Source organism: Pinus tabuliformis, chromosome 5_1, assembly GCF_031772625.1.
Source record: "Pinus tabuliformis cultivar Carrire ecotype Pingquan chromosome 5_1, CPIR1, whole genome shotgun sequence".
NCBI classification, from domain to species: domain Eukaryota; kingdom Viridiplantae; phylum Streptophyta; class Pinopsida; order Pinales; family Pinaceae; genus Pinus; species Pinus tabuliformis.
In genome coordinates, this window is record NC_142305.1 from 964,946,401 (window position 1) to 965,018,489 (window position 72,089).

The following is a 72,089-nucleotide window of genomic DNA, read 5'->3' on the forward strand; positions in this document are numbered from 1 at the left end:
TTCCAAGTTGAATGGTGGGATAAAACATCCTAGTGGGTGTTCATTCGGTTTATTATGGCTAAGGAAATTGGCAAAGGAAATGGCAAAGGCCTCGAAAAGGAAAAATGGCATTTTGGGCACATTTATTTATGAAAATAATGGAAATTAGGAGAAAAGGAAAGTGAAAGGTCATAGGTTGCATGTGAGAAGGAAAATGAAGGAAAATAATGTAAAGTGAAGAAAATAGAGACCTAATTGATAAAAAGGCTTCTAAGGATTAGTGGGCAAGCTTGTTAGTGTAACCTTTTGTCAGTTCAGTGTTGGAGATCTCTCATTATTCTCTCTCTCTCTCTCTCTCTCTCTCTCTCTCTCTCTCTCTCTCTCTCTCTCTCTCATACTCTTGAATACTTAGAGTTTTCTTGCAGTACTCTTGGAGGATGTGGCATACTTGGATTTTTGGAGCAAGAAGGAAAAGGAAGAGCCGGAAAGTGCAAGAGGACATTAGGATTAGCAGCTACAGTGGGATTTGTTTGTAGGTACCAAGTTGCATGTATGTTTTCCTCACTAATTTTGGCATGCATGGCATATGCATGTGTATTTTTGGTCATGATCTATCATTGGCATGGATGATTGCCTGGATTGACAATGGATTGCCTAACCTTGCCATTTCCTGGATACCCATGGAGATTTTGGGTGTATTTCCTCTTTTTGTTTTGGTTGGTTCTCATGTTTCCTTAGCTTGGGTTGAGTTATTAGTTCTTGGAAGCCCTAGTTGGAAAAATGCTCTGGAAGCCCTATAACAGCTTGGGTTGAGTTACTAGTCCTGGAAGCCTTGGTTGGACAAACTCTCTATGTTGGAAATAATACTATGAGGGCGGGGGGAGGGCGGGGGGGTGAATCAGTATTATCAAACTCTTTTCAATTTATACAAATATTTGCAGTTCTGATTAATGAAACTTTAATATATTCTTCAGATGTGGATCATTAATCTGTGTGTCAGAACCATGTAACAGTAAACAGGAGCAAAAATTAGAGCAACCAATCACACCAAAGAACACAAGATGTAAGGTGGAAATCCAATGTGGGTGAAAACCACCTGCTGCAATATGTCTCTATCTTCTTTCTATTAGAAACTTCTTTTTACAATGCTTCTGTACTGGTGCAGTCTTATACCAGCACACAGGCTTTGACCTGCAGAAGGCTACAACCTTCTCTTTTCTCTCAAGGACCACGTTTCATGAATTTTCAAACTGGATCAATGAATATCAATCAAACTTCAAATAGATCTGCAATTAATCAACTTCCTTGTGCAACTACAGAATCAATAACTTCTCAGAACACAGTACCAGTAACCAGACACTAATTCAAAACCCATAACACAACAGTAACAGAAAGAACCAGTTAAAATAGATTTCAAGAAAAGTCTGCAACTTCACCAATAGAAACCTGCGCACATCCGCGGCTTCTCTAAGTCTAATCTGCAGGTCTCCGCGCCCACACTGTGTCAGTCCTGCGAACTTCGCACCTACTGTGTGCAAAACCTGCAAACCTCCGCACCTGCGATGTGCAAAACCTATGAACCTCTACACCTTTTCCTTGATAGACCTGCAGATCTCCGCACTTTCTCCTTCACTAGCATGCGGATCTCCGCACCTGCACCATGTTGCACCTGCGGTCCTGCGGTTATAGAGTTTTTCAGACTCCAAGTATACTCCAGACTATCAGATTTACAGATTTGATCATGCACCAAGGAGATCTCGACCCATCAATAGATCCGCCTTATAAAGCTCAGGTTTCTCCTTGATTCAGATCCAGCTATCACTCACCAACCGATTACCAGAATTTCAGATCTTTCTCTCCTTAAGATATTCAACACATCAGTGCCCATCCAAATGATCTCCTCTCCTTTTTATAGACAAGCCCTTACTCAAACCATGGACCAAAACCATAGGAAGCCAATACAAGGGACCCAAAACCGGGGCTCAATACTTTAGAAACAAAAACCACGGACCAAAACCTTAGGATCAAAAATGTCAGACTAAATACCATGGATCAATCATAAAATTTCCCACATGCACGCGCTTCTCTGCATGAAAGTGTGTGAATTTGACGTCCGCACTTTTTGTTTGAAGAACCTGCGGGTATGTCCGCACCTCTTGTTCGGAGCACCTGCGGGTCCGCGGCTTTTGTTCAGCGCACCTGTGGGTATCTCATTTTCTATCATTTTGAGAGCCTGAACTGTGATTTTCCACTTGAGTGAGTTGCCATCAAGGACAACACTTATGCCATAGCGCCACACCTGTGTCATAATGCCAACAATCTCCCCCTTTGGACTTGATGGCAACCCCAAGATCCTCAAAGTCATTCTCCCCCTTTGTCATCAAGGGCAAAGGGTTATGCTCCCCCTGAGAACATGTTGAAAACTCTGTTCTACTATGTTGATCGTGCTCCCCCTGACTGTAGGCCAGATCTGCAAAAAAAATGTTCTTCAAGAAGAACCATAATCCATCATGAATGACCTTCCTATCACCAAAAGACTCTATACATACATTCATCACCCAACCAAGTGAGGATCATTCAGAAATTTACATATAACAACCAAGAACATTATATCATTCATCCCAGGCATAGTGGGGAAACCAAAATAGGTCGTTACATGACCTTGACAAAAGAAATATAAGACATAGAGACAAAACATTAGCAGCATTATTTAGATCAACATACATGTTCTTCTTCTGTACTTGCTCCTCCAAGATCTTCTACCATAATGCCAACAATGCATATTTAGAAGAATATATGCTCCCCTTGAACCTGTGCAAACTCGTCTCTGAGCAATCCATGTACGCGTATACCCCATATGAAATTTGCGTACAACAGACAAGATTCAACAGCAAGATGATGCATCAACTACTCCCAGCTTTTGTCTGAGGTATTCAAATGTTTCCCTGGGTAGTGGTTTGGTGAGTATATCAGCAACTTGTTCCTTAGAGGGAACATACTCCAACTTGACCTTTTGTTCAAGCACTTGTTCCCGAAGAAAATGATATTTGATAGGTATATGCTTGGTCTTTGAATGCATGACTAGGTTCTTTGAAATGCTGAATGCACTTGTATTATCACATAGGATGGAGATAGGTGGAGTACAAGTGATTTGAAAATCCTGCAAAGTTTGCACCATCCAAAGAAGTTGTGTGCAACAAGATGCAGCAGCCACATACTCTGCTTCAACTATAGATAATGCTATCGAACTTTGTTTCTTGCTGAACCAAGATACTAATCTGGAACCCATAAGAATGCACCACCACTAGTGCTTTTCTGTCATCCATGCTTCCTGCCCAATCTGCATCTGTATAAGCATGAAGTGTGAGATCTATATCTCTAGGATACCATAAGCCATAGTTTTGAGTTCCTTGAAGATACTTGAAAATTCTCTTTACTGCCTGAAGATGAGTTTCCTTTGGATTTGCCTGAAATCTTCCAACCATTCCCACTGCATGCATGATGCCTGGTCGGGTATCTGTTAAATAGAGCAGAATTCCAATCATGGATCTATAAGTTGGTTGATGCACTGCTACTGAATCATCATTTGCACTGAAGCTACATCCTATAACCATAGGGGTACAAACTGGTTTCGATTCTTCCATGCCATACTTCTTCAAGATCTGCTTGAGGTACTTGGTTTGAGATAAAAAGATACCGCCTTCATTTTGTTGGATTTGTAAACCAAGAAAATATGTCAGCTCTCCAAGTAAGGACATTTTGAATTCTTTCTGCATCACCAAGGCAAATTTTTGACTCATATCTTCTTCATTGCTGCTAAAGATAATATCATCTACATACACAACAAGTATTAGCAATTTGTCATTTTCAATTTTTATATAAAGATTGCTATCTGTTGATCCTTTTTAAAAACCCTGTTGATGAAGGTATTTGTCCATACGATAGTACCAAGCCCTTGGAGCCTATTTAAGACCATATAGAGCCTTTTTTAGTCTGCATACAAGATCTGGATCATTCCCAAGGATGAATCCATCTAGTTGCTCAATGTACACTTCTTCTTCTAAGTCTCCATTCAGAAAGGTTGATTTCACGTCCATTTGAAATACTTTGAACTTCTGAAAGCTAGAGAGAGCAAGGAACATTTTGATGGCCTCAAGTCTAGCAACGGGAGCAAAAGTCTCTTCAAAGTCGATTCCTTCTTGTTGAGCATATCCTTTACAAACAAGTCTGGCTTTGTTTCGAATAACTTCCCCATTTTCATTCAACTTGTTTTTGAATATCCATTTTGTCCCTATGACATTCTTGTCTTTTGGTCTAGGAACCAACTCCCAAGTGTTGTTCTTTTCAATCTGCCCAAGTTCTTCATCCATTGCCTTGACCCAACATTCATCCTTACATGCCTCTCTTACATTTTGTGGTTCAATGGAGGAGAGTAATGCCAAATAGCTTGAAGCTTCTGCAATCGTTCTTCTTGTTTGTATACCTGCCTCTTTCTGCCCCAAAATTTGAGTTTCTGGATGATTCTTCTGAACATATCTGAATGGATTCTTCTCTTCTATCCTTGTCTGTTCTTCTGGTGCCTCTTGAGCTTCTTCTTCATCATAAGTCTGATTGGATGTTGAAGGATAGTGCTCATCATCTTCAAAATCTTCAGACTTTACTTGCCTAGGAATGTTTCATTCTTCATCCACCACTACATCAATGCTGTCAACAATTCTTACAAGTCTTTGTTGTAACACTTGTATGCTTTGATGTGGGGAGAATATCCAAGGAGAATGCCTTCATCTGCTCTAGGTTCAAACTTGCTAATATTTTCATCAGTATTTTTAATATAGCATTTGCTTCCAAAAATATTGAAATGTTTTACCGTAGGAGTCTTACCATACCAGAGCTCATGAGGAGTTTGAGTGCTGTTCACCCGGACATTTGTCTTGTTGAGAATAACAACTGCAGCAAATGCAACTTCACCTCAGAAAGTTGCGGGAGTTCCAGACTCATCCATCACAGCACGAGCCATTTGTTGAACTGTTCTATTCATCCTTTCCACTACTCCATTTTGTTGAGGAGTCCTTACAATAGAGAATTCCCTTCTTATTCCATGTTCTTCACAAAAATCAAAAAATTCATTTGAGGTAAACTCCCCACCTCTGTCAGACCTGAGGCATTTAATTTTGTGATCTGATTCATTTTTCAACCAAGGCTTTGAAATATTTGAATTTGTCGAAGGCTTCGTCTTTGTGCTTCATAAGTCCTATCCAACACATCCTGGAAAAGTCGTCAATGAATAATATAAAGTATTCTTCTCCTCGAGGTGACCTTTTCCTAGATGGACCACATACATCAGTATGGACTAGTTCAAGTGGCCTGCTAGCTGATCCTTCCTTCTCAGGGAAGTTAGTTCTGGTTTGCTTACCAAACTGACATGATTTGAATATTGTATTGTCTGGAAGACCACGAACTATCTGGTATTTGCATGCTTTTCTTATATGTGAGAAGCTTAGATGCCCCAATCTTCTGTGCCATAGCTAGTGTTCATCATTGTTGCTTAGATAGCATTGATGTTGTCCTTCTTTGAATATGTATAAATTATTTTGAGTTCTTATGCCTTTGATCACTGTTTTTCCTGTATCAAGATCATGAACACTACATCCATTTGATTGAAATATTACCTCAGTTCCTTGATCGCACATCTGACTGACACTCAATAGATTATGCTTTAAGCCATCAACATACATGACATTTCCAACTTTGACCTTTTCCTTTAACTGAACAGAACCTTTACCTTTTATGAGAGCAGGGGTGTCATTTCCAAAGGAGACCTTCTTCTCCTTCTCTAAGGCACTATATGACTAAAGTTTTTCTTTATCACCCGTCATATGTTTCGAACATCCACTGTCGATGTACCATTGATTTTCTTGCCCTTCCGCATATAAAGCTATACCACATCTCTCTGGTTGTGGTTCCTTCATTCTCCATGTTTTGGCACTTGAGGCTTGCTCCTTCTGAATTGTCTGCCGAAACCTGCTCCTGCATTCAAAATCTTCATGACGGAAATTGTTACAAATAGAACATTCTATTTCATTTTCAAGAGCAGAAAAGCTATTGTAGGTTCTTTTCATGATCCCAGTCATACTCCTCTATTTTTGAGCTTCTCTAGTCATGATTGTCTTATAGGAAACACATTGAGCTGCTTTGTGACCAAAGTTATGACAAGAGAAACATTGGCCATTGAAGAAACTCCTGTGATTATCAAATCTACCAGCCAAATGATTGTAGTTTCTATTGACATCCATTCTTGGGGAAAATTGAGAAGGTTTTACCTGAGGCTGGTTGTAGCTTTTGTTTGTCCTTAAAGTAGATTGCCCCCGATTTACCTGGTAGTCTTTGTTCATTCTTGAAGTAAATTGTCCCTGATTTACCTGGTGATTTCCATTGGGTCTTTGTTCACTTCTCTTTGTTGCATCAAGATAACTTTTGGAGGTAGATGGTTTCTGCGCTTGGGTTGTTTCTTCATTATATCCTAGACCTGTCTTGATTAGTGGAGAACGTTGCACTTTGATAATCTCATCTAACGTTTCATATCCTTTAACAAATCTAAGATTAAGAGCTTTAGTTTTCTCAATCTCTTTTCTAAGCCCCACAATTTCACATTCTAACTTTTCATGATGTTTTTCCTTTTCAGCCATTTGACATTGCAGAGTATCAATAATCATATCTTTCTCTTCTAAACAAATTTTGAGTTTAGAAATCTCTTCATAAAGACTTTCTTCATCTATAGCATCCATGAAATCAGCATCTTCAAAAGCCATTAAAAGTCTATAATTATTACCTTGTTCATCTTCATCACTATTTGAAAGTCCATCACTATCCTCATGAGTGTAATAGCTTTTCTTATTTACATTCTGTTTCTTGTTCCATCTAACAGGTTCCTTACCTTTGTCAAGCTTATCTTTATGAGGACACTTGGCAGCGTAGTGACCGACTCTTCCACAGCCAAAGCATTTGAAAGGCAACTTACCTCTGAATCTTCCAGCACCCCGTTGAAGGTTCTTAACAAAATTTGATTCTTCCTCTTCTTATGACATATGTCCTGACTCATAGTAATCTCCTTTGCCTAAAGCCTTGAATGCAGCTTCTCTCCTGTCTGATGGTCCTCATTTCCTCGTTTCGTAAGCAGTTAGAATTCTGTGCAACTGTGACATGGTAAGGTTTTGTAGATTCTATTTTTCTTCTATTGCAGAAACTTCTGATTCAAACTTACAGGACAAAGATCTTAGAACCTTTTCAACCACAACAGCCTCTTTTATTTCTTCACCCATGTTTTTCATACAATTAACAATCTCATCTATACGTAGGAAATAGTTAGCCACACTTTCATCATTGTACATTCTGAGATTTTCATACTGAATTCTGAGGGTTTGAAGTTTTACTCGTTTTACCTGTTCATCTCCTTCATAGCTCAGAACGATCTTATCCCATATTTCTTTTGCGTATTTGTACTGCATAACCTTGACGAATTTTGATTGAGATAGACATCCTAATAGAGTATTGACAGCCTTTGCATTTGTTTCATATTGCTTATTACCAGCCGGAGCTGTAGGAGTTGCTGAAGGAAAAGTGTACCCTGTATCTATGATATCCAAGACTACTGTACCAAGAGATTGAAGATAGGTTGTGACTCTTACCTTCCAATAGACGAAGTTGGTCCCATCAAAAATTGGTGGCCTGATTGATGCTTCTCTCTCATAATTGCTCATGATGATAGATCTTACTTCAAGCGATCAAGCTTCTTCTGAAGGACCTGCTCTGATACCAATTGTTGGAAATAATACTGAGAGGGGGGGGTGAATTAGTATTGTCAAACTCTTTTCAATTTATACAAATATTAGCAGTTCTGATTAATGAAACTTTAATATATTTTTCATATGTGGATCATTAATCTGTGTGTCAGAACCATGTAACAGTAAACAGGAGCAAAAATTAGAGCAACCAATCACACCAAAGAACACAAGATGTAAGGTGGAAACCCAATGTGGGTGAAAACCACCTGTTGCAATATGTCTCTATCTTCTTTCTATTAGAAACTTGTTTTTACAATGCTTCTGTACTGGTGAAGTCTCATACCAGCACGCAGGCTTTGACATGTAGAAGGCTACAACCTTCTCTTTTCTCTCAAGGACCACGTTTCATGAATTTTCAGACTGGATCCATGAATATCAATCAAACTTCAAATAGATCTGCAATTAATCAACTTCCTTGTGCAACTACGGAATCAATAACTTCTCAGAACACAGTACCAGTAACTAGACACTAATTCAAAACCCAGAACACAGCAGTAACAGAAAGAACCAGTTAAAACAGATTTCAAGAAAAGTCCACAACTTCACCAATAGAAACTTGTGCACATACGCGGCTTCTCTAAGTCTAATCTGCGGGTCTCCGTGCCCACACTGTGTCAGTCCTGCGAACTTTGCACTTGTGGTGTGCAAAACCTGCGAACCTCCACACCTGCGGTGTGCAAAACCTGCGAACCTCCGCACCTTTTCCTTGATAGACCTGCGGATCTCCACACTTTCTCCTTCACTGGCCTATGGATCTCCACACTTTCTCCTTCACTGGCCTACGGATCTCCGCACCTGCACCATGTCGCACCTATGGTCCTACGGTTATAGAGTTTTTCAGACTTCAAGTATACTCCAGACTATCAGATTTACAGATCTGATCATGCGCCAAGGAGATCTCGACCCATCAGTAGATCCGCCTTATAAAGCTCAGGTTTCTCCTTGATTCAGATTCAGCTATCACTCACCAACTGATCACCAGAATTTCAGATCTTGCTCTCCTTAAGATATTCAACACATAAGTGCCCAGCCAAATGATCTCCTTTCCTTTTTATAGACAAGCCCTTACTCAAACCATGGACCAAAACCATAGAAAGCCAATACAAGGGACCCAAAACCGAGGTTCAATACTTTAGAAACAAAAACCATGGACCAAAACCATAGGATCAAAAACGTCGGACTAAATACCATGGATCAATCATAAAATTTCCCACGTGTGCGCGCTTCTCTGCATGAAAGTGTGTGAATTTGACGTCCGCACTTTTTGTTCAGAGAACCTGCGGGTATGTCCGCACCTCTTGTTCGGAGCACCTGCGGGTCTGCGGCTTTTGTTCGGCGCACCTACAGGTATCTCATTTTCTATCATTTTGAGAGCCTGAACTGTAATTTGCCACTTGAGTGAGTTTCCATCAAGGAAAACACTTATGCCATAGTGCCACACCTGTGTCATAATTCCAACACTCTAGAATCCCTTGGTGGGTTGAGTTACTAGTCCTGGAAGCCTTGGTTCGATAAACACTCTAGAAGCCCAATGATAGCTGTGGATTGAGTTACTAGTCCTAAAAGCCTTGGTTGGAACAAACACTCTAGAATTCCTAGAAGGCTTGGATAGAGATCAATCTGATGATGATTTGGTGATGTCTACCCGTGAGGTGGAATCACTATTTGATGGATTGAGGTGGATGGCCTCTGGAAGCCCTGGATGGTTTTAGATTGATGTGTCCTATGAGATGCCACATTAATGCTTGAAATATGGCACGGGGGTGAATGGATGAAGAGAGATCTGGCTCATCCATTCTACGGTCGGGTGGAACTTGGTAGTCCCATACCAAGTTGGATTTTGCATCATTAATATGAGGTTATTTCTCCTTGTTATCTCATGAGTATTATACTGGTTTATATGTGCATTCTATGTCTATTGTATCCTTGGTATTTCTGTTGTTATTATGCTGGTTATGAATATGTATTATGACAGTGGCTATGTATGACTCCCATCATGTTTTCACTTGTATATGAATGAAAAATGTATCTATTGTTAAATTTTCCATGATCTTGGGTCTAGGATAGAATCTTAAAATCACTAATGCTACCAAACTAGGAATCTCAACCATAAACTACTTTGCACAATGGAAATATAAAGCAGTAAATCACATATGCAAAATATACACTGTTATCACCCCAAGAAACTCTCCTAGGTTGTGTTAGCTACCTATACCAATAGGTTTCATATTTCATGATTGACAATGAAAAGTTCCAAATATGCTCTGCTTTGATCATGCAAAGATCACATATTTCCAAGAGAAAACAATCTGTGTATATAGCTTGATGTTGTTTCATTTTGATGGATGGTCCAAACAGCCTAATCTGGATCATGCCATGTTTTGAATTTCCAGTTGTAGAATAGAGAAAGAAGTATGTCCAAACTGTTTAATCTTGGCAGACAAGTAGTTTAGGTAGAGAAGAAAGGCTCCCAACTGCTTAATCTGGGACCTTGGAAGAAATAAGGGCAGTCTTAGATAGATGATCAAAAGAAAAGCCAATGAAAAGAAAAGGCACACAAGGGTCTGCAAGTTCAAGTGCACCCTCCAAGAAGAAACAAAAAATGCTAGGCAAAGTAGCTGGGTAAGTAGATGGGGTTGCAGAAGTGATATTCATTTCAGATTGAATCTTGTTGGTCAAGATAAGAAAAGCAAGGCAAAGGAGCATGTCTAACTTCCCATTGTCCCCTTTTTCGCATCCATTTACTAACATCCCTTGAGCAGCCAAGATTCATGAAAAAGTTTGAGGTTTTATACTGGTGCTTATGCCTTTAAAAGCCACATTTCCTATGTAAAAATCTTTTCATTTTGATCTACTCCTACAGCTAAGTAGTTTTCAAATAAACCTGGTCATTTCACTCCTCATTCACCTCTTCTATCCATATTAACCCCTAACTCTATTATCTAAGTCCCCTATGGTCCCTTTCCCTACTATAATAACACTATGGTGTATAAATCCCAGCATTATAAACATATCCTCCCTTTAGCACTATAGCCAAATAAGTTGTCAAGGGAGACATTAGTCCATCATGGACTATGGTCAACCCTGTCATGGGATTGCTCTGACCTCAGGTTGGAGTGACAGCCTCCCCCTAAGCCATTACCTCACCTCTACCCTGTAAATTTCACAAGAACCCCTTTTCTCTGCTCAAAACCACCTTTTAACCACTTTTCCCCTTTCAGATTGACCCTTACCCCGAAAAAACTCGCAAAAACCCTTAACTCTAAAGTTTTCCGCCTAAAAATATTAAATTGAATATTTTAATAGGCCAGCGGGTCCCCCCAACTTGCACGATCCGTCGGAGGGCCCGCCAGCCGTCGATCTTCCGCCACCCATGATCTAACGGTGGGCGGGTATTCTTGGGCCCGGATCTGCCGACCTTTAGCGTCCGGGGAAAATGGTTTTCCGCCCCGTACAGGGACTCGAATTTCGATGATTTTTGATGCGTTGGAATCATATTTCTAAGCACTATCATCCTCATCCATCACATGTCGTGAATCCATCATGGTTTTTCCCCAAAGCACGATGAGTGCCAAAATCCCATACTTGGGTTCCAAGCCCACAAGCTGCCCTTGTGGCACTTTGTCCTCCAAACCCTAAACCCTAGGGATTGGAGTACCTCCCAATCTACACAAATCAACATCTATGGCGTAATGGATGATAATTCAACTAAGGTGATCAGGAAACAGTGTCTCTTAGTGATTCTAAGTATGAGACCCCTATGCTCAGATCTACACCTGTAGATTACATATTCGTGATATGTTTGACGAAATGTCTGTCATGGCTAGTAAGGGTCCAGTCAAGGTCTTATTCAAGTAATTGATTTTGCATTGTCATTTCCCTCTTATCTTACTGTTCTGTAGATGTCATTCTATTTAGGGCAGTGACCTGGGCTCTGGGCCTTAAAAGGTGGCTCAGATCCTGGGGACGCTGGCACAACACTGTGCAAAAAAGTCCTTGGACACTGGCTTGTAGGTCTGTGATAGTGTCTAGAGGTCCTTGGACATTGGCATGCCCATAGCATGGGAGCGTCCAAAGGTCAAAAGGTCTAAAACCTCAGTGGGACCCAGGGGCTAGTTAGCATAAAGGTTGGGATGGTTCCTAGGGGTCCTATTGCTAATGTTGAAGGTCTATATGGTGTGTTTTTGTCAGTTCCACTTCCTTAACATGACTTAGGAGGTCGAATCATATCATAGTAAATTCTCCTCACATTTTTACCCCAGTTGGTCGGTTACTTGGATAGATGTGGGAGGAGGGTGTTACAAAGTGGTATTAGAGCATGGTCTAGATATGATCTAGAAATTTGCACATGAATTCCTCAGCTACCACATTCAAAGAAAAGCACGATCAAGGATGAGAAGGATGATCCTCGAGAAGCTTAATGACTACAGTGGTTATGGAAATTTATTCAATTAATATTTCACCTATTCAGGAAGGACATCAAAGTACAGAAAGAGCCATTTTGTTCATTAAAATCAATCAAACTGTATCAGAGACCCATATCTGATTATAAATGCGGTTGGTGGCCAGTTAAGACACCTCCACGCATAGGGTAGCAGAGATTTTTTTGTAAACAAACTCTATATATACAGAATGATTTATCTTATGCCACTGTCCCAGTTTTTGCATTTGATCTCGGGTTATACCTCTGTTGTTCACCAGTTTGTAGGACATCTTCTCTATCCCATTCTTGAATGTCTTGTTCCTACAATAAAGACTCTTCATAAGTGGCCAAAGTAAAAAATGCAGCGCTGCCTTTATCTTCCATGCAATGAATTTCATCCTCATCTTCTTCAAATTGTTCCTCCTCCATGACTACATTTTGGAAAGGAGCTTTAACTTTCTGATCTTCTTTTGAATCTTCAACCCTCTGCATAATTTGTAACTGTTCATTTACTCTTCTGAATGGATTGGGGTTTCTTGGAGAAAATGTGTTTTGTTGCCTTGTTTTGGCTTAATTCTGCTCAACCTTTAGCTTAGAAATTTCAATAGCCAATGACTCTATCATCTTGGTCATTTTATCTAATTTAGGCTCTGAAGATGATGCAGAAGAAGTAGAAGCCTGACCTCTCTACCTCCTTTTGTCAGCTTGGCCTTTTAGTTTCTCTGCAGCCATGATATTAGATTCTACTTCTAAGGATGCATCCTGCATGTCTGCCAGCGTAGCACATCTCCTTTCTCTCAATAACAGGCAGAAATCAGAGTCAAAAGCATTGGCATAAGTAAGTTTGGCAGAGGTAGGAGTAGGATTTACCTTAGCTAGTATCTTACTATACATACGATTGAATCTTTTAATAAAATCAAGTAAAGATTCACCATTTTCCCTCTTCAGATTACCAAACTCAGTATGATAATACAGCAAGTCTTTTTTATCTCCCCATTGCTTCAAAAATGCATCATATAAGGCTTCAATATCTGTTATAGATCTCTGGGGTAATTCTCTGAACCACTTCCTAGCCTCTCCATCAAGGTTCTGGACAAAAACTCTCATCCACATATCATTTTCACTTATATCTAAATTATCAGCATAACTGTAAAAAGCTTCAAGGTGTTCTTCTGTTGTCACTCCCTCTGTTCCAGTGAATTTAGGCATATATTTTTGATATTCTCCCACAGGCATAGGATTTAAAGGAACATGCAAGACTAAAGGTCCATATCTGGCAGCTACAATTCTTTCTATCCTCGTAGGTGCTTGCTGTCCTGCCATGATTGGAATATTTGGAAGAATACGAGCAGATTGAATGGTAGGGAGTAATGTGATGGATGGCAGAGATAAAGGGATGTTTTGGAATGAATTGGAACCTTTCTTTGGACTGAGATTCAAAGGGGAACTAACTGAACAAGGCACTGAATAAATCTCTGAAGGAATTTCCTTATTAACAGTGTTGATTTCTAAATCCTCAATCTGTATATCTTCAGCAACAACTTTATCTTTCAGAGATGAATGAGACTTCTTAGGTTTACCTGATCCTGAAGCCCCTTTCTGTGAAGCTTTCTTTGATTTAACAGTCCTTTCAAGGTTAGGCACTAGTTCAACTGATGATTTCTGAGGATTTCTTCGAGCGTGTCTCACGAACTGAGCCAGAACTTCAATGTGGAGTCGCCAAAGGATGGTCTTCCTCCAATGGAGTCGCCAGATAGATGATTACAACCATAAACTGTGTTCAAACCTTGTCTATCATCAAAGCTTGAAGCTGTGTCATTCTCCCAGGGAAGTTTAGCTTTAATTCTCCTCTCCCTGGCAACAATGCCAATTAATGTTATCACCGCAAGAAACTCTCCTAGGTTGTATATCAGAGATGCTCGGGAACATTACAAACTCAACAAAATGTTGGATAAATGGTGGATGAATGAAAGAAATGCTGCATATTCAAGCCAGACAACCACTTCTACTACGCTTAACCCTAGACATGGGTGAACACCCCTAGACTACAAGGCTTTTAACCACCAATTACTCACAGTTTTACAGAAAATGTGATCATGGAGAACATTGATCACACCAGCAGATGCACAGGGCCCTGTCATGGCCAGCTACAACCAGTTAAAAGGTCTGTAAATTTGTTTCCTAATGCACAAACAGGATGACAGCTCTCTGGCATTAAAACAACAAAAACCTGCATACAAATTCAATGATACAGCTAGATTCTAACATAGAGGTGGGATGACAGCCCCTCTAATGTTAAACATTAACAGCACATGAATAAAAGCATAGTAGGCACAGCCTGGAATAAAGAAGAAGAAGTGGAAAGTGAGCAAACAACAGCAAAAGAAGCTTGTATTAGCTGGAAATGAAGACCAGAAGCTGCAGGTCTCATAGTAGTTACAGTCTCCAGAAGTTGAATTTTACAATCAGAATAACATTCATCAACCTGATTACATCTTTTTCTTGAGTATATATAGAGTTTGTTTACAAAAAATCTCTGCTAGCCTATGCGTGGAGGTGTCTTAACTGGCCACCAACCGCATTTATAATCAGATATGGGTCTCTGATATAGTTTGATTGTTTTTAATGAACAAAATGGCTCTTTCTATACTTTGATGTCCTTCCTGAACAGGTGAAATATTAACTGAATGAATTTCCATAACTGCTGCAGTCATTGAGTTGCTCGAGGATCATCCTTCTTGTCCTTGACCGTGTTGTTCATTGAATATGGTAGCTAAGGAATTCATGTGCAAATTTCTGGATCATCTCCTCCTTCTTCGCGTGTATGGGACAAGCCAAAAACTCTGAAAAATGCATTGAAAATGGACGAAGAGCCGAGAAAGAACGTTGGCCATTGGATGGCTCAAACAGACGGTGGAGATCAGACTGTGCGGGCCATCGGAAGACATATGTGGATGGAAGAGTCTGGGCCATCGAATGATGTGAATGAACAGTGCAGATTCGATATGAGAGGCTATCGAGAGGGTAGGAAAAAAGGAGGATTGTGGACCGTCGGATCATGATCGGGGAGATCCGACAGCTGACGAGCGGCCAAGATGCGAGAGTGTTAATGAGCGGGGGTAGGGTATGGTGGCGGTAAGTGGTTTCCCTGCATCGCTTACTCGAGCTTAGTGGTTTACGGACAGGGTGGTGCAATGGAGTAATATGACGACGCGTGGCAGGTAGGTCGGTGGGGGAAACCACTTTCCCGCGGGCTAACGAACGAGTGGTTTACGTGGTGAGGGCTTGCGAACACCGTCGAATGATAAGGCGGGATGATCAGACGGCCGAGCTTTAAAAGTTCACTTTGGATTGATGTGACAGGCGAGGGGTAGGCCCGAGCTTTATTAAAGTTTAGGGTTATGAATTTTATTATATGCGCGGTTATAACGTATTAAGTTGTTAGTGCCGAGGGTTTATAAAGGGTTAGAGGGGTTTAATAGGTTTTAAACAAAAAGAAGCCCGGGAGCCCGAAAAAAGGTTTATGAGGGGTTTTAAGACAAAAACAGAGATAAAAGCGGTTTAAAGGGAAATAAGGGGAATTTATGAGGAATGAGGAAACAGAGGTGTGGGGAATTATAAGGGCATAATGAAAATGAAGGAGGAAGGATCCAATAGATAGCTGCAAACCCTTTGCAACCCAAACCAGCACTGTCTGACCTGATTTAATCCATAAAATGTTGCAAACTGTAGCAGAGCTAACATACACAGTTTTAACAAAATTATACAATCACCAATATTCATATTATTAATGCAAATCTGATAAATACAACAATCTATGGTTACAAGATACAATGAAAAACTTGTTTGCAACACTTCTATGTCGTATCTTGTCATGTCGGTTCGTCGCACCTGTACTACTCACTAATAGTGACTTAGTCCACTAAGGCATCTACACGTCGAGACTCCAAGAGGGCTACCTCATATCACTACTGCAAGTTGCATCTACTACAATGAACATGAGCTCATCAACTGCTCTATAGATGGGCCTAATTTTTGAGCTCCAATCTGCCACGCTAGCAACAACTTTAGTCCATCAAAGTGATGCACTTCAGCATTGTCCTTCACCCAACCTTCAGCTTCTCTTCATCCTTCAAGATAGCTCGTCTAGGGCTACTTTGGGTATCCAACACGTTTCCCTCCAACCAGCTCTATGACACCCAATACTTCATTGTTGAATCTGCTCCTAGGATGGACTCTTCACCACCACGAAAGGTCTTCCACGTGGTACCAACAGGCTACTCCAATAAATGATCCAAAATTGACCCAAAAACGTGGATCCAACACACATTCAATGTTGATGCAATATTGTTGTATTGTTGTCCCTATTTAGGGCAAGTGCATGCGACAACAACCCTTCATAAACACAAAAAACAGCCTCCAAAAAATTGTGGCTTAGTCAAGGTAAGGTTTTGCCTCTATGTGTTGCTTCTCTAGGCATATGAAAGCCCCTCAAGCCTCCATGCAGCCCTATTTTGGTGTGGCTAGGCCTATAGCGTACCATAGGTCTCTACGACATCCTAACCACCCTCCAAGATAGTCATGCCTCACCTCTTTTCTGCCCTAAAATAGTCCGCAAACAACCCTTGAAGCTTCGACCCTCTAGCAAGGGAACTCGGCCCTCCTTCCAGCTCTCAGATTTCTCAACTAGGCCTGAGTTAGCCCTCTGCTCCTTCGTTATCCTGTCTCTCTTAACTACATCCCAAAATAGAGATATTCCCCTCTTCTACGAGCTTCGCTCTTGTGCGTGTTGCACAAAATGGATGCTCAAAATATCTCCATATCACCATCTATATATACCATAAAGAAGGCCTCCCAAAACTTCATGTTTGAAGCAACATGTCCATTGGATTCTTCAAGTCGGTCTACTTAACACCTAATAATAATTATGTCAACTTCAAAAATTCATATCTCTCTAACAAAAACTCAGATTTGGATGATTTTCGATGCGTTGGAATCGTCTTTCTGAGCACTATCACTCTCATTCATCACATGTCATGAAACCATGACGGATTTTCCCCAAAGAATGATAGGTGCCAAAACCCCATACTTGGGTTCCAAACCCACAAGCTTCCCTTGTGGCACTTTGTCCTCCAAACCCTGAACCATAGGGTTTGCAGTACCTCCCATGCTACCTAAATCAACACTCCCTCTTAGCGAGGGAGGTACTTACAAGACTAGGAAGTATCCATTCATCATCATCACTCCTCGCAACACTTTCCCAACTCTTGGCACTCACAATCACAACAATCCCTGTATGGTGAACTACGCCCTCCTCGAAAGTGTCGTTGTCATTGTTGGAAGCAACCTCCTTCTTCTTCTTATCCTATAATGTCTTCCACTCTTTCCATGATTCCTTATTGGAAGTTGTAGGAGCACCTTTTCTCACCACTAACCACGTGCTCTTCTTGGGTTGTAGATTCTCCCTCTGAATATGTAAGCTCCCTTTCGAACTAGACTCCTTCTGAGTCTCTAAATCCTGTACCTTCTCGGAAAAGTGTACCTTCTTCTCGGGAACTTGTACCTTCTCCTCTAAAGCCTGCACCTGCTCTTGCGTCTCTGGAACCTATACCTGCTACACTTGTTTCTTTCCATGATCCACAGGCTTGCCTGTTAACCTATAGAGACGATTCTCTCTAACTCTGAGTACAATCACATCAAACTTACAGCCTCTCAGCCTAACTCTTGCCTTCCCATCCTGGAACAAGACCTCAAACCCCCTCTTCTCCATCATCGAGACGAAGAGCACATTATATCTGAGTCCTTGTACAAATTGTACATCCTAGACCCTCATCATAATTCATGTCTCCATTTTGAATGGCACAACACCCGATCCTCAACCTCAAACTAACTCTTGTCGCCCAACACTGTGTGAAACTTCGAGTCCCATCCAGCTAGAGTCTCAAAAATGTCATGTGAACCTTTCATATGCTTCTTCGCACCATTGTCCACATACCATCCATCCTCTTTGATAGTACTCTACGAGAAATGAGAAATCATAGAAAAATCCTCCTCTTCGTCTTCTAATGTTCTAGCGAGCTCATCCATCTTTGTTTTATTGGTAATAAGGGTGGCTTGCTTCCCTTTTCTTTTCTCATCATATCCCTTCTTCTTCTTTAGAAATCTTAATGAAAAATGACCCATCTTGCCACAGTTGAAACACTTGACTTTACTCAAGTCATTATTTTTCTTACCCTTCATTCATGATGCAAGTTCCATGTCATCATTTGAAACTTTCTACTTCAGCTAAACATCCTCGTCTCGCAAATCTTCTTGAATGAAGTCATCCCACAGTCTATCCCAATCTAGTAGCTTCTCCCTAGAAATGAGTCCTTTGATGAAGGGCTTCCATTCCTCGGTAAACCTTTTCAAGGCAATCCTCATCATATCTCCATCTGAGATAGTCACACCGATGGTAGCAAGCTCATCTTTGACCTGAGACAATCTCATAAGATACGAGGTCACACTTTCACCCTTTAACATCTTGGTGGACTTTAACTTATCCTCCAATACCAATACCCGGTTCTCGTTCTTATTCTGGAAAAAATTATGAAGAGACACCCACGTCTCATGTGTGGTGTTCTTCCCAAACAAATGAGGTATTAGGGCATCCCTCACACCATCTAGAATGATCAATCTTACCCTCGCATCCAAATCTTCCCATATTTCCATCTCCTTAGGGTCGGTTGGCTTCTTGATCTCTTTCTCAGAAAAATCCCAGATCATGTTGACCTGTAAGATCAACTTGATACTTTCCTTCCATTGACTATAGTTGGATAACCCCTCCAACCTGTCCTCATATCGGATACCTACCTGCAACTTCGAATTTGTAGTGAACCCTTCACTCACAATGTGACTAACTCCCTCTCATGTTGTACTTCATTGCACACAACTCTGATACCATGTTGAAATTTCCACGATATTGGGTCTAGGATAAAATTATTGACACTACCAAACCAAGAATATCAACCATAAACTACTTTGCACAACGGAAATATAAAGCAGTAAATCACATATGCACAATACACACATTTTTAAACAAAATTGTACAATAATGTATAATCACCAATCTTCATTATATTAATCCTAATCTAATAAATGCAATAGCCAATGGTTACAAGATACAATTAAAAACTTGGTTGCAGCACTTCTATGTCATATCTTGCCCTACTGGTTCATCGCACCCATAGTGCTCACTAGTAGTGCCTTAGTCCATCAAGGCATCTACACATCGAGACTCCAAGAGGGCTACCTCCTATCACTGCTGCAAGTCACTCTGCGACAATGAACACGGGCTCATCAACTGCTCTCTAGGTAGGCCTAATTCCCGATCTCCAATATTCCACACTAGAAAAAAATGTAGTCCATCAAAGTGACGAACTTCGTCATGGTCCTTCACCCAACCTTCAGTTGTTCTTTGTCCTTCAAGATAGCGTGTCTAGGGCTACTTTGGGTAGCCAACACGCTGCCCTCCAACCATATCTATGATACCCAATACTTCACTGTTGAATGTGCTCCTAGGATGGACTATTCACCACCACGGAAGGTCCTCCACGTGGCACCAACAGGATGCTCCAATAAATGATCCAAAACTAACCCAAAAACATGGATCCAATGCACATTCAATGTTGTTGCAATATTTTTGTACTGATGTCCCTAGTTAAGGCAAGTGCATGCTGCGACAACCCTTCATAAACACACAAAACAACCTCCAAATAAATAAAACCTAGTCAAGGTAAGGTTTTGCCTCTATGTGTTACTTCTATGGGCATATGATATCCCCTCAAGCCTCCATGTAACTCTGTTTTGGTGTGGCTAGGCCTGTGGCCTACCATAGGTCTTTGCAGCACCCTAACATCCCTCCAAAATAGTCATATCTCACCTCTTTTCTGCCCTCAAACACTCCGCAAACAACCCCTAAAGCTTCAACCCTCCAGCAAGGGAACTCATCCCTCCTCCTATCTCTCATATTCCTAAACTAGGCCTAAATTAGCCCACTCCTCCTCCATTTTCCTGTCTCTCCTAACTACGGCCCAAAACAAAGATATTCCCCTCTTCTACGAGCTTCACTCTTATGTGTGTTGCACAAAATGGATTCTTAAAATAACTCTATATCACCTTCTATATATACCATAAAGAAGGGCTCCCAAAACATCATGTTTAAAGAAACATGTCCATTGGATTCTTCAAGTTGGCCTACTTGACACCCAATAATAATTATTTTAACTTCAAAAATTCATATCTCTCTAACAACAACTCGAATTTGGATGATTTTTGATGCGTTGGAATCATATTTCTAAGCACTATCATCCTCATCCATCACATGTCGTGAATCCATCATGGTTTTTCCCCAAAGCACGATGAGTGCCAAAATCCCATACTTGGGTTCCAAGCCCACAAGCTGCCCTTGTGTCACTTTGTCCTCCAAACCCTAAACCCTAGGGATTGGAGTACCTCCCAATCTACACAAATCAACATCTATGGCCTAATGGATGATAATTCAACTAAGGTGATCAGGAAACAATGTCTCTTAGTGATTCTCAGTGAAGTATGAGACCCCTATGCTCAGATCTACACCTGTAGATTACATATTCGTGATATGTTTGACGAAAAGTCTGTCATGGCTAGTAAGGGTCCAGTCAAGGTCTTATTCAAGTAATTGATTTTGCATTGTCATTTCCCTCTTATCTTACTGTTCTGTAGATGTCATTCTATTTAGGGCAGTGACCTGGGCTCTGGGCCTTAAAAGGTGGCTCAGATCCCGGGGACGCTGGCACAACACTGTGCAAAAAAGTCCTTGGATACTGGCTTGTAGGTCTGTGATAGTGTCCAGAGGTCCTTGGACATTGGCATGCCCATAGCATGGGAGCGTCCAAAGGTCAAAAGGTCTAAAACCTCAGTGGGACCCAAGGGCTAGTTAGCATAAACGTTGGGATGGTTCCTAGGGGTCCTATTGCTAATGTTGAAGGTCTATATGGTGTGTTTTTGTCAGTTCCACTTCCTTAACATGACTTAGGAGGTCGAATCATATCATAGTAAATTCTCCTCACATGTTTACCCCAGTTGGTCGGTTACTTGGATAGATGTGGGAGGAGGGTGTTACAAAGTGGTATTAGAGCATGGTTCACCCCTTGGGCTGGATGGGTGGTGTGTTGGTCATGCATTCATGTCAGTTGTATATGTGTTTCTCATGCTTGTAGTCCACGTTCTTTTTTCATTTGCATGGTGTTGATCATGATTGCAGTGATGTCACCATGTGAAGGTTGATGGTGTTTTTGTGGGATGTGTCATTATGAGTGTATGGGTGTATATGCATTGTTATGTGTGTCAGTGTCTATATGCATGCATTGTCATGGTTATGGTTATGCATGTATGGTAGGTTAGACATGCATTGTGAAGCCATTGTATGCAATTATGTCATCATGATGATATTGGTATATTATGATGCTAATGTGTTGGCTGAGATAGAGCATGAGATGTAGATCATTAAAGAGAAGTTGCAGCATTGGACCTCGAGGCATGAGCATGTCGTCCTGCAGGTTGTATGTTGGGCATGCTGGTATGTAGGTTAAGGATTGTTATATGCATTATGGTTATGTGTGTGCCTTTCATTCTATCGATGTTATGGTTACATATATGATAGATGCTAGTTGATTATAATAGTCATATACACATGTGTCAGATAATCATGAATGATAGTAAACTATGGTTGTATGCATTGCTATTGTTGTTTTATGTTAGATAACTTGATGATTATGTTATATGTTGTTGATTAGTATGTTATAATTTAACTTCTTGTTGTTATATGATAGTTAGCTTGATGATTAGGTTATATGTTATAAGAAGAACTTCGACGTAAATCACACATAGAAAGACCTTTGTCGACGCGTTTCGAACCAACCAGTGTGGTTCATCGTCAGGACAAGTTGAAGAAACAGATCCAGCAATTGCATGTTATATAGTCTGAGCAGAGCCTCCAACGACTATCTTGACCAACGGCTAATTTTGACTTAGGGATCAGGGTTAAAAAGTCATTTTGATAATTTAAGGAAGTTAGTTATATTCGGTGACCATACCTTAAATATATATATAAATTAATTTTAATGGTATTAATAGTTAAAAAGGAATCTTTTGATAATTAAAAAATATAAGTTATTTTAATTTAAATGGGATTTAGTTATATAGAAGACCTTACTTTTAATATATATATATAAGGTAATAGTTAGTTAGAATAACTATATAATAGAACGAGAGATTAGTAATAAGTTAAATAAAAATAAATAAATAAATGAAAATAAAAATTAATTAATTAATTAAAATAAATTTAATAAAGAACGTAGTTGGAAAAGGTTAAAGTTAAAAAATAAATAAATAATAATATTAATATTAATAATAATAAATAAATAATAATAATAAATAAAATAAAATAAATAATAAAAAATATAGATATAAATAAAATAAACTAATAAATAAATAAATAAATAAAATAAATAAAAATAAATAAACATAAAATAAATTTAAAATAAATAAATAAATAAATAAAAATAAAAATAATTATATATATATATATCTATATATATATATATATATATATATAATATAAAATTAAATAAATAAGTAAGTTAAAAAAAAAAAGGAGAAGGACCGGAATAAAGACCATTAAAAAACCCAGAGCAGGAAGGATAAACCCTAGGAGGAAGGAAGGCTCCAAGGGGAATAACGAAAGCTTGAAAAGGATAAAAGGAGAGGGGGAGGAAAAGAAATATTAGGACGAAAGGGCAGGGATCCAACAGCTACTAATCTTCCAGCCGTCCTCTGTATTGAGATTGTTAGGCCTTCTTTCAATCTCAATAGCTTCCCTGAATTTACGATGATGGAACTAAGCAACTTTGGCAACAACCTTGGCCTCCTCTATGCAAACCTGATGTTTGGTATTTTCCACATGCTCTGCTAACGCTGAAGACTTGGTTCTCCCATGTCTTAGGTCAGCTGCATGCTCGCTAATCCTCTGATGGATGGAGCGCCATGTTTCCCCGAGATATGGGGTCCCACAAGAGCAAGGGATCAAGTAGACACCCTTCATGTCCTTCGGGTCAACGGGATCTTTCACCGATCGAAGGGAATTACGAATGGTGTTGAGGGGCCTAAAGGTCGAGGGAATATCATACCTTTTAAGGATCCGAGCAATCTTGTTCGTGGTTCCTTGGACATAGGGAAGATGGACACCTAGCCGGCGTTCCTTCAGTTCCTTTTTAATTAACGCATTTCTAGAGGATTTAAGGAAGGCCTTCTGACCTAGGCGCCTACTATAGACATTCTCCACAAAGACATTAAGGAGATGGGATCTCTCCTTATCAAGGCTCTCCTTATCAGAAATCCTAAGCACACGACTAGCGAGGGTGTTGAGAACACCCATCTTCTGAGCAGGGAAATGATGGGAATCGGCATGAAGGTACTGCTCAGTATGCGTTTTCTTCCGGAATACAGAGTGGGAAAGAGAGCCATCCTTATTCTTGGATATAAGAATATCCAGGAAAGGGAGGCAACCATTGACCTCTTTTTCCATGGTGAACTTAATGGCAGAGGACTGACAGTTTAGGTGATTGAAGAAGCAATCCAGCTCCTCCTGGCCATGGGACCAGATAACATTAGTGTCATCCACATACCTTTTCCATAGCTTGGGAAGGAGACGAGCCGAGGCTAAAGCTTTGGCTTCGAAATCTTCCATAAAAAGATTCGCAACAATAGGGGAAAGGGGGGAACCCATAGCAACACCACAGGTCTGTTCGAAGAACTCACCTTCGAAACAGAAGAAAGTGGAAGTGAGACAGATCTCAACCAGATGCGCAGTATCGAGATCTGTTAGGCGATAGATCACTTCCAAGGCCTCCTTTATAGGGATGCAAGTATAAAGGGAGACCACATCAAAGCTAACGAGAATGTCCTCAGGGTTAAGACTAATATCCTTAAGCTCCTTAATGAAGGATGCAGAGTCCTTCACGAAGGACTCAGTGCGGCCAACCAGGGGCTTAAGTTTAAGGGCAAGGAACTTAGCTAGAAGGTAGGTCGGACCACCAATGGTGTTGACGATCGGCCTCAGAGGGGCTCCTTCTTTGTGAATCTTAGGTAACCCATAGATCCTAGGAGTAATGGGACTACTCTCAATGAGTTTGTGGCACAGGGAACTCACCGAGCTACTAGACTTGATGGCGAGAGCCACTGTCCTAGAAATCTTCTTCAAAGGGTTCTTGGATAGTTTTTTATAACTGCCACAATTGTAAAGATGATCCAACATCTTCTTACAGTAATCATCCTTGTTAAGGATGACCACAGCCCCTCCTTTGTCAGCCTTCAGAATGACAATATCTTTGTTCTGATTTAAGGATTTAAGGGCAGAGAATTCCTCATTGTTGAGGTTCTTCCAAGGGGGCTTAGCCTTTCTAAGGACGATAGCACAATCCTGCCTAATAGTGTCCTTAATATTATCCGGAAGATCTCTAATCCCGTATTCCACGTCACAAATAAGTTTTTAATGAGCATGATATATAAATTGTTGTTGTTATATGCTAGTAACTTGATGATTAGGGTTATAGAATTAATATCTTGATGTTATATGTATCACACTAACTTGGATTGGTCTATGAAAATTGTTAGGGTTATGAAATTTAGTTATGAGTTAATATGTTGTGATATTATGTATGTTAATATAGACTGACTATGCAAATGTGATTATTATGTATGAATGATAAATTTTTATGAGCTTATGATGTGGAAATGTTAGCTAGTGACTATTATGGATATCATGACCTTATTTATGTTTGATTTGATATGTTTGAAGTTGTATCGTGCTAATCTAGATTGATTGTGTAGACTAGATAGCCTCCACTGAGATACATTAAGGTATGAGCTTTCTTATGTCGTCTATTTAATGTTTGAATGTTTGACTATGGCGTTTATTTAGTGTCTGATTGTTTGGTGTCTATTATGGTGCTTATATGTTGTCTGAATGCTTGATTACTTGAATGATTTCAATATGTGTCTATAAGATTTCTTACGAAAATGATGTTGTTTTAAGATGGTTGTACTAATACATATGTGTTGAAACGACTAATACGTACTTGAGTGTAAGTAAGTGATAGTTGTAGAATTATGTATTATGACTGATGAATGTGAGTTGATTGTTGAGTATGAAATGATTGTTAGTCTTGGTAAAGGTTGATTTCAAATTGATAGATTTGATTGTATTGATATTTGGAACATGTGGTTGACATGTGTGAATAGTTACAGGAAACATGCTTGGTATTAGTGTGACTAGGTAACAATTGATGATTTTAAATAACTAATAGATGGGTGATGTGACTATGCATAGTAAGCCTTGATTCAAACAAGGTAAAATGTAAAAGAAGGAATTGGGCAAGAATTCCTTTGGCTATGTTTGGAAACCCTAATTCTAAACAGATGAGTGTTTTGCATACAGAAAGTATTCTTAACCTTGAATTTGTCTGAAATTATGAGGATATGTATTATATTAATAAATATGTATTTGGAAGGTATAAATGTTGGTTCTAGTTATGGCTATATTCGCCAAAGGATTGGAGTCCCTTGAGAGATGGTGTGGATGTGTTCAGTTGCAAGCAACATGCTTAGCACAACAAGGTAAGGTAACTGGTGTATCGTTATTTTTTTATGCACTAACAATTATGTGTTTATGGAATTATGATGCAAGGGATTGCATGGAAAAGAGACTACCATGAAATCTTGAAGAAGGCTCAGGTTGAGATTTTCCTTGGAATCGCTGGGAACCATGGGGATTGAGTCATGGTGCTTGTTGCCAATATTGTGCTTTTGGGATTTTGTGATTTGTTGAGCCTGATTTGTGGTTCTCCTATGTCTAGTGCAAGGCCTTGCCACTTTGTTTGTGGTGTCATATTTTTATTAGTTTTCATGGTTTTATTCTTGTTTGCTTCTTGTGCTTTCCTTTTATGTTTTGAGTCTTGGGAATTGGTTGGGAAAGGAGGAAGTTAATGGAGATTGGGGAGAGTTGTGTGGTACCCAACAGGTGATGTAAGACTTGGATGACGCTGGTGCATGGGAAATTGAAGGCAAGAGTATGACAACTAGTTGGATTGGTTGGGTCCATTAGTGTAAATGGATGATGATAGCATAGTCGTGGGAAAGGTAATCAAGAAAGGTAAGGTGAATGGATTTTAGGTTTCATATGCCTTGGCTATGTTGGGCATTGTTTTTCTTGATGTTGCGCATGTCTTGCACGCATAAAGGGAGTTCCCTTGACCTTTATTTTATGATATCTAGTAATTATGTTGTGATCATGATTATGATGATGTCTATATGTCTATATGTGTATACATGCATGTATGTATGTATGTCATGTCTGACAGGGTCATCATGGATCATGATTATTTTATGCTAATGTTTATATGTAGATATGTATGTATGTATGTCGTTGATTGACTAGATCATTATTATTTTATGTTGATGTTTATATGTATATATGTGTATGTATGCATATCGTTATCTGACAGGATCATGATTGTTTATGCTAATGATTATGTGTATGTATGTATGTATTCATGTATCTATGTCACTCTCTGATAAGGTCATCAAGGATCATTCTTGTGGAAGAATGATTGCTTATGTAGGTGAATGGCATGAAGAGGTTCCTGGCTATGAGGAATCAACTGGGAAGAGTAGCCCTAACAAATCTATAAGGTCAGTATCATGTGGTTATGAGTTGATATTATGTGATTATGTTATGGATAGGCTATATCGAGCGATGCATCAGCGAGATGAAAGCAGTGTGGTTTGTGGCATGCTAGGATAAGCATGGATGGCGGAGTGACACTAGAAGCAAGGTTGCTTGGTAGAGACAGTGTGGTTTTGGATGTGTGGTACTATTGTTGTGCATATGTTTTATATGTTGTACATGATTGCATCTGTGATGTTGTGCGCATGTGATGTTGTGTATATATAGTGTGTGTACATGTTGTTTATGCCATGTTATATACATGGTGGTATAGATAGTGTTGTGTGAATATTGCATATGCAGTGTTAGGTATAGATGGTGTTATGCACATGTCTGATATGCAGTGCTATGTACATGTTGTATATGCAGTGCTATGTACATATGGTGTTGCGTGCATGTTGTACATATGGTCTTGTGTGTATGATTGTACATGTGGTGTTGCGAGCATGTGGTGTCATGTACATGTCATACATGTGGTGTTGTGTGCAGGCAGTGTTATGTACATGTCGTGCATATGGTGTTATGTACATGTGGTTTCATGTACATGTCATACATGTGGTTCTTTGTATTCCTGACATTGTGTACATGTTGTACAGGTGGTATGATGTACATGTGGCATTGTGTACGCGTTGTGCACGTAGTGCCGTGTACATGTGATGTTGTGTACACATTGTGCAGGTGATGATGTGAATAGGTGGTGGTGTGTACATGTTGTACATAAGGTACTGGTGTATGTGTGGTATTATGTGCATGTCGTACATGATGTGTGGTGGGCACGTTGTACTATGTATGTGCATTGTGTAGTTGTGGAATACTGACATGCATATTTGTTGTGTTGTACTTTGTGTACATATATTTATTGGGTGGTGTTGTACATCGGGTATAGATGTATTGTGTTTTGTTGTACGCCAGGTGTAGGTACATGTATTGTGTGGCATTGTACATCAAGTATAGATGGATGTATTGTGTTGTACATCGGGTGTACGTGTACGTATGTGTTGTTTTGTACCCTAGGTATAGGTGTATGTATGGGTTATGTTGTACCCTGGGTGTAGGTGTATGAGTTGTAGGTTAGGTGTAGGTGCATGTATTGTATGGTGTTGTATGTCATGTGTGGTTGTATGTGTGTGTTGCACACTATGTGTATGTGCACATGGTTGAGTAGAAGATATTGGGTGTTTATCAAGTGTGGAAACCAATCCATAGTGCGTGCAGAATAAAGACAAAGGTAGAAGCTAATGATTGATTAAAGGATAAGTATCAACATTTTATTTCAGTTTTACTATGCATGTGATTTATTATTCTGGTCTATGCTGATTACATGTGATCTATGATTCTGGTCCATGATGATTACATGTGATCTATGATTATGGTTACATGTGATTTATGATGTTGATATATGATGGTTTTGTTTTGAGCTAACCTAATGTGATATGTTTATACATGATGATTTGGTCAAAGATATTAGTTTTACTTGTTGTGACAAGAAGTAAATAGGATTGCAAGTGTACCTTATTGATGAGATACCAATGAGGTATGATGTGAATTTATTTCAATTTATTTTAAATCTAATGGAAATTATGTGCTTGGTACAGGAATGAATGAACATTCCTAGTTGGGTGGTTTAAATTGACTGCGAGAATTAGCAACGGTAAAATGAATTAGAACATGTAGAAGTACGTTGGTAAAGCACTTCAGGAGTAGGGCCATTGTGGGACACTGATACCCTATAGAGTCCATTGATTTCCATGAGCATGTTATGACCGGTATGATGGTTTTAAGGCAGGGATAAGGCTACCTGGATTTTGTATCTTCCTATGTGAGGAATCCTTGCCAAGGGATGGACTGCCTGGGATGGGGGTGTTAGCGGAACTTGGAAGGTGTGTGACTGCATGGAAGGCGGTGACTGGATTTCCCGAGGGACTATGTAGCATAGAAGGGAAGAGTGGGGATGTATTTGTTTTGTTCATTAGAATTTCCAAATGAAATCAAATGAACATTGGGAGTGTGCCTTGGAAAACAAACCAGTAATTATTCACTAAGAGGACAAGTGGCGCAAGATTATAGCACTAGAAATTGGATGTAGATTTGACAATGACAGTGGATTCTTGAATTCTTGTGAAGGAGGTGAATATTGGTATTACTTTGAGGGTGGAGGTGTGAGCTTATGGATTCTCTTTTTGAGAATGCAGGCATCGTATCCTTTTATATGTTGGTCAAGAAAACATATATATGCATATATTATTGTAAATATTGTATCGACCTAGTTTATAAAGATCCATAAATAGTATGGTTATTTGTTAGTTGAAGAAAATGTGTATAATTATATGTGGACTGTAAATATCATAATGAGTTGTGTTATAAAGCTCCAGTAAATGGTATGTTTGTCATGTTTTAGTCGATGGTCATTGTAAATATTGAAACGAGTTGTGTTATAAAGCTTCATGGGTAGTATGTTTTGTTTTCTACAGTCTTGTTGGTTATAGGTGTCATTGAACATTGAGGACGATGTTCTCCCAAGGGGGAGGGTTCTGTAATAGCCTTGGTTAAAAATCCATGTAAAAATATATAAGGCCATGGTCATGGGACACGTATTCCAAGATGAATGGTGGGCAAAAACATCTTATTGGGTGTTCATTTGATTTATTGTGGTTAAGGAAATTGGCAAAGGCAATGGAAAAGGCCTTGGAAAGGAAAAATGACATTGTTGGCTCATTTATTTATGAAAATAATGGAAATTAGGATAAAAGGAAGGTGAAAGGTCACAGGTTGCATGTGAGGAGGAAAATGAAGGAAAATAATGGAAAGTGAAGAAAATAGAGGCCTGATTGATAAAAAGGCTTCTAAGGATCAGTGGGAAGGCTTGGTTAGTGTAACCTTTTGTCAGTTCAATGTTGGAGCTCTCTCATTATTCTCTCTCTCTCATACTCTTGGGTACTTAGAGTTTTCTTGGAGCACTCTTGGAGGGTGTGGAATACTTGTATTTTTGGAGCAAGAAGGAAAAGGAAGAGCAAGAAAGTGCAAGAGGACATCGGGGTTAGCAGGTACAATGAGATTTTCTTACAGGTACCAAGTTGCATGTATGTTTTTCTCACTATTTTTGGCATGCATGGCATATGCATGTGGATTTTTGGTCATAATCTGTCACTGGCGTGGAGGATTGCCTGGATTAATAGTGGATTGTCTAGCCTTTCCATTTCCAAGATAGTCATGCATATTGTGCGTTTATTTCCTTGTTTTTTTTTGTTGGTTCTCATGTTTCCTTAGCTTGGGTTGAGTTATTAGTTCCTGGAAGCCCCGGTTGGACAAACACTTTAGAATCCTTGCAACAGCTTAGGTTGATTTACTAGTCATGGAAGCCTTGGTTGGACAAATTCTCTAGAAACCCTTGGTAGGTTGAGTTGCTAGTCCTGGAAGCCTTGGTTGGACAAATTCTCTAGAAGCTCGGCGATAACTGTGGGTTGAGTTACTAGTCCTGGAATCCTTGGTTGGAACAAACACTCTAGAAGCCTTGGAAGGCTTTGATAGAGACCAATCTGATGATGTTTTGGTGATGTCCAACCGAGAGGTGGAATCACTGTTTGATGGGCTGAGGTGGATGGCATCTAGATGCCCTAGATGGTTTTTGATTGATGTGTTCTATGAGATCCCACATTCATGCTTGGAATATGGCACGAGGGTGAATGGCTGAAGAGATATTTGGCTCAGACATTGTACAGTTGGGTGGAACGTGGTAGTCCCATATCGGGTTGGCTTTTGCATCATTAATATGAGGTTATTTCTCATTTTTATCTCATGAGTATTATATTGATTTATATGTGGATTCTATGGATATTGTATCCTTTATATTTATGTTGTTATTATGTTGGTTATGAATATGTATTATGACAACGGCTATGTATGGCTCCCATCATGTTTTTACTTATATATGAATGAACAATGTATCTATGGCCTAATGGATGATAATGGAGATAAGGTGATCTGGAAACAATGTCTCGTAGCGATTCTCAACTAAGTATGAGACACCTATGCTCAAATTTGTTATTTACACCTGTAGATTACATATTCGTGATATGTTTGATGAAATGTCTGTCATGGCTAGTAGGGGTCCAGTCAAGGTCTTATTTAGTAATTTCTTTTGCACTACCATTTCCCTGTTGTCTCACTGTTCTAAAGATGTCATTCTATTCTGGGAAGTGACCTGGGCTGTGGGCCTGAAAAAGTGGCTCAAATTACGAAGACGCTGGCACAACATTGTGCAAAAAATTCCCTGGACATTTACTTGCAAACCTATGAGAGCATCCAAAGGTCCCTGGATGCTGGCATGCCCATATCATGGGAGCGTCCAGAGGTCAAGAGGTATAAAACCTTAGTGGGACCCAGGGGCTAGTTAGCAGAAAGGTTTGGATGGTTCCTAGGGGTCCTATTGCTGATGTTGAAGGTTTGTATGGTGTGTTTTTGTCAATTACACTTCCTTAACATGACTTAGGAGGTTGAATCATGTCATAGTAACTTCTCGTCACATGTTTACCCTAGTTGATCGGTTACTTGGGTAAATTTGGGAGGAGGGCATTACAACAACCATTTATAAATCTTCAACAACAAGGTGTTTTCTAATGAGGATTATTTCCATATCTTCCTTGGTTGGATGAGGAAAAAGAAATAAAAATCCATTGATTTATAAAGGTAGACCAAGTTAATTATTTGCATACTTCCAAAACCTAGGGTTTCTTATCCAAAATAGATCCTAAATGCATCAAAAATTTTGTACAATTACAAGCTCACCTCTAATCCATTGTTACTAAAAATGTTGAATATTTTCACACATGATATCCTAAACAGTTATACAATACAAATAGTTTTCATTGTTATTCTTCCATTTATATGCTCTTTGCAACTTATTTGAAGGCTCAATTTTTTCCCAAGAATCAGCGTTGTAGCACAAAGAAAATTATTAATACATATTATTTGACCTAGAAATAATTAATACCAAAATTTAACAAAACTATGTCAAAAAAAAAATCAAAACAATACAAAAAACTTTATCAAAACTTTTTACCAAAATTTAAAAAAAAAAAAATAGTGCTAATACTAACACCACCATTACATCGAGATGTCTTTCTACTACTATTACAATAAGATATCCCAAGAGGGATAAAACATTCAAAAAGTTTACTAATAATATGTATGTAGAATATGGTCTTGAAATCAGTAAGTTCATGAATCCATAACATTGTAAGGTCATTGCCATCATCATAATCATCGTCATCATCTTCATTAACATAATAATCACCATCATAATTTTCATTGCTATTTTCATCATTGCATTATCACCATAATCACTATTAATGCCATCATCATCATCTTCATCGTCGTCCTCATCATCATCATCATGATTATGGACATTGTCATCAATTGTTCATAATTATAGGTTTCGCCAGAAATATCATCAACCCAAAAAATGTGATGAGTGCTAGAAAATGGTTGTTTAGGACACATATGCTATATGAAAGAGAAATAACAACTCTTGTTTTAAGAGATTATCAATGATCATCATCATCACCACCATTATCATCGTCATTATCATTTTCATCATCCCCATCACCGTCATTAATGTAATTTCTATCATCATTGTTGTCATCATCGTCACGGACATCATAATAATTGGAATTTTCATCATCATTCATGCCATTATTGTTGTTGATGATGACTTAGATGGAAATGTTGATAACGTTGATTAGATGATGATGACTTGGATGACAATGCCAAAGATAATGATTATGATTAGGAAAATGACAACATTTAAAAATTGGGAAGATTGTCCAAGGTCATTAGCATTGTCATCATCATAAACATTGTCATTGTAACCATTATCATCTTTATCATCATTTTCATTACCATCATAATCACAATTGATGTCATCATCATCATCTTGATTGTCATCATCTTCATGATTATTGACACTGTCATTAGTTTTTCATGATTTTCAATGTCATAAGAAATATCATCAATGCAGAAAATATGATGAATATTGGAAACGGGATGCAAAAGAGAACACAAAAATGGGAGCAAAAATAGATGTAAAATTGGATGAAAATTGGATCAACATAATTAGATGAAAAACAAGACACAAAACCTGACACAAAAATGGACGCAAAAGTAGATGTAATAGTCAATGCAAACTTGGATGCAAAATAGGATGCAAACATGGATGAAAAAGTGGAAGCAAACATGGCTACAATAATAGGCATAAAACTTGGCACAAATTGTAGTGAAACAAATGTGGATGCAACAACGGACGTAAAAAAGGGCACAAATTTGGATGCAAAAAGGAGGCCAACTTGGATGCAAAATAAGATGCAAAAATGGGTGTAAACATGGACACAAGCATGGGTGCAATAATGGACACAAAATTAGATGCAATACAAGTGGATGCAAAATGAGATGCAAAATCTGACGTAAAAGTGGATGCAATAGGGGATGCAAAAACATACACAATATTTGATGCAAACTTGGACACAAAAGAGGATGCACATATGGATGCAAAAGTGGAAGTAAATGTGGGTTGCAATAGTAGGCGCAAGATATGAAAAAAATTGTGGCGCAACAAAAGTGGATGTAATAATAGACACAAAAAAAGATGCAAACTTGGATGCAAAACAAGATACAAAAAGGGATGTAAAAGTGGATGCAAACATAGGTGCAGTAGGTGAAACAAAATTGGATGTAAAAAATGGATGCAATGGAAGTAGTTGCAAAAGTAGATACAAAACAAGACACAAAACTCAATGCATAAACCCAACGCAAAAGTGGATGCAAAAGGAGATGCAATATTTGATTCAAATATTGGATGCAAAAGAGGATGTGAGCATGGATGCAAAAATGGAAGCAAACATGGCTACAATAATAAGTGAAAAGCATGGCGCAAATTTTGGCACAACAAAATGGGATGTAATGATAGATGCAAAAAAGAAGCAAACTTTGATGCAAATGAAGATGAAAAAAGGGATGCAAAAGTGGACATAAACATGGGAGCAACAGTGGATGCAAACGTAGATGCAAAATGAGGCACAAAACCCGATACAAATCTTGATGCAAAAGTGGATACAAAAGGGATTCAAATATAGATGTAAAAGTTGATGAAAACCTAGACGCAAATGAGGATGCAAATGAAAATGAAAATGTGGATGCAAAACTATAAGCAAAAGTGGGTGAAAGGGAAGTGCCAAACTAGGCGCAATTTGTGGCACAACAAAATTAGATGCAATAGTGGAAACAATAATAGATGCAAAAGAGGATTTAAATATTGATGTAAAACAAGATGCAAAAGTGGACGCAACAAAAGCAGATGCAAAACTAGACACAAAACTTGTCGCAAAAGGGATGCAAAAATGCATGCAAAAAATGATTTTAAAAAGGATGCAAAAGTTGATGCAAGTGTAGGCGCAAAAAGTGGATGTAATAGAGGATGAAAAAGTAGGTGAAACAAAATTAGGTTCCAAACTTGATGCAAAATCTAGAACAAAACCTGGTGTAAAGGATGGCACAAAACTTGGCGTAAAATCTGGTGCAAACCTATTACAATACCTGGTGCTAAACTTGGTGTAAAACTTGGTGCAAAAATCGGTGCAAATTTTACATCAGGGTTTGCACCATATTTGATAAATGAACACAAATAGCAGCAAAAATGGGCTCTAGATTCAAAAAAGGAAGCAAAAAGGGACACTAATCACAGGGTTTTGTTGCAGTGATAGGTTCAGGTGAAACTTCTAAATTTAAGCATTCTTGCTAAGTATTCAAGCCAAGCACAATCTTATCAATGGTAGAATTTGCTAAGAATTATAAATTTGCTCCTTAGACAAAGATCCAGAGTGAGTACTATCACTCAGACCAAGTGTCCATATTTGTACATGTTTTGTACATACATGAAAAATTGAATATTGATGGTAGGGATAGCACTAAGGAATCGCGTGATGTGATTATGGAGTATCACTTCTACATCAACGATGATCGTGAGCATGCCACATTGTTTGTGTAACATTGCTTTGACCTGATTTATGAATCATTCCAAAAAATTGACATATCATTTAGAAATCATTGGATATGGTTAAATGTTTGTGCAGGGAAGTTCAAGTTAGCACACAGATTTTATTCGTTGAGTCAGCTACACTAGAAGACAAAATTCAGCATACTTGGATCTATTTGGAAACAGGACATGGAAAGGATGAGCATGATGGTGAAGGTGCTTGTGTGAATCGAGAACTTAGGAGGTACCAAATGAGTCATGATGTAGATCGACTCAAATCATCAGTAGAGGTGGTCAACTGGTGCAGGTCCCATTTAGGACATGAAGGTCATGGATCTATTAGGCCTGTGTGAACGTTCTTTTGGAATGTTGAACTGGGCAATGTGAATGGATCCATTCCTTAGTATTGTAATACTATAGAAGGAACAAGGGAATTACACAATGTGGATTAAATACATGGGGGAAATATTTTCCATCGAGACAAGTAAAGTCACATGTTTTTGTGAGTTGGCATTGGTGGTAATGGATGTAGACTTGATTAATGTGAAAAACATGGGTACGTAAAAGGATGGAAATATGCCCCTCTTAATCCAAAGGTACCTCATCCAATTCCGACGTGGCAAGAGATGCATGATGAAGAGCCATCTTTTCACTTGATCACGATCGAGTCTCTAAAGTTGTAAGCGAAGGTATGTGGCATCTGTCATTAACGGGTTCATCTATAAATTGAAAACTTGAACATGTCACTAATATATATTTTATATTTTTGTTGTAGACAATTTTTTTATCGTCACTTCCCCCTTAGGATACGAATATAATGTGGCCTACTATTTGATGCACATAAGTGAAAAACAAGTTGGTGTGACCGTATGAAGATGGGAAATTCACAATACCGAATTGATGACATGGTTGTGATGGGTCATTTTTTAAATGTTAAAAATCAGGGTGGTCACATCATTTATAGATATTTTATGTCTGAATATATATCTTGCCAACACATCTAGTCATAATAGCTCGGATCAGTCTCGTAGAAGTCAAAACAAAGACAAGTGAACCAAGGAGATGGAAGATGACAAAATCTAGCTATGAAGATATTATGGATACTTGCATTCCTATCACCCATTGGCTAGATGAGTAGATGACACAAATGGCAAGCCCTAGAGTTGAGTCTATAGTAGTCAAGTGTAATCTAATCTAGTATAAAAGATCAACATATGAATTTTTTAATTTAGAAATGATATAGTTGAATCCTTTTGTAATTTTGTAATTTTGAATGTGAATAAAATTCATAGAGAAATGTTTCCCTCTAGTCTAGGATGGATTCATAATGGTGTATACATGTTATATAAGCTTTAGTTTCCTTGAGGTGCCTAAGTTTATAAAGTTTTCCAAAATTTAAGGAGGCTTTATTTTTAGGAATAGGATCGATATGTGAACCCCATAAATTTAGAATCAAGTAATATCTAAAATTCAATCCATTAATAATTTAACCAAGTTCATATAATATTATTTTATTTAAAATGGAAATTCAACTATCTAGGTTAAAAAAACATTGAAATATTATTATGTTATTAATAAATGTCATGTGTCAGTTTGATATAAAGCATGGAAAGAGTTACACACATGCTTCATATTGGATTGTAAGAAGTACAACAAATAGAAAACACACACACACACGCACAAATATATATATATCATGTTATGACTAAGCTCGAAATAAAATTGCATAAAACTTATTTGTAGTTTGAATCTTGACATATTTTAAAATTGAACAAAACTTATTTCAATCATATTTGAGTTTTTTAATTGAACCTTAAGATAAGGAATTAATTGAAATACTTGGATATCTAAGTAAATTTAGGAAAGTTCATAACATTATATAAAAGTATAGAAATGCTATCATATATTGTTTTTTGGTATATTAAATTCCAATATATGTGACTTATATCATGTTATGACTAAGCTCTTGTAGATAATCCCAAAAGAAAAAATATTGAATAAAAATTATTTGTTGTTTACAAGACATCTTTTAAAATTGAATAAAACATATTTCAATTATATTTGTGTTTTTAAAATGAACCTTGAGGTATGGAATTTATTGAAATGCTTAAAAGACTTGACCATGCAATGGTATATTGGTGGATCACAAAAATTCCATATATAGATTTTTTATTATAATATGGATGACTTTAGAATTCAAATAATTTATTATTAAAATCATTGTAATAACATACAATGATTGCACTAAAAGGCACTTTCTACAAGCCAAAATCAAGCATATTTGTAATTCTTTCCATACTCAATCTTAAATTTATACATGATCCATTTTAGTTCATTTTAAGTGTCAAAGTGACTTGCCTCATAGTAAATTGTACTTATTTTGTTAGGCTTTGAAACTAGAAAGATTCAAAATTGTTATTTTGTAAAATTTTAATTCTTGAATTAGGTATTTAAGATAATGAATTGATTGAAATACTTGGATAACCAAGTAAATCTAGGAAAGTTCATAGAATTATATAAAATTATAGAAGCATATCATTAATTGGTTTTTGGTATATTAAATTCCAATACATATGACTTATATCGTGGTATAACTAAGCTCTTGTAGATAACCTCAAAAGAAATAATATTTAATAAAACTAATTTGTTGTTTATAAGACATCTTTTAAAATTAAATAAAACTTATTTCAATCCTATATGTGTTTTTAATTAAACCTTGAGATAAGGAATTGATTGAAATACTTGGATAGTCAAATTAATTTAGGGAAGTTCATAAAATTATATAAATTTATAGAAGCATATCATTAATTGTTTAAATTAACATGCATTGGTTACACTAAAAGGCACTTTCTATATGTCAATATGAAGCATATTTGTAATTTTTTCCATGTTCAATATAATTAAATTGATGTACATGATATATTTTAGTTCATTTTTAAGTATCAAAGTTACTTTCATTATAGTAGATTGTACTTATTTTCTTAGTCTATGAAACTAGAAATCAAAATTGCTATTTTGTAAAATTTTGCTTCTTGAATGTTCTTAATTGAAGATCTTAAGATAAGGAAGTGATTAAAATATTTGGATAGGCAAGTAAATTTAGGAAAGTTCATAAAATTATATAAAACAATAGAAACATATCATTAATTGTTTTTTGGTATATTAAATTCCAATACATATTACTTATATCATGTTATGTCTAAGCTCTTGTAGATGACCTCAAAAAGAAATAAAATTGAATAAAACTTATTTGTTGTTTACTAGACATCTTTTAAAATTGAATTTAGAACTTATTTCAATCCTATTTGTGTCTTTTAATTGAACCATGATATATTTTAGTTCATTTTAAGTATCAAAGTGACTTGCATCATAGTAAGATTGCACTTATTTTCTTAGTCTATGAAACTAGAAATCAAAATTGTTATATTTTTTAATTAAAGTTATACTATAGAATTTTTTTTAAACTAGTGAAATAATTAACATATCCATAAACTGAAATTTAATGAACATTCATAAACAATATTAATAAACATCCATAAATTGAAATAATGAATGTATCAATAAATTGTCCATATGAAAGTATATACAAATTACATAAACATCCATAAACTGAAATAATGTTCATGTACATTCATAAAATATCCATGTATGAAAATATACAAAGTTTGTATCGCATGTGAGGGTGCCCTATGAAATGGGCCTGAAAATATACAAACTATCCACTCTAAGTACCACTAGAACTCCTATGTGAGTTCTGTTGCGTAAAGTAAGCATCCACAATCTGGTACTATAATTTAACACATTCAAATTCAAATTAATTAGATCATTATTTGTACAAAATAAACAATCTGGAAATAAATGGTTTTGAACCACATTTAATTACATATATGAATCTAATAACCCCACTCGAGTCGAAATGGAATTCAGGTAGGATGGGGGTTTGATCAATCGGGGTTTGGTGCTCCCCTGCCTATGGCTTAAATATTGGGGACTGCATCGATGGACATGCATCATCAATGCCTCTATACCTAGCATCCCACTCATGCGTCCTCATAACTGTGACATCGACACTACTTTACATCTAGGCATGTGTACACAATGGAAAAAACAAATTATAATTAGTCTACGAATTAATTGTTGTGCATGTAACTTAAAAAAGAAAAAGTTGAAATTTTAGGATTAAAAAAGTTTATCTCAATTGTTGGTCGATGTAGATGTATATAGTGACTCTCCTCCACATGAGTGTTATGAGGTGGAGGTGGAGGAGAATACATGGAAAAATACAATAGTAGAGGCTGCTTTGGTTGATGAGTTAAGAAGCCCATCCATGTAGTCGAGTTGTGTCTGCATGTTATCATGAACTTATTAATATAAATGCAATCTAATACAAACTTATTAATATAAATAATGTATAATTTGATGATAAGAGTCAAAAGTTTCATATATATGTACCTGGTCTATGTCACGTGGGTTGTGCACCCTCCAAGTGTCATGGATGGAATCACGACACATATGTGCATACATGCATACTCGCGAGATATGAATCAACATATAATGGAAGTGGCGGGTCATGAGGCAACGTTGGTGGTATGCTCATCTCTCCACGTAATGTAACCTGTGCAATAGCCAATGTCGTTTGCAGGCTAGCTGCAATGGTATTCCTGGCCATAGCATTGACTTGTGATGGCTCCTCTAGTTATGTCGGCAATACCATGCTCCAAGATGGTAGTGTCAAAAATCTTGGAGGTGGTGGTACATGCACAGGGTCCCTACAAGTCTCGGCACAATCATAGCTACATCCCAAGTTGGGTCCGTAAAAGTCATATCTAGTGTTGGTGTAATCCAGCCTCATATATATCACGAACTCTGCATTATATACTTTTCAAAGTAAATGGGGACCTAGTCATGGTGGGGGAATTAGCCCCAAGCTCCAACGAATCAATCATAAACAAAAGGGGTTGCATCAATAATCTTAAAATATTTGAATGGAATCAGACCAACATGTCTAGCATGGTGCTCAAGAGGGATGTCAAACAACTCCTCATGAACATCAATGTCCTTGGTGGTTTTTTTCACCGCATCCAAAGAATATGGGCCTCTAGCCTCCTAATCCTACATATGGAATGTAGGATGTGTTCATGTGGGTCTGCCCTGTGGTATGCCTTGGTTAACCTATTGATGCTCTCCAACATCAAAGTCAAACATGCCTAGTAGGTGATGTAGCAGGGATTTTACCCATCTCTCATGTGATCCATGTATGTTGGGCCCTAACATCCTCCAGTGTGATAGTGGTTGTAGTGTCATTCCATGGAGGGATCGGCGCTACACTATGATCCTTAGTGTCACCCTACTGATGGTTTGCAAATCATAAATATAATTTAACATATATAAAAAAAAATAAGCATAATAACATATACATTAAATTCAAACACATCTCCCGGATGCAGGTGCTCAACAAGGACAATGAGATGGCGGTCACATGGAACGGCATGTGGCTAGCCCACATGGCCTTCCGTAGTCTGGCACACTGGTTTAAAATTTGCATTAACAATAGCCATAAATGGTATTTAAGGGGGCATCGTCCCCAACCTGTAAGCAACCACCCACCTCAGCTCTACGCAAATATGAATTCCAGTGATAATCTTACCACTGCACCTATCCATCATCCTCTGCCACTGCAATGCCTCTACCCTCAAGCCGTTGCAGCACCCAGCTCTCACACTACCACCGGGAGACGCTGCCACCTACTCTGTTGCATTGATTTAAGCCCAGGAATTCACTTCACGCAGAGACTGGCTTGCCATTTCGTCTTCCACTCAACCTCTATAGCTAGTCCCTCCTCTGAGTAGCTCGTAAATTCTACTGAGCCTCTGCATCACTCTGAGCCTAATCCCAGAAGAAATTATCAAACTTCTGGAGCCAACATGCCAAGAACGTGTCATCGTATGCACAGTCACAGGGGCAGAAGCAGAGGAAGCTTGACTCGTCCCCATCATTCTCCAGTTTTTGATTCCACTTCCTCTCTGGCCCAACAGACTACTGGGTGCTACCCAAACACCCGTAGTGGAAGAGGCTGCTCTCAATCCTACCGCCTCCATTCGACACCCCCTGCCTCGCCTCCCAGCGACATTCCTTCCATTTCTGCTTCACCTCCTAGAGGCACTCCATCCCATCCATAGCCGCATCTCCAGTCTGCCCAATTCACCTTTCGTTCATCCATGAACAGGCCCATCATCACCACCACTATCTCCATTTTCTTTCACGAGACGGAGCAAGCAATTGAGGGACGGGCCACTAAAGGTGGTGGTCGCACCAGAGAAATTGAGGAGCATACCACTGAAGGTGGTGGCCACACCAGAGAAGAACTAGACATGGCTCAGACGAGCACCCACGAGCAGGGAAGCAGCAAACAACGAAGGAGACAGGACAAACGGGAAGGAGGCGGACTACAACTAGCATGAAGAAGAAGTCACAGACCCTTAATGTTGTTTCATCGAGGAGGAACATCCAATGCAACAGGCAGGCAACACGGAGGCCTCACAACAAGTAGGTGTCGACATGGAGGATTATAGGTGCTTCATCGTGGAGGAACACCCGTTATATCTGCCTCGCTCCTAGTCAGCCACATTGCTTGCCAAGTGTTTGCCACACAACCCGCCACGTGTTTGCCACACAGCCTGCCACATGTATGCTTTTCTCAGGTTCTTAGAATTTTGCTTTCTAGTTTCTTTAATGGGGGTTCCAAAGTATTAGGTTTCTTGATTGGTTTTTGTTTCACCTAGAACAACTGCTAAAAATCTTTGTGCAGTTGTTGGTTTCCCCTACGTGGGCAACAAGTTAAATTTTGAAATCGTTTTTTGATTCGAACTGGTTTCCCATTATGGGCAGTCCAAACTTTGTCTCCATTGTTTTTTGCCATTACTTAGGCATGGATAGGTTAAGGCTTAGGCCTCAGTGTACAATATTTTTTTAGTAATAGAATTAGCCTAACTTAGAAAAAAAAAAATCAAACACATCAATTAAATATGATTTAAAAACTAAAGACAATTTCAAGACATAAACACATAAAATTTAAAGATGATTTAAAAATGCAGGAGATATACCTGCAATAGGTGAAGATGGTCCACTATCTGTAACGTGATAATCAAAAAAGACAGAAACACTCTCGTTGACACTCTGGATGGTGTCAAAGCCAAGATCTACGAGTGGAACACACACTATGGTTGGGCTACGTGATCTATTACAAGCCCGACCATGTATAGAAAATCCCCTCGCACTCTAACGACTTGCGTTAGGGGGCATACGGGAGATGGTTTTGTATATTACATATAATACATATCAACTAATCCAAGAAAAAAATGTTGACTAAACTAATACATATAATTTACATATAGAGTAATCCAAGAAAAGAAGGTTAACAAGAAAACCATTTCTAAACTCAAGTAGAATAATCTAGTCTGAAGATCTAAACTTTAGAGTCGTTTTTTGATAATTTATCAACCAAAGTATTGAGTTCCATGTAAACACAATGGAAAGAAGTGATCAAATTTAAGTTCACACTTTTTCCCATTTCTAAATAATGCATTTTATTCATAGAGAATAAATATGTAAAGATATGTCAAACATTGAAATAATCGCAAAACCAATAAAATTTCATGCCAACCAAATACTCCATAGGACTAAGTTCTTATAATATTTAACTTTGACACATGACATGTACTAGGTGCATGCACATGAAGACATTGTTTTTGTACAACACACTACATGATGAATCAATATGGTACAAAATAGAAAAGAGTCAAAAATGTTTTTATTCACTTTAAATGCACTTTTCATCATGGATTTAATGACGTATCAATGATGCATTGTTGAAACTTGAAAAAACACACACATAACATATTAGTGTTATGTTATGTTAATTAGATATATAATTTTATACATATTATATTATGTAGTTATGTTATTATAGTTATATCTAGTTAACATAACATAACACTAAATAAAAGTTAGTATCCATGAAGCTAAAACCCAAACAAGTTATGATAATGGATAAGGACTCGGAAGCAGCATCAGGATGGGTTTGGGCAAGGGTTTCTACTCATAGGTTACAGAAACCATGGTTTGACTCCGTAGTCAGCCTCCCCAACTGCTTCACCTCCCTACGGCTCCCGTAACCTGCAACTAATAGCTTACGGGCTCGACCTGCCGGCTGGAAGCTCACCCATTGTCATTTCTGACACCCTCACCGACATTATCTGTTTGCTAGCATCGATCCTGCAGGCAGCTGTCAGCTAGCTAGGTTGATAGTTATGGATGACCTCCTTGATTATTCTGCGGACCCTTTGGAGGATGTGCCCATATGGACACAACCCAGGACCACATCGAAGGTTTTTTTTGCTTTTGACCATGAACTTTCCAAGGAAGTTGAAGGCCTCCCCTCATTTTCACAGGTTGTTGCTCATCTTCTGATACCTCCCATCTCGGTCCTAGAAGGAGCTCCTACCATCCATGATTACAGTCCCCTTCCTCCTTTACCTCACTCACAGGTCCTAGGAGTGTCGTCTCAATAGCTAGGGGAACAAACCCTAGGGGCATCCGCTAGTACTTTACCCTCTTTGACTGGCTTATACTTTCCCCCATCTTAGGTGGCTGGCACATCTACATTCTCGGCTCCGGTGACTACCCCACTAGGCAATTTCACCAGTATTGGCTCCATCCCTAGTTTCTTCGACTCTATTCCAGCTAAACCCATATCAGGGGCTAGGGTTTCGACCTCCCAGGTGAATGCTCTACCATTGAGGATCCCTATAGCTTCGGGAACAGGGATAGAGGTTCATCTAAGAGGAAGCGGTGCATTCAGTTACGAAGTCGAGAGACCTTCCTCAAGCTATCTGAGGATATCCTGTTGATTGAAACCATGGATTCAGTGAATAAGGTACTAGTGGGAAGGGTCCGTAGTAGAAATTACAGCATCGAGCGACTTCAGAATGGACTATGGAGGTCTCGAGGCATCACATGACGTAGTCCCCCAGGGTACAAACCTTTGTCAAAGGATGGTTTGCATTGAAGTTCAACTGCTTGGCCCATACCAACTGGTTCCTCTCTACTATCTGGCATATCGACCAAGCACCCGTGCTGCTTAGAAGATGGATGCCTTTGTTTGACCCTGAGATGGAAAGGGTTGATTCTGGTCCTATCTGGGTTTGGCTTCTAGGGATGCCCTACCATTTCTGGATAGAATAGGTCTTCAAACGGATTGGGGATGCAATGGGGACTTACCTTACTTTCGATGCTTCCTTCTAGACCACCATTCGAATGGCTTATGCTAGAATTTTGGTCCATTTAGATCTCTCCGAGGGCATCCTGGAGCACATTAATATACAATGGCGAGATGTTACCAGGAAACAGTTATTAGACTATGAAGGAATACCCTTCAGATGCAGGAGGTGTCATAAAGTCGGACATCTCTTTAAGGACTGTCCACTTAATGGTGGAAATCTCAGGAAGACAAACAAAGAGTTCTCCCAGGAACCATTAGAGCCGGTATCTCAGAAACAAGTGGAACCGGTGAGAGAGGAACAGCCTCAGGGTTCTAGGGAATAGCCTAAGAATCTATTACAGATGCACAGTTGGCATAGCCTAGCACAAAGGACCTGTCTCCGGTACCTGCAAAGACCTCCTAGAAGAAGCGGGGCAGGCCTCCTCACCATCCCCCACCCCTGCCTCCTGAACAGTCCATGGTGGCCTCCGAAGATTCTAATGCATCGGGTAAGAAAATCTCACATCCCGAACCCTCGCATTTCTTATCTGATCTACATGCTTATTCTTTATCTGGGTTATCTTTGGGAACACGCATGGACACTCCTATGATTGCTGCTGCACCGATTAATTATCTCATCGCTCCCCCTCATTCTTCTCTCTCTGTCACCCCCCCACTCTGCAGATTACCCCCCATCAAATCCCTCTTCCTCGGCCCTTGTTCCTCCTACATCTGGATACCATACTCGTTCAAAATCTAGGAAACTAGTTGGACCAAGTGGGTCTAGACTTTTTATCCCCCCTCCTCCTCCTAAGCTTCCTAGAGGACAGCCCTCTTCCCTCTCTATGGCTAAATCTCAGGCAGTTGATAACATCACTTTTGGTACTCAATCCACTATCCTTGAGGTCCTTAGAGCCAGAGTAACCCCTGTCGAGCCCCCAACATGAAGATTTTATCCTTCAATAATAGAGGGCTAGCTAGGCCTGAGAAAAAACTAGCTCTTTGTTGGTTAATTTCTGTCGACCCGTTGGATATTATCTTCTTACAAGAAACCCTGGGACCTGCAACTGATATCTCTCGCACTCTAGAATCATTTCTACCTGGGTGGCATTTCACTGGCCTTGACGCCCATGGTCGATCTGGTGGACTTGCCCTGGGATATAATTATCGTACTATAAATCTTCTTAATTGTTGGGGTGGGACTGGTCTCATTGGAGCGGATATTCATTCGATCGATCTAGGTATGGATTTTAGGATCTTGAACATTTATGAACCTTTTCAAAACCACCGCATATTTTGGGAGAAGCTCCTCCACTCGGCCCTGCTTAATGCTGACCGTCTTATTATTGGTGGAGATCTCAACTTCTCCATAGGCCACTCAGGGTCCTGGGGTCACCAAGCGCAGTCTGACTCTCTCTCGGATTTTTTCTCTGACTCTCTGGAGACACACAACCTAGTGGACATACCATCTCCCAAGCTACAAGCCACCTAGAGAAACAATAGGATAGGTGAGAATGGTCTGGCCAGAAGACTCGACCGCTTCCTTGTGAATGAAAGAGTCCTCGATTTAGGTCTGCATATCAGGCAATGGGTTGGATCTGGGGGGATCTCGGACCATTTACCTATCTACATGGAATTGGAAGGTGGAAGAAATAAGCCAAAAGGACCATACAAATTTTGCTCAACCTGGCTCAAGGATGACTCTTATATCAATATGGTCACTGAATTCTGGAGATCACATCCACCTGGGGCTAGAGGAAATTTCACGGAGGGTTTCATTCACAACCTCTCTGAGCTAAAGAAATTGTCTAAGAGTTGGGCACATCACAAAATATTACAGGAGGATCACTCCCTGAGGAGTATCGAACTTGAGCTGATAAATTTTGAAAATGACCAGGTTGGACTACACAGCTCGGAGTATCACAAGGAGAAGATCACTTCCCTCTACACTGCTTGGAGAAAAATCCTTAAGGACAGAGAAGCAGCCTAGAGGCTGAGAAGCAGAGCCATCTGGATGAAGGAAGGCGATGCCAATACCAAATTCTACCACAAGTTTGCCAATGGTAGGAAGGCGATTAATGTTATATGGTAACTTCAGGATGAGCTGGGCCAGATCGCAAATACCTTCTCGCACTTGCCTCACTTGCCACCTCACATTTCAAAAGGACATACAATGCCCCCCGGGACACTAATCTGGCCGAGGTTATCAGAGTTGCCCAACATTTTCCAAGATTTGTGGAGCAAGAAGAGGGTACCGATCTGATGAAATAAGTCACAATAGAGGAGTTGGAGACCACCCTAAAATGGTTCAAAAAGGAAAAGAGCCCTGGACCTGATGGTTGGACTATCGAGTTCTACCTAGCTTTTTTTGATATCATTGGCACAGACTTATTAAAGTTCATTAAGGATTCTAGAAACAACAAACATCTGGAGTCTGCCATCACCTCTACATTAATTGCTCTTATTCCAAAAGTTGATAACCCTCGCTCTTTTGACTAATATCGCCCTATCTCACTCTGCAACTACTTGTATATTATTATTGCAAAAATAATTGCCAACTGAATGTGGCCCATACTTTCAAACCACATTTCACCTAAGTAATTTTCCTTCCCCAGGATAGGAAGATTCACGAGGCCATTGGCACTACCCAGGAAGTTTTATATACTCTCCACACCAAAAAAGGCAAAGGTATGATTCTGAAGGTAGATTTATCTAAATCTTTTGACAGAGTGAATTGGCTATACCTTAGAATGCTTTTAACCCATCTTGGGTTCCCCTTCAATTTCATCAAATGGATTATGTGCTGCATCACTAACATTCCGTATAGTGTTCTGGTCAATGGAAGCACTTCTCCTTTCTTCTCTCTCTCGAAAGAATATTTGTCCACTGTCTCGCTCGTGTCCTGTTGGTTGAGGGCTAAGAAGAATCATCAGGGAGGAGCACAGAAGGTACAGATTATAGGGTATTAATATGACAGATGATTGCACGCTCACACATCTATTTTTTGTGGATGATGTTCTGATTTTCCTTAATGGTAGTATTAGTGACCTCACCAATATCAGAGCCTCTTTCACATTATTTCAGGAAGCTACAGGCATGTTGATCAATGAACATAAATCTACCCTCACAACTACAGAGTGCTCTCAGCATGAACTACAGTTCTCTCTTCATCGCTTCCAGTTTACACTACATAATCTTTCTGTGGGATTAAAATATCTGGGGTATAGATTAAAGCCTAATGGTTACAAGATTGTTGACTGGACCTGGCTCATTGCTAAGCTAGAAAAGAGACTCAATATTTGGTACCTCAAATTTTTATCTCGTGTTGGTCGCCTTACTCTTATCAAGAGTGTCTTGGAAGCCACTCCAATATATTGGATGTCCCTGGCATGGATTCCTAGAGGAATCCTTAACAGAATACAATCAATTTGCTGCAAATTCTTATGGAGGGGTAGCCAGCAAGGGAAGATATTTGCTTGGGTTAAATGGGAGGCTCTCAATCTTCCTAAGAAATGGGGAGGATGGGGGATTAAGAAATTGGAAGATTTCTCCTCTGCCTTGGCTGCTAAGCTAGGGTAGCACCTGGTCAAATCGAACAGCCTTTAGTCGAGAGTGACAACATCGAATTTCCCCTCTACACATCTTGGATTGGATCAAAAGACCGATCTGGAACTTAGCTGGGATATCGACCATATGGAAGGCTGTGATTAAATCATTAGATACCATATGAGCTGGTCTCACTTGGAGGATACTATCGGGTCATAGTGTCTACATAGGCATTGATCCTTGGGTGGGCTGCGGGAACACACACAGACTGCCTCCTGCACTTCTCCAGCATCTTCGAGCACGGAACATTACACATATTGCACATATTACAGACAATGAGAAATCTTCTTTTCTTTATCAGGCTTGGAAATATGCCCACCAGCGCGACATTCCCCCAAACTGGCAACTATCCTGGGAAATCTATATTCAAGCTTTATCAGAAGCACACATTCGCATTATTGAAGGTAAAGATGAACTTTTATGGGCATTAGCAAAATCGGGCAGATTCTCCCCTAAGGAAGGATACCTGTTCCTTTCGGCTGATAGGAAATCTCTGTCCATACAGGCTTGGTGGAAACACCTTTGGAAGCTGAAGGCCCCCCCTAGGTCTCGGATTCTAATGTGGTGCATTATGAAAAACAAATTACCCACAGGGGATAACCTACTGAAGCGCACCTTTCATGGCCCGCAGTGGTGTTATCTATGCAAATGTGAATCTGAATCTGTAGCACACATGTTCCTCACATGTTTGGAAGCTCACAGTCTATGGTCTCTTCTTACATCGGATGTTTCCCCCCATGTGACTGGTCTGTGGACTCCATCGAGGCAGCATGGAACCTTTGGCACTCCTCGACTCCCTCCCCCAAGATGCACTGCCTCCCCTTACTCTTTTGCTTGGCAATCTAGATTGCTCGCAACCGCTTAATTTTTCAATCCGTCTCTCCCCGATGGCATATCATAGCTGCAAAGGTTTTGGCCGATTTTTCACATATATTGGACAATCCCCACCTCCAAGGCCTATGAACATTATGCCTGAAGTCTTTGATCCTCATATTCCTCGAGCCTATTTTGATGGTGCAGCACAGGAGGATGGCTGCAGGGGCAGGGCCACCCTACACATCTCTGCATCACATACTTACAGCCTACTCCTAGGTTTCAGAAGAGGCACCAACAATTTTGGACCTAATTGCTGCAAAACACACCATTCACTTTGCACTGGAGAAGAACTGCCGAGCTTTGCAATTATTTGGGGATTCAAAAATTGTCTGTGACTGGCTGAATAGATCCTCTAGATGCTGGTCTTTCTCTTTGAGACATATTATGGATGAGACTCTGAGATTGATTACTCATTTTTATTTTTTTACTTGTAATCATATCTACAGGGAGCGGAACAAAGTTGTTGACCGTCTTTCCAAAGAAGCAGCGCTCTGGGAGCCGGGCATCTGGTTGATCTGAGAATAGATTGATGGTGTCCATTACCAGTACTATCATAGACCTTTTATGGACATTATTGCTTAGATGGCATGGTACTTTGGATATTTTAAATTTTGTAAATTTTTTGCACTTCTGGACCTCTTATGGTGATCATACTACATGTTATTACTGTTTATATTCAGACTGTCACCTCCCTGCATGGATCAAAGGTCACAATATCTTTTTTGAACTTTGTTAGTCTAGTTGATGACAGTTATGTCATTATACAGTGCCTTTGAATATGCATATGCATCTACAAAATGTAATTTCTAATATTAATGAAATTACGAATTTTTCTACGGGAAAAAAACACTAAATAATATTTAACTTGGTTAATATTTTATTTAAATAATTATTTTTTAAAACAAATTACTATATTTATTATTAAAAAATATTTAAAATTTAAATTAATTTAAATTTAAAATAAAATAAAATAAAAATGATTAAATTTTCTTATTTGATAAATATTGGTTCGGACCAACCATATTCATTATGTCAATCTTACGCTCCTAATTTATTCATTTATGGGTTATAATCTGGTTGTTTTATGTTTTGGAGTTTTTTTTGGTATATTTTTTGTCAATTTTTTTCGAAATTTAAAATCCATTTAAATAACAAAAAATCAAAATCTTTTGAAAATTTATTTCACTAAATTCCTAAGAAAAACTTCAAAACATAAAAAAATTAGAAAATGATTTTTTTACCATTCAAAATCAGGCAAAAAAAAAACATAAGAAACATGCTACCATTACAATTATTGAAAACTTATACAATGAAATGGAAAAAAAATTAAAACCTAAATCATAGTTTTTTTTTGTGGTTTTCAAGGGTTTTCTTGGTGGGTTTTTATGGTTTTCTAGGTTGGTTTTTTTGGTTTTGCATGGTTGTGTATGTTAGGTTTTCATTTCAAATTAATTTATTTTTTTTGCAAGAAAAATTAATTCAAATAGAGAAAAATGATAGGAAACCTACCTTGGCCTCTAGAAAGTGGTTGATTTGATATTTTGAGACATTGGTGGGGTCGTTGTGCAGCTAGATCGAGCTCCTCCATCTCGGTTGAGCTCCAAAACACTTGTTCGAGCACCTCTTTACCTTGCAGTTTGCACAAGATGGCTTGTGCAAACCACAGGCGATGTTTTAAATGAGAGACTAAGGCTCGATTGAGCCCATAACTCGATCGAGTTCCTATGTTACCTCGGGTCACATAGGAGCTCGATCGAGGATTTGCTTTGACACTCGATCGACCTATCTCTAAGCCTTCAAGAAACTCAATCGAGGGTTTGTTTTAATGCTCGATCAAGCTATCTCTAAGCCCTCATGCAACTCGATCAAGCGCTTAACGATTACTTGATCAAGCATTTAAAATGGCTCGATTGAGCTCCCTTTTTCACCAAAACACACCCTCACTTTGCCAAAATGTGTAACCTAACTCCATGCATAGACCCATACATTAACTAATTTATGTTCATATCAACTTCATATATTTATATATGGAAAGAAAATGTTAAAAGAAAATATTTAATGTTGTATATAATAAAATATACAATATTCAAAGAAGACAAATATAATTGAAGTTAAAAAATAGAATGAAAATATCAAGTACTTCTTAAACTAGTCTAGATCCATTTTAACTAGGTATTTACCAATTGTCGAGAGAGACCAAATCTCTTTTCTCTCTAAAAATGTTTGCATCTCAAGAGATTTGAGCCCTCTTAACACTTGGTAGATCTCGAATTAAAATGGATCTAAACTTATAATAATAAAGAAAAATATATAATTATAAAAATATAGAAATATTAAGTGTAAAGTATGAATACTTGTCAAATTAATTAAGCGAAATTTATTATCAAGGATTTGAATTATGGCCAACCTTATTTGTAAACATTTGAGTTATGATAAATAAGGTGATTGGTATCATTTATTTATTCTTATATTTTTTATTTGTGAAAGTTTATAATATTTTTTATAATTAAAAAATAATAATGTGATTGGTATCATTTATTATAATATATTTTATTTGTGAAAATTTATAATGTCAGGGGTGGCAGGAGGGGGAGGGATTCTCTTTAATGTCGATGGAATAATAGTGGATACATATGCATGGGGACTTGGCATCAAGACCAAAAATCAAGCAAAACTATATAGCTTTTATATGGGACTCCTTCTAGCCAAGAAGAGGGAAATTTAAAACATCACAATTCTAGGTGACTCCTATCTGATTATTAATCATTTAAGAAATTATTCCTTTGCACAAGACAAACACCTAAGCTAGACTCTCCTTCGTGTTCAAAGCATTATTCCTTCCTTTGAAAGCTCGCAAACCTGACACTTACTCTAAAACCTTAATTGAGAGGCAGACCTGATGGAAAAAATAGCATGTAGATTACCTAAAGAAAATTTGGAAATAAATGGAGTATCTAGTATTCACCCTATTCCCTAACCCTTCCACATGATTAGCCTTGTCATGTGCCCCCCCCCATATACCCCTTTATCCTTGGCACATATAGAATATTTTTATCGCCCTCCTCGCTCTGTGTCACTCCACATTCGTCTATAGCATGATATCTCATCGTCCTTCTTCACTCGTCGGCGTGATGACACGCCTCCCCACATTCCTGCCGCATAGCCTCCATCATCCCCTCCATGTGATGCCATTTGGTCAAGTCTGCAATTAAGCTTGGGAGTCTTCACGTCAGTTTCAAGGTTCAAGGTTCATTGTAGGTATGTGAAGTTGGTTTCCATGCGAGACCTCTCCCCTTATGTGCTGCATTTACTCCTCATAGACTAGACTAGACAGCCCAACTGCTTGAGCTCCTGTCTGCAAATAATGGTTGCTCTCTATCCACTCAGAGAAATGATGATGTTGTATTGGGATCCTGGTGGCTTGACCTTGTATCTGTAGGGCCACTGTTATAAATTGCAGATGAGCTCTTTGACACCTCCCATTCTGCTTACGATTTTCATTCCAAGTTGGATTGGGTTTGGTCTACCCAGTGAGAAGAATATGGAAGCATCTCTAGGGTGCAGGACTACAGTCTTTCTCCGAGACTGGTTCTGCACCCTCCCTTTTGGTCAATGCTCCAACTTTCTCTAGCGGGCTTAGTGGGAGTTAACTCAGGAAGAGCCTCACTAGTGCACCACCTCTTGGTCTTGTTCCATAATTCAGTGGCACTCTGAGGGAATGGCTTCAAGTTCATGGGGAAGCAAACATCCACGCACTGGTTGGGTGACGGAGAAGGAGGCATCACGCCAAACAATGGGTCACCAACAAAGTTTTTTGTCCTCCAAGACTCTGGTTGTTCGTGTGAAGTGTCCACAGGAACTTGCAAAGACCAAAGTGGAGCTCTCAAACATAAAGGACTTGTTGTATCGACGGAGGGTGGTGGCTTATGAAAATTCGGAGACTATTGATGCCAAAGTTAAGTAGGTTGCTAAGCTTGAGGATGAGGTTGGAGTGTTGCGCACCATGATTGAAGACCTTCAACTATAGGTGTCGAAGGCGGGATCCCCTCTAGAAGAACATAGCAACCCTTCTAAAGTTCAGAATTTGGGCATAGATTTAAATCGTCTGGCTAATCCTAATGGTTAGCTTCAAATTGCAATGATTGGTTTTTTCTATGTAATCATGTTGTCTCAATTTTGTTGAATATATACTAGTAAGATAAATAAGAGTATTGTATTAGTAGTATCTTTTTGTAGTGATCACAAACATCTGGGCTCAGCTAATTAGTCTGGAAATGACAAAATTGAAACCCATGGGCAAATTCAAATTGTAACTCACTCGTGTGTTTTGTTGCAACCGAACGTGAAATTAATATAACGTGTACTCATTAAGAAGCCTGAATTCACATATATTTTTTTAATTATAAAATAACATTATATATATATATATATATATATATATATATATATATATATATATATATATATATATATATTACATTAAGAAGAGTCTTTTCCGGAAAAATAAATAAATAAATAAAATAAAATAAAATCACATAGGAGAAAATTTTGCCAACGCATTTTGAACCAACTAGTGTGGTTCATCATTCGAACCAGATGAAGATGCAGATCATCTATCTGGTCTTCATGATGAACCACACTAGCTAATTCGAAACATGTCAATAAAATTTTCTCCTATGTAATTTCTAAAAAAAGCTCTTCTTAATAAATAAAAATTATTTGTATTTGTACTTTATAGGATAATAAAACATTTTAAAAAAATCGAGCCAAATTTATTACAACAATAAATTATCAAGGATGTGAATTAGGGCCAAGCCTTACTATAAAAGATTTGACTTATGATAAATAAGGTGATTGGTATCATTTGTTCTCATATTTTTTTGTGCGAAAGTTTATAATGTTTTTTTTATAATTAAAAAGAATTTAAATAAGGTGATTGGCATGATTTATTCTAATATTTTTCGTTTGTGAAAGTTTATAATGTTATTTAATAGTTAGAAAGAATTTATTTGTACTCTAGTGTGTTTGATATGATAATAAGTCATTTTAAAAGAATCGAGATTAGGTTCATAGTGTTAGTGGATTGTTATTTTAATGTTTTTTTAAGTGAACGTGCAAATATTAATAATGTTAAAATGTGAATGAGAGATACTTTTTAAATTAATTATTGTCCATCTAAAAAGTGCTAATGATTTGATATTTAAACCATAGGGCTTAACGTGATTGGTATCTCTTTGCCTTTTGAATATTCTTCTGGTAAAAAGTGTCGAATAGTTCACATGGTTAATTAAATCATTTAATTTTATTTGCAGTTACGTTTAATACGTAATGTGATAAACAAAGTAATTGTATTTTTAAGAGAATATTTTTTTTTTTTTTTTTTAAATGGAAATAGTTATAATATTTTTAAATATAAATTGAAAGTTAATAAAACATTATAAATATTGGTTTTAATATTTATATCATTTCATATTAAATTTGATGAATAAGAAGTATATAGTTAGTGTGTGTTTGTTATTTTTTTAATTATAAATTAAAATTTACAAAACTGAAATGGTTATAATAGTTTATCATTAATAAATTTATTTTATTTTATTATATATATATATATATATATTAGTTATTTATTTAATATTTTTAAAATTTAATTATATAAATTTTTAATTTAATACCAACGCTATTAATACGTTAAAATATATTTTTTAATTATTATTTTTTAAATATTAAATTAAAATTAACCCAAATTATCACTAAGCATTAAAATAAGCCACCAACAATATTGAAAAAACAGAACCACTTGCAACAAGGAACGCATTAAACATGAAGCATTGTCAAAACAAGAGAATGAGAGCCCAAGCAAACTTGGTTGTGAAAATGTTCCTCGAGTTCGGGGAGAAGTTATTTAATTATTAGATTTTTTTTTTTGGGTTAACAGAAGTTATTTAATTATTAGAACATATTTTTGGGTTAGAATATGGGAGATAAAAATTTTAGTAAGATAGTAAATATTTATTTATTTAAAATATATTTGTAAATACATCACGTAGTTTCTTAAAAATTTGTAAATATTTATTTATTTGAAATATATTTTCAAATATATAAATAAATGTAGTGTTTTTTAAATTACAAAATATTTATAATGTATAAATTATAAAGTTAAAATTTATCATTGATTCTAGATGATCATTCTATAGCCTAGTGTGAAAGAAAGTGTATGTCTATTTTTCTATAATAAAAAAAAAATGATATACATATTTATTTAGTTGTCCACGTGAACTAATATAATTTTATGTGAGTAATTAAAAAAAAGAAAGATGTAACACTCCTGGCTCTGTAAATTTTTATCATTACTTTACTTTGCAAAGACTATGTGAATTGTGATGTGGTAAAAGTTAATTGTGGTAGTTAAATTTGTTATTGTTCCTTAAAAGAAATGTGTTATCTTAATTCATGGAAGAAGATTGAAGGTCTTTCTTTAAAAAAATAAAACATATAATCTTCCAGGTAGTTTTGAGAGTTACACAAGAAAAGAGAGGAGGAGCCTAGGGCACAAGGGAGCAAGATGAAAAGGCCTTGAGCAAGATGTTGCCAAGGAGGAAACATTGTTGGTGTATTCTTGTGTTGATATATAATCAAGTTGATATATAAATGGTGGAAACCCTAAAGCTTGTCATTTCTAGATTGGACAAGGGAATCTTGATGTCTAAGAATTAATGGTGTCTATAAAGTTACTCTGGAAATCATAAGAGGCTTGGGGGAGATTGGACATAGTCGCCAATATCGTTGGTTGGGTGGAAGAGTCTTATATCTCGGTTAATTTCAAGTTGAGTATAAACTACAGATAAGTATCTAGAAATCTTTGATTCGAAGGGATTGTTGCCATTAATTTTCAATCTCATAATAACTTATGTGTTTCTTGATTAAAGATAAGTTTTCTTTTGGTCTAAGATGATCTTGCTTGAAGATCTAATTTGGGTAATTTCTTGCTATATGATTTTGTATTCAAAGACACTTGCGATAGGAATAAAAGACGAGAAATAAAATAGATAAATTAAGACATGTGAAAGGTAAGATCAGGTCGGAATAGAAGACGAGAAATAAAATAGATAAATTAAAACCTGTGAAAGGTAAGATCAGGTCAACAGGTAAAATATTCCTATTCATTTCTTTAAATATTTGGTGAGTAGATTTTTTGTCGAGGGACATAGGACCAAAAATGCAATTAGAAAACATAGGAGAAAAAAAATGTAGATGAAGTTATAGGGCAATTAAGGAACAATAAGAGGAAAGAGTTACTCTCTGCCCAGGTTAACATGTGTGCATGCAACAATTAAAATTTACAAGAATTTTGCCTAGAAAGATTATGATATTTCATTAAGATATACATAATCAAAACTGAAATTGGGTTAGCCCCAAACTTGGTCGATAGATTCGTTTAGTGGACAATCCCAATCAAGCTATGCAATGTGTAGTCGACTAAGAGTAAATAGAACCGACGACAAGTTGAAACAAGAAAAATAATATATAACATTTATTGCATAATGCTTAAAAGAAAACTAGTTGCACAAATACCCCAACTTTGGAGGGACAGAGCTATAAGCGTACCATTATAGACATTGCCAATCACATAACAAAAGTAGAAATTGCTACCAATAATAATAACCAATGGAGTCTGAAACAAACTTGTCTAGAATACGAAACTATCGAACCTGACATTACGTAGCCAGTGTGTATGAATAATAGACACAGTATCAAAGATTAAGCCACAAACTTCCATTATTGTTTAATATAATAAAAAAAGCCTAACGAATATGCGCACAACAAGTTACAATATTCACAATAATAAATTTATACAAGAACCTTTCCATGGCAGTAGATCAATTTACATTGTCTCGGTTAAAGAAACCCCTTTGGGGTATATGTATATAAATAAAGAAATTTAACCTTTTTTTTAACAACTCTAACTACCCAACCTAAGGAAGCTAGAGGCAAACAAATCCTCATGTCGACTCGACCTGCACAGAATATAGTAGTTGAGATCTAGTAAAGGAATAACACTTATACAATAATCGAAACCGATGAGAAAAACCCGAGTGGTGGACATAAAAACCAGGATACCCCAGGGTAAAAATATTCACCTGTAAAATGCAGAGATAGCCCGTCAGTTAACAACCTCGGGATGGAATTAAAATAAATAAGATAATTAATTACTGTCGAATAAGGGAGCCCAACCTGGAGTAAACTCATTAATCTACGACGTGAAACCCCTATCACAAAAATGGCTCTTGGTAAAATGGAAATGAGTCGAGGCATTGAACTATCGCAATACATAAACCCAAAACTAAGCTTACCTAAGTAAACGAAAATTGTACTGTAGATGGAGTACTGCCTACTGTCATACCTTGTGTCGAAACCCTAGAGCCAAACCTCGAGGGTAAATGGGCCCCGAAGAGAAGATTAAACACATAAAGATGCATCCAAACATTTATATAATACATGTTATGTCTGGAAGAAATTGATAGAGAAGATTCAGATTCAAACCCTCGCAGAGGTAGGGTTTGGAGGCAACATTGCACAACAAATGATGGAGAAAACAGAGAGGTCGGGACCGTGGTAGTTACCCTTAACCACTGCCATGTAACCTGAGTCGTTAGATTGAACTCAAAAAGATCAAAGACTGCCAAGCGACCAAATGTTTTGTATGCACAGTGGAGGAGTGAATGTATATAGTGCTAGATGGGGGCATGAGATCGTTCTTGGGATCAACAACCAACTAAGGTGAGAACCCCAGGGAACCATAAATAAGAGATGGAAATAATGAATCAAGCAAACCCTCGTTCCATATGTTGTTTTCACAAAATGTAATATATTGCGAACTATTTAATGGCTAGGTAATAGCATAAGAGAACTTAGGATTAATCCCTAGGTGTACATTGTAATAATTTAGGGATTGATATTTCTCCCAAATGGAATGTGTATAAACTTATTATTATTAGTATCATATTGTAAAAGTAAACTTTTTTTATGCTAAGTATTTGGCATTGATGGATGTTATAGGTGGTATCACAGCCCAGGTTACAAGCACTGAGGCTTATTTGGGCAGTCAATTAATGACTTTGGTATGTGTTGTGTTCATAGAAAAGCACCATGAGAAAGGGGATTGGAAGCGCTCAGTCAATAAGAACGACAATAGAAATTGGACCTACACCAATTGTAGTAACTAAACCAGAGATATGGGTACAATTAGGGGGATAACATCAAAGCCCCCCCACTTTGTTGTTGGAAACAATTCAACAGTTGAAATCAGAAATGGCTCATCTTCGAGCAAACAATGAAAGGTTGATGCATGACCAGGAGTGAATCATAAAGAGTTTATCTAATCAGAAGAATCACAAGCACTCTATACCTTGTTATGTAAATGAAGAAAGAGTTGAAGAACAAAGACAGGGAGGTGAAAATATAAATCAGGTTCAAAAACTAGGAGGAGATAAGGATGAACATGATGAGAATGGAGAAGAATATGAAAATGTCTCATTCCTAAAAAGAAACAAAAAGCAGAAAGTGGAATTAAGTGGAGAATTTTAAAAAATTACACCACCTATTTTTGATGGAGAAGTTGAGGAGACTATTGAAGCTTGGTTGATTAATATAAATAAGTATTTTCAGATATATGAATATGATGACAATCTTAAAGCCAGACTAGCGGTTTACCAACTACAAGGTAAAGCCATTCTATGTGGGAAGAGGTGAAAGTTGTCCATACTATTGATGAGAAAAGGGTAATGTTGGGGGAATTCCATAAGCATTTTAAAGAAAAATATATGACGAAAGAATTATATGATGATAAAGCAAAGGAATTCCATGATCTTCAGTTGGGAAAACTCTCCATGGATGAGTTTGTAACCAAGTTCACCTCCTTATTGAGATATGTGCCTTATATCCGCGAGGAAAAGGCCAAAGTACAACATTTCATGAGAAGTTTATTGGCATTCATGAAAGAAAAATTGGAATTCAATAATCCAAAGACCATGGACGAGGTTATCTGAAAGGCATAGATCTGCTATAAGCAGATGAAACAGAAGGGAGAAGGAAACAAGAGTTGTCTTAGTAAGAAGGGGTAGAATAATCCTTTGAACATGAAAAATACAAAAGGGGGAAATACTAAAATTAAATTATGGAATTAGCATAACGGATTTGTTGGAAGAAATCAATGAAGGAATAAGCCTCAAACCGAAACTAAACCACTGGAGGCATCTATTAAACCTGAGGTGAGTCAATCACAATGACCTCCCTTGCAATGCTAGTGCTGGGGAGAACCTCATTATTACAAGAATTCCCCCCATCATACTAGAGTTGAGTAGGCTGCCAATATATAGAAGGCTTCTACAGTTGGTGAGGTGGCAAGGAGTGTACCCAAAATTATTGTTTCCTTGGACAATCATCAAGCTAAATATTAGCCAACTATGATTGAATTTGAAGGTAAAATGCATAAACATGTTGAGTCCATTTTGATAGACCCAGGAGCAAGCTTGAGTTATATCAATCCTAAAATTGTATAAATTTTTCATCTACAAGCTTAAAATTTTAAAAATCCTTGGTTGGTACAATTGGCCAACGGGGCAAAGAGAAGCATATTGGCTAAATTAGATAATTGTGTTGTTGAGATAGCTGGCTAGAAAATTAGTGTAAACTTGAATGTATTACCCCTAGGATCTTATGATGTCCTAATTGGTATGGATTAGTTATAAGGGCTTTGGTCCCTAGTAAACTGCAAAGAAAAAATTGTCATTTATCTTACAGAGGAGGGTGTCAAACAAGAGATCCAAGAGGTAAGGAGGCCCATTAAGTTGCAACCAATTACTACCTCCCAGTTGGGTAAATGTATTAGGAAGGGGTGTCAAATTTATGTTATTCAAGTTTGGTATTCCAATTCCAAAGACAAAATTGTCACCTTAGAAAATTTGCCAATTATCCAAGATTTTATGGACATGTTCCTTGAAGAGATTCTAGGACTACCTCCCAAATGGAATATAGATTTTACTATAGAATTGGTTCTAGGAGCTTCTCCTGTGTCAAAAACCTCTTGCCAAATTATCATACCTAGATTAACTGAGCTGAAAATGCAATTGCAAGAATTTCTTGATAAGGGTTATATTCACACAAGTGTGTCACATTGGGGAGCTCCGGTGTCATTCATAAGGAAAAGGGATGGCACCATGAGACTATGCATTTATTACAGGTAACTTAACAAGTTAACTATAAAGAATAAATATCCATTGCCCAGAATTGATGATTTATTCGATCAAGTTAAAGGTACTACTGTGTTCTCTAAGATAGATCTGTGATTGGGCTATCACCAGATAAGGGTGAAGGAAGAAGATATCCCTAAAACATATTTTAGGACCCAATATGGACATTACAAGTTTGTGGTTTTGCCATTTGGGCTTACTAATGCATCAGCAACATTTATGAGCCTTATGAATGGTATTTTCCACTCTTATCTCGATATTTGTTCTCATTTTTATTGATGACATTATTATATACTCTAAAAAATTAGAAGAACATAAGAAGCATCTACACATCATTTTGCAAACATTGCGGGAGCACCAATTGTATGCTAAATGCAACAAATGTGACTTCTACAAAAACCAAATACAATATTTAGGACATATAATCTCTGCTAAGGGAATAGTTGTTGACCCTGAGAAAATCAGGACCATAATGGAATTCCTTGTTCCATGTAATGTTGTTGATATTCTGTATTTTATGGGTCTAACTGGGTATTATCATCATTTCAACAAGGGATTTTCTAGAATAGCATATCCTATAACTTGTTTACAGAAGAAATGAAACACTTTTAAGTGGATCATTGAATGTCATCGTAGCTTTGAACAATTAAAATAGTTGTTGACTACATCTCCATTGTTAAAGATAGTCGATCCCTAGAAAGAGTATGTTTTTTATTCGGATGCATGCCAGGAGGGGGTAGGGGGAATGTTGATACAAGAAGGAAAAGTTATTGCATATGAATCTCGAAAATTAAAAGAGCATGAACAAAGGCACTCTTCTTATTATTTGGAATTAATTGTTGTGGTACACACCTTAAAGGTATGGAGACATTATTTTTGGGTAAGGACTTTGTATTAATCACTGATTATAATAGCCTAACTAGTTTCTTTAAACAACCTCACCTTAATGTTCGACAGGCTAGATGGACAACCTTCTTGAGCGAGTTTGATTTTGACATGAGACATATTAAAGTTAAGGAAAATTGTGTTGTTGATGCATTAATTAGAAAAGTTCATTTCATAGATGAAATTACTTACAGTAAGATAGAATTTGATTTTTCAAATCAGATTAAAAAGGTTGCAATTAAAGATCCATAATTCATGTTTCTGTAGCAGCAAACTAAACAATTAAACAACTCAGAAAATCAAGAAGAGTATGACATAAATAAGGACAATTTGTTGACTTTTAGAGGTAGAGTGTATGTTCCTAATCAGATGGATCTTAGGTAACTAATATTGGATGAATTCCACAAAATCCCCTATGCTTCTCACCTCGGGTATCAAAAATTAATTTCTGTTGTTAAGAGGAATTACTTTTGGCCTGGAATGAGAAGATACATAACATATTATTTAGCTAAATTCCTAGAATGTCAACAAGTCAAAGGAGCACCAACTTCCAGCTGGTTTGCTCCACCCACTACCCATTCCGGAATGGAAATGGGAAGTTATCACTTTGGACTTTATCACCGGATTATCGAAAACCAAGAAGCAAAATGACTCAATTATGGTAGTAATTGAAAAATTGAGTAAACTAACTCATTTTATACCTCTCCAATCCACATATAAAACTGTATAGACTGCAAACATCTTTATGCGCGAACTATTTAGACTGCATGGGATGTTGAAAGTAATGATTTCAGATAGAGATGTAAAATTTACATCAACATTTTGGAAAACTCTTTTCACTGGTTTGGGAACGCTGGTCCAATTTAGTACCGTATATCACCCTTAGACAGATGGTCAAACCAAGAGAGTAAATCAAGTATTGAAGGATATGTTAAGAATGTATGTAATGCAACAACCCAATAAGTGGGAGGAATACATCCACTTAATGGATTTTTCTTTCAATAACGGTTATCATGAGTCCCTCAAGATGAGCCCATTTGAAGTTATTTACGGGAAAAGTGCAAGACACCAGCCAATTGGAGTAGTCTACAAGATAAGCTCCTCTTAGGACCAACATGCTAGTAGAAGTGGAAAAAATTGTGAGGAAAGTTCGATAGAATCTGAAGGTTGCTAAGATAGATAGAAATCATATGCAAATAGGAAAAGATCTTATAAGTAATATCAAGTGGGGGACCGTGTGTATGTTCAGGTGAAACCTTGAAAAAACACCTTAAGGTGGGGTGGGTGCGCAAGTAAAGCCCCTCGGTATTGTGGACCCTTTAAAATTTTAGAAAGGATCGGATCGGTTGCATATTGACTTGCATTAGCCAGCCATATGCGAGTCCATAATGGATTTCATATATCCTTGTTAAAGAAATGTGTATGATGCTAGACATATTATTAGTTGGCAAGATGTATAGGTGAGAGGGAATAATTAATATAGTGTGTTTTGAAATAATTATGTTATTTGATAAAGGAAGATATGAATTAATAACATTTTCATAATTTGAAAACAGGTTGAACTAGACGAAGAGTTTTAAGTAGAACCTTTGTGCATCCTCAAGCGAAGAGAAATAACATTACAGAAGAAAGATATAACCCAGGTTAAAGTGCATCGGCAACACTTTACCCTAGAAGAGGCCACTTGGGAAGACAAAAATTTCATGCGGGAAACATATCCAAACCTATTCTAAAGGTAAGGATGAACATCGAGGACGATGTTTCACACAAGGGGGGAGAGATGTAACACCCATGATCTAGGTGGATATTGGTTGCCACCCACTGATTCCACTTGGATCCCCACCATTGTTTCTTTCAGTTTTTTCAGTTTCCTTAATTGTAGCACATTTTACTATTTTTAGTAGTTTTTCAAGTCCCAAACTTCCGGAGCCGTTTTGAGTCCCTAAACAAAGTTTTTTTTGAAAATCTACCACCAATTATTTTATAATAAAATCATCTTTTTTTGTCGTATTTCTCGGAGAGATCTTTCCAACGGGGTATCATGCGCATCAAACAGAGATAATATGACCAAGTCACGACCCCGAGAAGTTGGTTGTACAACTAACCCCAACGGGGCCCATAAACTCTTGGTGTTACATCTCCTCGGGTTAGGGTTTTGGTTGTTTATGGTTTTATATTATTGTTCAATAATAAAAAGGCTCTTGATCCTCATTGTAACACAATTCAGAGGCATGTAGCTACCACATCTCTTCTCAAAGATAAGCTACCATCGCCGAGCTAGTCTCATTTCCATATTGTTTGTAAGCATATTTCATCATTTGATATTAATCAAAGGAACTATTATTCATGTTGCATCTTTGTATTTATGGTTATATATGTAATTTTTTGCATTCCTGTTTAAATTTGGATCAACCCCCTGGTTGTGTAAATATTTATCATTACTTTACTTTGCAAAGAATGGATGAATTGTGATGTGGTAAAAGTTAATTGGGGTAGTTAAATTTGTTATTGTTCCTTAAAAGAGATGTGATATCTTAATTCATGGAATTACAGGAGAATATTGTTGGTCTTTCTTTAATAAAATAAAACATATAATCTTCCAAGTAGTACTGACAGTTACACACTCCTCCCTGAGAGATGAGAATATCTCTAAATTGGAGCCAGAGAAGGCAGGAAAATAGAGGAGGAAACTTGTGGCACAGGGGAGTGAGGTGAAAAGGCCTTGAGCAGGACGTTACCAAGGAGGAAACATTGTTGGGGTATTCTTGAGCTCATATATAATCGGTGGAAACCATGAAGCTTGCCAATTCTGGGATGGACAAGGGAGTCTTGATGTCTAAGAATTAATGTGGTATGTAAAGCTACTCAAGAAATCATAAGAGGGTCGAGGGGCCGGGGGGAGGGGCGGGGGTAGGAATATTGGACGTAATCACCAATCTCGTTGATTGGGTGGAAGAGTATTCTATCCCAATTAATTTCTAGTGGAGAATAAACTACATATACGTATCTATAAATCCCTGATTAGAAAGGATTGTTGTCATTATTTTTTCAATCTAATAATAGCTTTTGTGTTGCTTGATTAAAGATAAGTTTTATTTTTGTATGAGATTATCTTGCTTGAAGAACTAATCTGGGTAATTTACTTCCTGTTATATGATTTTCTATTCAAAGACACTTGCGATAGGAATAGAAGACGAGAAATAAAATAGATAAATTAAGACCTCTGGAAGGTAAGATTAGGTTGAATATGTAAAATATTCCTATTCATTTCCTTAAATATTTGGTGAGTAGGTCTATTGTCCAGGGTAGGACCAAAAATGCAATTAGAAAACACATGAGAAAAAAAAGATGTAGACGAAATTGTAGTGTGATTAAGGAAGAATAAGAGGAAAGAGTTCCTCTCTACCTAGGTTAACAAGCATGCATGCAACAGCTAAAATTTACAAGAATTATGCCTAGAAAGATTATGATATTTCACTAAGATATAGATAATCAAATTGAAATTGGGTTAGCCCTGAACTTGGTCGATATAGTCGTTCGGTGGATAGTCCCAATCAAACTATGCAATGTGTAGTCGGCTAGGATGAAATAGAACTGATGTCAAGTCGAAACAAGAAAAAGAATATATAACATTTACTGTAGAATTCTTAAAAGAAAACTAGTTCCGCAAATACCCCAACTTCTGAGGGACGAAGCTATAAGCATATCATTACAAAGACTATCAATCACATCGCAAGAATAAAAAATGCTACCAATAATAATACCCAATGGAGTCTAAAACAAACTTGTATAGAATATGAGACTATCAAACATGTCATTACCTAGCCAATGTTTATGAATAATAGACACAATATCAAAGATTAAGTCGTAGACTTCCATTACTATATATAATCAAAAACCCTAACGAATATGTGCACAGAAGGTTACAATATTCAAAATAATAAATGTATACAAGAAACCTTCCACTGCAGCAAGTCAATTTACATTGCATCGGTTAAAGAAACCCCTCCGGGGTATATTTATATAAATAAATTTAACCCTTTTTTTAACAACTCCGACTCCCAACATAAGGAAGCCAGAGGAAAATAAATCCTCATGTCGGCTTGGCTTGGATAGAATATAGTAAGTGAGATCTAGTTAAAGGAATAGCACCTATATAATAATCGAAATCGATGAGAAACGCCCGAGTGGCGGACATAGCAACCGGGATACTCGAGGGTAAAAATATTCACCTATAAAATGCAGAGACAACCCATCAGTTGACAACCTCGGCACATAATTAAAATAAATAAGATAATTAATTACTGTCGAATAAGGGAGCCCAACCTGGAGTAACCTGAGGCAGTAAGTTATGGTGTCAAACCCTTGTCACAAAAAGGGATCATGGTAAAATGGAAATGAGCCAAGACATTGTTCTATCGCAATAGATAAACTGAAAACCCATCTTACCTAAGCAAACGAGAATTGTACTATAGATGGAGCATTTTCTGATGCCATACCTTGTGTTGAAACCCTGCAACCAAACCTCGAGGGGAAATGGGCCGCGAAGAGAAGATTAAACACATAAAGCTACATCCAAACATTAATAGAATGTCTATTCTAGCCGGAAGAAAATGATAGAGAAAATTCAGAGTCGAACCCTCTCAGATGTAGGGTTTGGAGGCAGCATTGCACAACGAATGACAGAATGACGAATCGAATAGAGAGGTCAGGACCAGGGTGGTTACCCTTAACCACGGCTGGAGTTAACCAGTCATATATTGGGTATTTAATGTTCTTAGAGTAGCACGCCACTTAGCCCAATAACACGGGAGTGGGCAAATATTATTTAATGCCGAATTTGCCCACTCCCGTGTTATCGCGTTAAATCGCGTGCTGTTCTGAGAGCATTAAATACCCAATATATAACTGATTAGCTCTTTCCCTTAACCACCGCCATGTAACCTAAATCATTATATTGAACTTAATGAGATCAAAGGCTGCCAATTGACCAAGTGTTTTGTATGCGCGCTGGAAGAGTGAATGCAAATAGCGCTAGATGGAGGCATGAGAGCCTTCTTGGGATCGACAACCAACTGAGGCGGGAACCCCAAGGAAACCATAATTAATTGATGGAAATAATGAATCAAACAAACCCTCATTCCATGTTTTGTTTTCACAAAATGTAATATATTGGGGACTATTTAATGGCTAGGTAATATCATAAGAGAACTTAGGATTAATCCCTAGGTGTACATTGTAATAGTTTTGAGATTGATATTTCTTCCAAATGGAACGTGTATAAACTTATTATTATTATTAGTATCAAATTGTAAAAGTAAATTTGTAAAAGTAATTTTTTTATACACTTATTATTATCAATATCAAATTGTAAAACTAAATTTGTAAAAGTAATTTTTTTATATACTTGTTATTATAAGTATCAAATTGTAAAAGTAAATTTGTAAAAGTAATTTTATTTTTTTAGGTTAAGTATTTAGTATTGATGGATGTTATAGTGAGATTTATAACTAGCAATTGCATATATATCTATATAGAAAAAAAAATGTTAAAAGAAAATTTTTTAATGTTGTATAAAAAGCTTATTTTGGCCTTGAAAATAATTGTAAAACGGCAAACATCGTAATGTGGGATAAAAAGAAGCTCCCCTTTGAAACTTTAGTCACACATGTTAGCTTATATGGATGTGAGGTCTGGGGTTGCACCAACTTTAGAGAATCCTGGAGAAAGATTGAGCAAATCTAGAAGCGTTTTATAACGTATACCCTGAAAATTAAAAGAAATACACCCTATCATATTCTCCTTATAGAAGTAGGTCTTTCCCCTATCGAGAGCCTAGCTATGACTAGGCTTCTGGTGCACATGCACAAACTCAATAACATGGGAGACCATAGACTTCCTAAGCTAGCTTTAAATTCCAGCCAAAACCACCTAAGGCTTAAGCGGGGGTGGTATAAAGACATGAGGGCCTGGTTAAACCATTGGGAGATCAACGAGAATGATGTATTGCAAAAAATTAATGACATTAAAAATATTGTTACTTCTAAGTTCAAAGAAAAATGTGGTGTTAGAAATATTTAGCAGCTAAGAGAAAATTAAGTTATTATAAGAAGGTCATCAACCCCTGATTTGAAATCACCCGTAAATGACCTCAGAAAAAATAAAGGTATTACAGACTTATGTGCTAGGGGGTGTCTATGTTATTTTATGCAACAGATCGATAAGATTGCGAAATACACAGAAACTGAAGCAGTAAGAGAACACAGTAAGCAAACACTTAAACACAACAAGCTTAATAAGGAGTTCACCCAATCTTCCTGGGCTACGTCTCCTGGTCCAACCTTCAGTGGTGGCCTTTCTATTGTGTCTTAAAGTAGAGTTTTTACAATGAGGAGCTCAATTTGAGTCTCACTTTAACAGATGATGATCAGTAGGATTGTACTTAGATTCCTCCAAGTCTCTAGAGTACACAGACTCCCCTTACTAAACCTCAACCTCAACTGGTCTCAGTGGTATGAGTCCAATTTGGCACTCAATACCTGACAGGTATACACAGAGTAGTTGCTTGAAACTCTCAAGCCTTCTCTGGAGTTCACGGACTCTTGGACTCTCTCTGTCTCTGTCTGCTCAATGCTATCCTTGCTCTGCAAGTCAGCTCGGCTTCTCTATTCTCTGTAATTCACTTCTTTCTTTGCCTTCCAGCTTTCTGCTTCTCTTTCTCTGCTCCCCTTACTCTTTGTCTATTCATGGCTTAAAGCTAATCTGCTCCCTGACTGTTTGTTTCCGCTTCCCGGCTCTCTGGATCTCCTGCCTTTGTCCGCTTGAATTCCCCTGCTCCACGTCATCATCACTATGTAACGCTTCACAGAGAGGTGGCCACTTGTTTTCTCATGAACTGAGTGTCAGTTCTCTTTGAAAATTCGTTATTTCTGTTGCTCCAAGATTACCTGTGAAACTGATTCCTCTGCCAACTCATCGGTCATGCCGGACCTCAAATCTTATATGACTCAGCTTGTTTCTCCGTCGAATTCGGTCATCCATCAGATCATTTCTTCACCGTTAATCTGGAGCCTCCAGATCCTACGGTCGCTGTCCATATCACGCGCGTAAGTAGCATGACCTTTACTCACGCGATGTGAGTGGCTTTCTCTCTCATTCGCTGGACGCGTGTCACCCAGTGTATGGCATCGGGCGGGACTTGATCGAACCTGCTTACGCCTTGAAGCCCTTCTGATATCCTACCAGTTTTAGCGCGGGGCTTGCCTTCTAATGGAATCAGCAATTTCCGTACAGTTTTATTATTTTCCTCGTGACCGGGTGCTTGGGGCTTTCCTTCACTAAGGGGGACGCCCTGTGATACGCGATTAGAGCTTTAGCGCTAATCGCATATCAGAAACTGCCTCTATTTTTGGATTTGACCTCCCGTTTGTCAATTTGTGCCAGTGCGCGGGCACCATGGGCCAATGGTCTATGCGCTTTGACTGAGGGTCCTCGTTGTTCCGTGCTGACCACAAATTGCCATTATTCAAAGGTAATTTCTGATAAGCTTTGACATCCATAATACTTTGAAACTTTGGTATGAGTTTTACAGAGTTTAGGGAACTTTAAGAGTGTTTAAGGATCCAATTCGGATCACAGCCTTCCCATTGAAAAAGCTTTTGGACCACCAAAAGTTGGTTTTCAAGCATTGACTAAGTGAGCGTATAGTTGTCTCACTTGTCCAATATCCATCCATTTTGCACTGCTTGGCTTTGAACCCTTGAGTCCAATCCTGAGGTACTCAACATCTCCCTTGTGCATTGTCCTCACCTTCCTGTCCAGAATTGTGTCTTCTTGCAATTCATTAAGATACTCAGGTAACAGATCATCAATAGAAGGCAATTGATTCTGCTCTTCGGGATCTTCAATTAATGAAGGTTCAAATAGTCTTAAGATGTCTGCATTAACGACTGAGTAGAAGTGCATGTAAGCTGGTAAATCAAGGCGAAAATCATTCTCACCAATTTTCTCAAGTATCTTGAAAGGTCCATACCTTATTGGCTTTAGCTTTTTACCTTCACCTTGCATTCTGTATTTGCTGATATACAGCCAAACTTGATCACCAACTTGGAAACTATGCTCCATTCGATGCTTGTCATGCCTTGCCTTGTATTTGGCTTGGCTCTTTTCCAGCTATTCCTATACTGCCTGGTGAATCTCTTGGATTTGTTCAATGAACTTGGTTGCCTTGTCCACATCACTGTGTCCATCAACTGCTATGTCTTTAGCAAAGACAAAATCCAAGGGAGACCTTGGTGTGAAACCAAAACAAGTCTCAAAAGGAGATCTCTGTGTAGAAGAATGTTTTGCTCGGTTGTAAGCATGATGCACATAACACAAATGTTCATCCCAAAGTTTGGGATGCTTGCTGCAGTAGCCTCTAAGCAATTGGATCATTGTCTTGTTGACCACTTCTCTCTAGCCATCTTTTTGTGGATGAAAAGATGTGCTTTTCTTCAGTTTGGTGTCCATCAGTTCCCATAGACTCAACCAGAACTTCCCAACAAATCGAGTGTCTCGATCAGATATAATGGAAGTGGGTAATCGAAAATGAACCCATACATGCTAAAGGAACAACTTTGCAGTTTGTTCAACTATAATCTGTTTATTACAAGGTATCAAATTGCACACTTTGCTGAACCTATCCACAACAACATATAAATAGTCATGACCTTTCCTAGATTTAGGCACTCCTCCAACAAAGTCCATGGAAATACTTTCCCAAGGATGAAAAGGAACTGGTAGTGGAGTGTACAAACCTAGTTTTCTATTGTTGGGCTTTCTTTCAACACACATGGTACACCCTCTTACATATCTAGAAACTGTCTCATTCATTTTTGGCCAATAACAAAATCTTTGCAGCTGTGCAACCGTTTTACTTACCCCAAAGTGACCTGATATTAGAGAAATGTGTGCTTCTCGAATTATCTTTACTCTTTCAGTTTGTGGAATGCATAGCTTCCCACAATGATACAAGAGTTGGTCCTTAATGTGATAATCCAATTCTTCTACTCATTTGCCTTGACTTAAAGTTGCATATACATCTTTAAAATCTATATCTTGAGCATATTATTCAATATAGCTCTCATGCAGTACTGAATTATGCTTAAGTATAGTGGATGCATTTATCATTGGTCTAGATAACATATCTGCAGCTTTATTGTGTATGCCCTTTTTATATCTGATGACTAAATGAAACTGTTGTAGAAAACCCATCCATCTATAGTGTCTTGATTGCTGCAACTTAGTTTGGGAGTGTAGATATTGAAGTGGTTGATGATCAGTATGTATAACTGTCTCTTTGCCCATTAAATAATGTTTCCACTTTTTCACACTCTGTACTAATGCATACAATTCTTTATCATATGTGGGATAGTTAACTACTGCAGAATTAAATGTCTCAGAATGATAACATATGGGTTTACTGTGTTGTATCAACACTGCTCCCATGGCATAGTCACTGGCATCCGTTTGGATCTCAAATGGTCTTTGAAGATCGGGCAGTGCTAGTACTGGTGTTGTACTAATCTTTTCTTTCAAGGTGTCGAAGGCTTTCTGTTGTTTGCCTCCCCACTGAAACACCTTGTTCAATCCTGTTAAAGCATGTAAGGGAGCTGCAATTAAGGAAAAGTTAGAAATGAACTTTCTCCAATATTGTGTTGCTCCTAAGAAGCTTCTAACTTCTGTAGAAGATTTGGGTTTAGGCCAGTTTACAATGACTGCAACTTTAGATGGATCTATCTTCAATTCACCACCCCCTACTATATGACCCAAATAATTCAAAGATGTTTTGCCAAATTCACATTTTGAGAGTTTAACGTAAAGTTTTTCTCTTTTCAAAACATCTAGCGTCTGCTTAACATGCTTTAAATGTTCTTCCCACGTTTTGCTAAATATAAGAATGTCATCCAGATATACAATAACAAAATCATCAAGAAAAGGTCTGATTACATCATTCATTATTCTCATGAAAGTAGCAGGAGCATTAGTTAAGCCAAATGGTATAACCAGCCACTCATACAATCCCTGCTTTGTTTTGAAATTAGTCTTCCATGCATCTTGTTCTGCAACTCTGACCCGATGATATCCACTATGCAAGTCTAACTCGGAAAAATAAACAACTTCCTTTAACTGATCTAATAGATCATCTATGCGAGGAAGTGGATAACGATTTTTTATTGTTATCTTATTCAATGCTTGGTAATCAATGCACATTCACCACGAGCCATCTTTCTTTTTCACCAAGACAATTGGAGACCCACATGGTGATGTGCTAGGTCTGATGAACCCCTTCTCGAGCAACTCCTACACCTGCTTATTGATTTCTACATTCTCTAAAGCGGACAACCTGTACATTCTGATGTTAGGCAATGGAGCATCTTGCTGCAAATTAATATCATGCACTATTTCCTTTTTGGGTGGCAGACCTTTAGGTTCTTGAAACAAGGTATCATATTCTGAAACAACTTTTTCTAAATTAGTTTGTTGTTTAGCATCACAGCCCTCAAATACATTGGTTTTATCAAGTTTCTCTTCTTTTACAACCATCAGTAAAAATTGTTTGCATGAATTTACAATTCGTTTCATCTGCCCTGAGTTTATGAGAGTGTAATTATTCTTAAGCTTATGAGCTCTTACAATATATTCGATTCCATCTTTAACAAGGAGATACTTGTTCTCAGCTCTATAGAAAATAGCTTTTCTATCATACAAGTGGGGACTTCCCAAAACAATTCCATCCCACACTGTCTACTCTGACATTTCAAAACACAACCCCCTCGCAACCACACTCACCCCTCAACACACACAACCTAGCCCCCTCACAACCCACCCAAAACGCACCTCATAAACAGACCACGCGGACCCTTAAATTGTACATGCAACAGTTCAAACAATCCCAGCGTACGTTGGTAACCACACCTACCCAGACACTCACACTTCCCACGCACACATTGGCTGCACCGATAATAAACACAGCCCCCTCACAATACACTCATAACATGCAGCATAAACAAACCTCGTCCAAACAAGATCTGTCCACGCTTAAACAAACCGCGCAGGCCCATCTGTCCACGCAGCAATACTCATCCACAACGCAGTCAT